Source organism: Leucopleurus acutus, assembly GCF_964270905.1.
Source record: "Leucopleurus acutus genome assembly, chromosome: X".
In the NCBI taxonomy this organism is placed as follows: Eukaryota; Metazoa; Chordata; class Mammalia; order Artiodactyla; family Delphinidae; genus Leucopleurus; species Leucopleurus acutus.
In genome coordinates, this window is record NC_139148.1 from 59084483 (window position 1) to 59156571 (window position 72089).

General features: G+C 47.1%; 1 protein-coding gene across 1 annotated transcript; it reads left to right on the forward strand.

Moving 5' to 3' along the window:
- Nucleotides 1-28730: 28730 nt before the first annotated feature.
- Nucleotides 28731-54385, forward strand: NALF2 (NALCN channel auxiliary factor 2; the record flags this gene model as incomplete). Its single annotated transcript, XM_082864333.1, has 3 exons — nucleotides 28731-29588; nucleotides 53424-53595; nucleotides 54000-54385. The coding sequence occupies 3 exons, from the start codon at nucleotides 28731-28733 to the stop codon at nucleotides 54383-54385; spliced, it is 1416 nt and encodes a 471-aa protein (XP_082720459.1).
- Nucleotides 54386-72089: the final 17704 nt, after the last annotated feature.

A 72089-nucleotide genomic window follows, 5' to 3' on the forward strand; every position in this document is an offset into this window, starting at 1 on the left:
TTATGCTTCACCCAGAATCCCATGGCCTCAATAATGAGAATGCCATTGCTGTCACTTCCCTGCACTACCTGTCACCACTCGGTCAATGCCTTGGGAAAGGTCCAGGCTGCCAATGACACCCTGAAGGAAGCATCTCTGTTGCCAAACACTGCTCATCACGATGGGGTTGCTGAACATTTAGGGAACCTGGCCTGGCTCTCCTCCTGCCCCACCTGCCCAGCCAATCCTAATCTAAAATAGAGAAGCTACTACTGGCCCCATGCCAGATCTCTGAAATTATTAACCACTCCTCCCACTGCCTCAACATTACCTACAGCAATATGTTCCACAGGTCTCATAGGCTTCTGCTGATTTCACTGTTTCCTGCTGCCACAATAGCACCCACTTCACTATGGCAAACTACTTAGGATATTCTATAGCTTTACATATTTATTTTCTGTCTTCCTCCACTAAAATGTAAACTCCATGAGAGAGGAGACTTGTCTCTTATTCATTGCTATATTTCTAGTGCCTACCACATAGTTGATGCTTCATAAACATCTGTTGAATGAATGAATTTTAATTACAGCTTCCTTGTTAGGACTGGTCTTTTGTATCTATTTCTAGATTCTCTATTCTGTTCCATTGGCCACTTTGTCTTCTCTTGTACCAATACCACTCTCTAAATCACTATAGCTCTATGTCAGTCTTAATATGAGGCAGAGTGAACCCCCCCAAACTGTTCTTCAAAATTATCTAGTGTGGATTTTTTTTCTTTTTAAAAAATTATTTATTTATTTATTTATTGGCTGCATGGCTTGCAGTAACTTAGTTCCCCGATCAGGGCTTGAACTTGCACCCTCAACAGTGAAAGTGCAGAGTCCTAACCACTGGACCGCCAGGGAATTCCCTAGTGTGGATTTTAAAAGTGTGGAATCTGGAGCCAAATTTCCTGGGTTTAAGTTCTGGTCCTGCTGCTTACTGGCTATGTGACCCTGACCAAATTACTTAACCATTCTGTGCTTCAGTTTTCTCATATATGAAATAGGCACAAAACCTACCTATCTTAAAGGATTATTGCTAATCTTGGCCCTTTGCTTTTTGACATAACATTTGTAATCAACTTTTTAAGTTACACCAAGAAAAACCTGGTTGGGATTCTGACTGGAATTGTATTGGATTTATAGATTAATTTGGGAGATCACAGACATTTACAATGTTGTGTGTTTCTATCCATGAATATGGCATACCTCTCTATTCATTTAGATCTCTTTAATATTTTTCAACAAAGTTTTAACATTTTCTCCAAAGAGATACTAATATTTTGTGTAGGATTTTTGTTATGATCATATGAGAGATTGACCTATTATTTTTCCATTTTTTTAATGTTCTTGTCAATTTTGTTACCAAGGTTATAAAGCCCCAAAAAATGAACTGGGAGAGAATTTTTCTTATTTTTCTATTCCCTGAACAAGTTTTGTGTGAGATTGGATTCATCTGTTTCTTGAATGTGGAGAGAACCCACCTCTGAAATCATCTGGGTTGTGAGATTTGGAGTGAGAAGTATGGTAGAATTCTACCTTTGACTCATTGCTTTAAGGCTTATAGGTCTATTCAGGTTTTCTATTTCTTCTGCAGTCATTTTTGTTAAGTTATATTTGCCCAGGATATTGTCCATTTTGTTTAAGATTTCAGATTATTGTAATAAAATAGATCATGGTAATAACATTATTTTTAATGTTTTCTGTATTTCTAGTTGTGAATCTTCTTTCATTTTAAAAAAATATTTATTTAATTTTTGGCTGTGTCAAGTCTTTGTTTCGGCACACAGGATCTTTTGTTGTGGTGTGTGGGCTTCTCTCTAGTTGTGGCACTCGTGTTCCAGAGCACATGGGCTCTGTAGTTGCGGGGCATGGACTTAGTTGCCCTGCAGCATGTGGGATCTTAGTTCCCCAACCAGGCATCCTTTGTATTGCAAGACAAACTCTCAACCCCTGGACCACCAGGGAAGTCCTCCTTCTTTCATTTTTTCCCCCTTATTTCTTTATTAATTGACTGGCATTGTCAAAGGTTTATCTATTTCCAAAGAACTAATCTTTTCAATTATCAATTTGGTAGTTAAATCCTATTATAGCTTCATTTTCAATTTTATTAATTCCTGCTCTTATCTTTGTTATTTCCTTCCTTCTACTTTCTTTGGCTTTATTTCATTTTTTCCTTTCTAATTTCCTAAGTTGGGCACTTAATGTATAAATGCTCATTCTTTCTTATTTCTGTATAAAGGTACTTTAGGCTATAAATCTGTCTCTAAGTACACTATTCCTTTGCTGAATTCTGCAGATTCTGATGTGAGGTATTTTTATTACCATTCAGTTATAAATATATTCTAATTTACATTATGGCTCCTTCTTTGATCCATGAGTTAATCAAACATCTTTTTTAAAATTTATATATATTTTTTAATGGTTCTGAAGAACCTAGGGGCAGGACAGCAATAAAGGTGCAGATGTAGAGAATGGACTTGAGGATACAGGGAGGGGGAAGGGTAAGCTGGGATGAAGTGAGAGAATGTCATGGAAATATACACACGACCAAATGTAAAATAGATAGCTAGTGGGAAGCAGCTGCATAGCACAGGGAGATCAGCTCGGTGCTTTGTGACCACCTAGAGGGGTGGGATAGGGATGGTGGGAGGGAGGGAGATGAAAGAGGGAAGAGATATGGGGACATATGTATATGTATAACTGATTCATTTTGTTATAAAGCAGAAACTAACACACCACTGTAAAGCAATTATACTACAATAAACATGTTAAAAATTATATTTTTTAAAGTTACTTTTTCGCTATTGACTTCTAACTTAATTGCACTGTGACCAGAGTATATGGTCTTTATGTTTTAGGTATGTCTTTGTAACAATATACAACCGGATTTTGAAAAAAAAAAATTATCAATTTGAAATTTCAGTACTTTGGTGGATTTCAGCTAATTACATTTGTTTTGATCACTGACATACTTTTTATTTATTCATACCATCTAATTTAATGTTTTATATTTACTCTTTTTTATGCTTCTTTTTTCTCCTTTTCTGTCTTATTTACAAGTAATTGAGGTTTTCTTGCTCAATTTTTCCCTCTACTGGATGGTATGTTGTATGCTCCATTTCTATTCTTTTAGTAGTTACACTTAAATTTCAGTATTCATACTGAAATGAACCAAGTCTAAATTCAATCAGTATCTCTACCTTTCTCCCAGATGACACAAGGATCTTCTAATGCTTTAATGTTGATCACCCCCTCAGCTTATTGTTGTCCAGTAATTTAATCCCACCCTTTTCAAAACTCCCCAACTCAGTCACTACATTGTTTCACATAGGTAATAGTTGTTTATATTTATCTAAGTTTCTTTGCTCATTATTCTTTTTTTCATCTCATTCTTTTTTCTGGAAATTTGTTTGAGAAGATCCTTTAGTGAGCATCTGATTTTACATATCTGAAAAAGTCTTTATTTAGCACTTATTCATCAATATTAGCTTTTCAAAGATGAATATTCTAGATTGACAGATATTTTCCCTTGACACTTTGAAAGTATTATCCCTCTATCTTCTGACTTTGTTGCTTTTGAGAAATCTTCTCTCAGTTTAATAGTCACTCCTTTGGAAATAATTCCTTATTTCTGTTTCGTCCCTTTTCAGACATTCTCTATCTTTTTACCACAATGTGTCTCTACATAGCTTTCTTTGTATTTGTTCTGCCTGGGATTTGTTGTAATTACCAAATCTAAGTATCCATGTCTTTCATCAATAAAGGGAAATTAGCAATTTTTCTTTGAATTTTGTTTCTCTCTCATTTTCTGCATTCTCTCCATCTAGAAATGCAACTAGATTTATGTTAGATTTTCTCATTCTATCATCCATATCTTTTAATTTCTCACTTATAATTCCTATCACTTTCTCTCTCTCTGCTGCATTCTGAGCAATTTCTTCAGATCTACTTTTCTGATCACTAAAGGTCTCTTTATTTGTCTAACCTGCTATTTAACCTATCCATTGAATATTTTAAATTAACAATTACATTTTTCATTCTGAAAAATGTATTTGGTTCTCTTAAAAAGTTACCTAGATTTCCATGACACCAGACATGATGATGTAGACTAATTCATCCCTGTTCTCTTTGTTGCAATTAGTAATCCTAGAAACAACACGTGAGGCAATAAAAAGAGAACTATGAAAGGTGGAAAGAGGACAGTGAAATGTTTAGAGAGCCAAGGACTTGAAGAAAGGCACATCAGCAGGGCACCTAATGATCTCCTACTCAACAGACGTTGACCCAGGCCTATCATAACTGACCCCCAACCTAGCAATACAAGGAAGCCAGGTAGGTTCATTTCTTTCCCAGATGGAACGAGAGCCCCAGTAACAACCCCAAGTGATCTTAGCAGCACTGGCAAGGGGATTAATGGGGATCAACTCTGGCAATAAGTGGCCAGAGCAAGCTTCTCCTTCCACACCAGGTCCAAGAATCTCCTCCCCCACAGAGAGACAATATGTGGCCAGACAGCATCAGCAAGGGGTACCCCACCATAACAAATGACCTAGACCTGGAAACTTATTTGTACCCATGGGCCTGAGACTCCTCTGCTCCAACCAGGGACATGAAACATGGCCGCTCAGGGGTACCAACAAGGAAAATCCCATTGCAACAAGCTGTCTGTGCCTGAAACCACTCAGTCTCCGACAGACGGGGGGGGGGGGCAATCTTGCCACAAGACGCACCTGACCAGAAAGCAATCCCCCTCTCCCACAGAGCCAGAGACTTCCCTCCAAAATAGGTGAGAAGCAAGGCCAGTGGCAAAAGGGACCACAAGTGGCTTGGACCAGGAAGCATTCTTCTTCCCTGTGAGTAGAAAATCCCTTTTCCCACCTATAATATATGCATTAGGCAGCCTGAACTGGGAAAAGAGCTTCCGCTCCATCAGAGAACAATGGGAACCCAAGCAGCACCAGATAAACCAAGCAGATGAAGAGAGAATAGCAAAGGCTATGAAAATTAAATTATCATTGGAACCAGAGCCTACAAAAGCAGGCCACGACCAGTGTGCTATACCTAAACAGGATGAACTGCCTGCTAAAATAAAAGATTTAAATAGGACCCAGAGTCTTTCAACATAATAGCCAAAATGTTCAAGATACAATAAAAAATCATCTGGATCTTCATAAAAAGAATCAGAGCCAGAAAAATCACAATGTGAAGAGAAAAAACAATCAAATAACACCAACACCAAGATGAATCAGATGTCGGAACTATCTGTCAAGGATCATAAAACAGCCATCATAAAAATGCTTCAACAAGCAGTTACACATTCACTGGAAACAAGTTAAAAAATAGAAAATCGGGTTTCCCTGGTGGCGCAGTGGTTGAGAGTCCGCCTGCCAATGCAGGGGACGTGGGTTCGTGCCCCGGTCCGGGAGGATCCCACATGCCGCAGAGCGGCTGGGCCTGTGAGCCATGGCTGCTGAGCCTGCGCGTCCGGAGCCTGTGCTCCACAATGGGAGAGGCCACAACAGTGAGAGGCCCGCGTACCACACAAAAAAATTAAAAATCCCAGAAAATAAATGGAAGTTACAAAAAACTGGAAATTATGGAACTGGAAAATACAATACAGAAATTTAAAACTTGCCTCATAGGCTCAATAGTAGAGTGGAGATGACAGAGGATAAAATCAGTAAATTTGAGCACTGGTCAGTAGAATTTACCATATCTGAAAAACAGAGACAAAAAGGATTAAAAACAAAATGAAGAGAATCTCAGGTACTGAGAAACGATAACAAAAATCCAACATTCTTTTCATCACAGTCCCAAAATGAGAAGAGAATAAGAATGCGACTGAAAGAGTATTTAAAAAAGTAATGTTTGAGACTTCCTAAAATTGGTAAAATACATAAATTTACCCATGCAAGGAGCTGAGTGAACACCACAAAGTATAAACCCAAAAAATCCAAACCAAGGCACATCACGAATAAACACCAAAAGCCCAGTATATAAAAGGAAAAGTTGATAAATTGAATTTCATTAAAATTAAAAATTATTGCTCTGCATAAGACTTTTAAGAGGATTAAAAATCAAAGACTGGGAATGTTATTTGCAAAGCACATATCCAACGAAGGATTCCTATCTAGAATGTATAAAGAACTCTCAAAACTCGATAATTAAAAAAGCAAACCATCCAATTAGAACATGTGCAACAAACATGAATAGACATTTTACTAAAGATTGTATACAAGGGCAAATAAGCACATCATTAGAGAAATGGTAATTAAAACCATAGTGAGTTATTACAACATACCTATCAGAATGGCTAAAATAAAAAATAGTGACAACACCAAATGCTAGCAAGGATGCAGAGAAACTGGATCACTCATATATTGCTGATGGAAATGTAAAATAGTTAAACCACCCTGGAAAGTAGACTGGTAGTTTCTTTCTTAAATTAAGCATACAATGACCACATGACCCAGCAATTGCACTCTTGGGCATTAATCCAAGAGAAATGAAAACTTATGTTTACACAAAAACCTGTACACAAATGTTCATAATATCATAGTAGCCCAAAACTAGAAACAATCTAGATATCCTTCGTCAGGTGAATGGGTAAACAGACTGTGGTACACCCATATTGTGGAACAATAAAAAGAAACAAACTATTGATAAAAACAACTACTTAGATAAATCTGCAGGAATTATGTTGAGTGAAAAGAAAGTTAACCCTGCAGGTTACTTACTGTAGGATTCCATCTATATAGCACTTTTTTTTTTTTTTTTTTTGCGGTATGTGGGCCTCTCACCGCTGTGGCCTCTCCCGTTGCGGAGCACAGGCTCCGGACGTGCAGGCTCAGCAGCCATGGCTCACGGGGCCCAGCCACTCCACGGCATGTGGGATCTTCCCAGACCGGGGCAGGAACCCGTGTCCCCTGCATCGGCAGGCGGACTCTCAACCACTGTGCCACCAGGGAAGCCCTATATAGCACTTTTGAAATGATGAAATTATTGAGTTAAAAAACAGATTAGTGGTCACCAGGAATTAGGGAGAGGCATGGAGGTAGAAGGGTGGTGGGTATGTTTATAAAAGGGAAACATAAGAGATCCTCATGGTAAAGGAACTGTTCCATGTCTTAACTTTGGAGGTGGATACATGAGCCTACATGTGTGATAAAATGGCATAGAATTAAACACATACACATACAGACAGAGAGACAGACAGATAGACACATACACACATGAATACAAGCAAAACTGAGGAAAGCTGAATAAAATTGGTGGGTTATAACAATGTTAATACCATGGTTATGATGTTGTACTATAGTTTAGCAAGCTGTCACCCTTGGGAGAAACTGGGTAGAGGGTACATGATAATATTATGGAATATTATTCAGCAATAAAAAGGAATAAAGGATATTAACTTCCAGAATTGCAGTGTGAGGAGTGCTGTGAGCCCTCTCCCCAGAGAAACAACAATCTCAATGATGAAAATTATTTTTAAAACAACCATTTAAAGTCTCTGGAAACTGTTCTAAAGGTATACACCAAATGGAGAAACATCTATTCGAAAAAAGGTGTGACAGAGTCTGTGGCCTTTGAGTCATGACACACTTCCTTATCAACACCCCAGCTCCTACACCAGTCATGTGTGTCCAAGAAGACAAGCCTCTCTCTTCATCTAGCTCCCAGTCTGGCACTATGGTTTCATCTTTGGAGGGGCAAGCCAACAGCATCTCTCATTCCTCCAAGATTCATATTTCAGAAGCTCTACTTTGGGCAAACACTGCCAAGAGGACGAGTCTCCTTTCCCCAACCCAATCTCCATTGATAAGGTAGAAGCTTGACTCCAGGCATGACAGGCTGAGAAAGTTCGGTCTCAAATGCCCTTGTTCCAGCTTGTTTACAGGGTAAAGGGGCAAGTTCAAAAGTGACTACTGTCTCAGCTGTGAGCCCTGCTCATAGAGTAGTAGTGTCACAGTAGCAGAAGAATCAGGCCACTGCCCACTCCCCCAACTCCTGTATAAGGGCACAGAGTTTCTGCCCAAGAGAGAGACAGACCATAAGAACAGAGAACTCACACTTACATGGGCAATTAATCTACAACAAAGCAGTCAAGAATATACAATGGGGAAAAGACAGCCTCTTCAATAAATGGTGTTGGGAAAACTGGACAGCTAAATGCAAAAGAATCAAACTGGACTACTCTCTCACACTATGCACAAAAATAAACTCAAAATGGATTAAGGACTTAACTGTAAGACCTGAAACCATAAAACTTCTAGAAGAAAACATAGGCAGTATGCTCTTTGACACTGGTCTTAGTAATATTTTGGGGCATATGTCTCCTCAGGGGAGGGAAACAAAAGCAAAAATAAACAAATGGGACTATATCAAACTAAAAAGCTTTTGCACAGTGAAGAAAACTATCAACAAAATGAAAAGGCCACCTACTGAATGGGAGAAAATCATTTCAAATGATAAATCTGATAAGGGGTTAATATCCAAAATACACAAAGAACTCATACAACTCAATGTCAAAGAAGCAAACAACCTAATTAAAAAATGGACAGAAGACCTGAATAGATATTTTTCCAAAGAATTCATAGGGGGACTTCCCTGGTGGTCTGGTGGTTAAGAATCTGCCTTCCAATGCAGAGGACGTGGGTTTGATCCCTTGTTGGGGAATTAAGATCCCACATGCCACGGGGCAACTAAGCCTGCATGCCACTAGAGAGAAGCTTGCCCACGCACCACAATGAAAGATCCCACATGCCACAACGAAGATCCCATGTGCCGCAACTAAGACCCGACACAGCCATAAAAATAAAATAAATACATTTAAAAAAAATAAACTATACTTTTTTTTAAAAAATGCAAAGGAAAAAACCCCAAAGAATTCATATAGCTAGCCAACAGGCACATGAAAAGATGCTCAACATCACTAATCATCAGGGAAGTGCAAATCAAAACCGCAATGAGGGGCTTCCCTGGTGGCGCAGTGGTTGAGAGTCCGCCTGCCGATGCAGGGGACACGGGTTCGTGCCCCGGTCCGGGAAGATCCCACATGCCGCGGAGCGGCTGGGCCCGTGAGCCATGGCCGCTGAGCCTGCGTGTCCAGAGCCTGTGCTCCACAACGGGAAAGGGCACAACAGTGAGAGGCCCGCATACCACAAAAAAAACAAAAACAACAACAACAACAACAACAAAACCACAATGAGATATCATGTCATACCTGTCAGAATGGTTGTCATCAAAAAGACAACAAATAACAAATGTTGGCAAGAATGTGGAGAAAAGGGAACCTTCATACACTGTTTGTGGGAATGTAAATTGGTGCAGCCACCATGGAAAATAGTATGAAGGTTCCTCAAAAAATTAAAAATATAACTACCATACAATCCAGCAATTCCATTCCTGGGTATTTATCTGAAGAAAATGAAACCACTAATTAGAAAAGATATACGTACCCCTATGCTCATTACAGCATTATTTATAATAGCCAAGATATGGGAAGCAACCTAAGTGCCCATCAATAGATGAATGGATAAAGATGTGAGATAGATAAATAGATAGGTAGATACACACACAATGGAATATTACTCAGTCACAAAAAAATGAAATCTTGCCATTTGCAACAACATGGATGGACCTAAAGGGTATTATGCTAAGTTAAATAAATCAGACAAAGACAAATACTGCATGATTTCACTTATATGTGGAATCTAAAAAACAAAACAAATGAACAAACATAACAAAACAGAGACAGAGTCATAGATTCAGAGAACAAACTGGTGGTTGCTAGAGGGGAGGGCAGTGAGAAGAGGAGAGAAAAAAGTGAGGGAGATTAAGAGGTACAAACTTCCAAATGCAAAATAAATGAGTCACAGGTATGAAATATATAGTGTGGGAATAGAGTCAATAAATATGTAATATCTTTGTATAATGATATATGGTAACTAGATTTATCATGGTGATCATTTTGAAATGTACAGAAATATCAAATAACTATGCTGCATAACAGGAACAAACAATGTTGTAGGTCAATTATACTTCAAAAACAAACAAAAAAACTCATAGAAAAAGAGATCAGATTTGTGGTTACCAGAGGCAGGGAGTGGGGAGACAGGAAATTGGATGAAGGCAGTCCAAAGGTACAAACTCCTAGTTATAAGATAAATAAGTACTAGGGATGTAGTGTACAATATGATAAATATAATTAGCACTGCTGTATATTATAGTTGAAAGTTGTTAATCCTAACAGTTCTAATCACAAGTAAAACATCTTTTTTTATTTCTTATTTTTGTATCTATATGAGGTGATGAATGTTCACTAAACTTATTGTGGTGATAATTTTATGATGCATGTAAATCAAATCGTTATGTTGTATACCTTAAACTTATATAGTGCTGCACATCAATTATATCTCACTAAAACTGAAAGAAAAAAAAATTTTTTAAACAGAGAGCTCTGTAGCCCTCTTCAAAGGAACTGACATTATTTGGAATAGAGTGTGGGGAAGTTCATGCCTGAGAGTGTTGTTCAAAACAATGGAGACCTTGATGGTGAACAATTAAAAGGAGGTTAGTAGCTCCAGAATACTCAAAGCAACAAGCAAAATGGTATACCACCTAGAAGTTTAACAGAAAGACACAGAGCCTATGTGGGATCTGAGCAGCCCCAAACATTGGTTAACAGTCTGCTTCTACAAAGGGAATCTACTTTAATCAGATTAGACCATGGAGTGATTCATACCCCCAGGCCATCATTACAAACAACAGACAAATCAGCTAGCAATTAGTTGAGGCTAACAACTGGGTGGGATACCAGAGGAAGACCAGCCCAGGCATTCAAGGAGACTATGCACTTGCCCAAGGCTGTGCCTCTGAGGAGTGACAGAATAGGCAGCATACTGTGGGTGAAACAGATATCACTGAAATAGTCCAGCCAAGTCACTAAACCATAACCAAGAAAACAAGCAAACAACAATAAAAACAAGCCCCCAAGGGACCAGGGGAATCAGTATCCAGGGTTGCTACAATATATTATCTAAAATATTCAGTTTTCAAAAAAATTACAAGATGTGCAAACAACAGGAAAGTGTGACCCATAAACAGGAAATAAAGTAGGCAATATGAACTGCCTGTAGAGAAGCACAGATGTCAGACTTAGTAGACAGATTTTAAAACAGCTATTATAGATATGTTCAAAGAACTAAAGGAAACTAAGATTTAAAAAGTAAAGTAAGCTATGATGGCAATGTCTCATCAAATAGAAAATATCAATAAAGAGATAGGAATTATTTTTTAAGAGAACCAAATGGAAATCCTGGAGCTAAAAATATAATAACTGGAACTTTAAAATTCACTAGAGGGGTTTAAGAGTAATTAGAGCTGGTAGAAAAAATCTGTGAACTTGAAGATAAATCATTAGAGATTATACAATCTGAAAAACAGAGAGAAAAAAGGAAGAAGAAAAAATTAACAGAGCCTCAGAGAAGTGTGAGACATCATTAAATACAGCAACATACAGGTAATGGGAGTACCAGAAGGAAAGGACAGAGAGAAAAGCGCAGAAAAATACTCAAAGAGGTAATGACTGAAAAATTCCCAGATTTGATGAAAGACATTAACTCACACACTGAAAAGCTTGATAAACTCCAAGTACAATAAAGACAAAGAGAGCCACACCCAGATACATCATAGTCAAAATGTTGAATGACAAAGACAAGGAGAAAAGCTTGAAAGCAGCAAGAGAAAAACATATCATCACATGCTAGGGGCCCTAATAAGATTAGCAGCTAACTTCTAATCAGCAACAATGAAGACTATAAGGCAGTGGGGATGACATATTCAAAGTGCTGAAAGAAATAAAAATTATCAACCAAGAAACATATATGGCAAAACTATTTTTCAAAAATGAAGGAAAAATTAAGACATTCCCAGTTTGGCAGTTACTCTAAATGTAAACATGGGGTAACCATATGAAACAAGAAAAATGAAAACATGTCCACACAAAGACTTGTACATGCATATTCATAGCAGCATTATTCATGTTAGCCAAAGGGTGGGAACAAACCAATGTCCATCAGTTGAAGAAAGGATGAACAAAATGTTGTATATCCATACAATGAAATATTATTTGACCATAAAAAGAAATGAAGTACTTACTGATACATGCTAAACATGAATGAGCCTTGAAAACATTATGCTAAGTGAAAGATGTCAGTCACAATAAAAACGTATTATTCCATTTGTATGAAATGTTCATAATAGGCAAATCTATACAGGTACAGAATAGATTAATGGTTGTTTAGGGCTGGGGGCAGGGGTGGGGGGAGCTGAAGGGTGATGGCAAAGGGGTTTGGAGTTTCTTTTTGGATTAATGAAAATGTCCTAATATCGATGTGGTGATGGTTGCATGACTGTGAATATACTAAAAACCAGTGAACACTTCTATGGGTAAACTGTATAGTATGTGAATTATAGCTCAATAAAGCTGTTACCAAAAAAAGGGGGGGCGTAAAGTATCAATATCTGATACACACAACGTGTAGAATATAAAAACATTATATGATCAAAATAAGTAGAATCCTAAAAAGTGTATACTGTGTTATTCCATTATATGAAATTCTAGAATACTAACAGAAAATATATCCATGGTTGCCTATGGGGGCCAAGGATTAACTGAAAGTGCAAATGAGAGAACTTTCAAGTGTGATAAAAATGTTTTATATTTTGATTTAAAGTGGTAAAAATACAACTTACACATTCATAAAAACTCACTGAGTTATAACATTTGAGATATGTGCATTTCACTGTATGCAAACTTTATTTCAATTACAAGAGAGAATATAGGAGACAAGAGAAAGGAAGAGAGGAGGGAGAGAAAGGAAGAGGGGAGGGAGCAGACATAGAAGCTATTTATAAAGTAGAATCTATAAATTTGGCATTTAGTAGGATATAAAGAGTAAGGAAGAGGAAGGGATCTAAAATAACAAAAGGTGGCAGAGTGATATTCTATAAGAATCCTGGCTTAAAAGCCAGATAGTCCTCCATGACCTGTCTGTGAGACTCTGGCAATCTCACCTCTCTGAGCCTTGGTTTATGCATCTGTAAAAAAGAATTATGATCCCTCTTTCACAAGGTTTTTATGAGGATTAATGAACTAATACATATAAAGCATCTAGAGGTCTTTATTATTATGACTTCAGATTTCTAACTTTGCCCCTAGATAGGTCAAGCTCTGCCTCTGGGATGGGGTAGGGGTCTTGGATACAGGAAGGATTTATATAAGGAATACCTGAAGGAAGGAGCCAGAAGTGAAAATGAGCAGCGGTTTCCCAGCATGCTGAGGGATGGCCTTAGAGCCCAGGATGAAAGTTGCTAGATCTATTTCTAGGAGCCCTCTCCCCACCTAATTCTTAAGCTGGGAGGTGGGATGCCACTGGTATCCTTACTCTGCCAGCTCATAATCAGAGAGGCATAAACCCTCCAAACTTGTCTGGGTGGTCAGGCTTGGCCTTGAACTCATTTTCTGGCTCAGTAGGTAGAGTAGTACTCTCTCTGAGAGCAATGGGACATTTCCCTGAGGTCCACAGAGAAGCCTACATCTTTTGCATCAGATCAAGAGCCTGCTTCCTCTTCCATCCACGCCCTAATGTCCAAAGGTGTGCAGAGCCCAGAGGGTGAAAGGTGGGCCAGCTGGGCTCTGGGCCATGTCTGCCCTGCCAGAGCTACCTGGCAAAGAACGATAGAAGCTAAGTCATGGCTCCTGAGTTAACTTCAAGGCATACTTGGGAAGGCTCATGCTCTTAGACTTTGAGATGGGTACTCAGGGATCTTAGGGGCCTTCAGGCTGGTGACTTTGAGACTGAGCATGCTCTGAGAGAAAGTATCCCATTCCCAGTGTCTTGAACACCTTCTTCCTCCATTCACTCCCCACATCCTTAAAAGAGCCCTGATGTGGGGGGGGGGGGTCTGGATACAGGCCAAAGTGGGCAGCAGCCCCTCTCAGTGATGGTCTGAATCTTACCAGTCTCAGGACTTGACCAAGTTGTGTCTTTCCCCTGTCCCAAGAGAGAGCTATGTTCATGGCAGCACTGCAGAGAGGGTCAAGGTAGCTATAAGGGGCTGGGGAAAGTGGCCAGTAATTTGGAGGTCTGACAGCCTTTTTTCACAAGTCACCTCAGGTGAGAAAAAGTAACCTCAGTTATCATGGGGGGGTGGCCAGCAGAGGCTAATTTACAGAACCCTTAGCCTAGACTCAGAACTCCTGGGTTAGAATCTGTTTGCTCCTGTGCACAGAGTCATGCTGGGTCAGCTCAATCCGAGGCAGCTCAGCCCTAGGCAGCATCACCTCCCTGAAGCCCAAATCATATGAAACCCAATGTAGAGGGTGGAGGCGGTCCAAAGAGCAGCCAGAGAAGTCAGAGAAGATGAAAGGCTCCAGAACACTAGAACAGGCTTGGGGACCCAAAATACCACAGTAGAGAAGTTCAAAGCATAGTAAAGGAGGAAGACAGTTCTTTGCATATAATTTAGTTCAGTCCTTACTATGTCTGTGCACAGAAATCTTTCCCTCCCTAACTGACTCTCACATAGAAACATTCTCCCACTTTTGATATTCTAGCCTGAGCTGTGCCAGCCTAGAAGAACTCCTGCTCAGAACAGCTGTCTCAACTTCACCCCCAGATCACTGTAGCAATGGCTTTTCTCCATGTCTACCACGTTGGTTTCTCTGGCTTGGAAAAGCCACCTTTTTATTTTATGGTCCATAAATTTAAGGTACCCAGATATTATACGAAGGCAATTTAGGGACTCTGAGAAGAGTTTCACCCTCCCCTTGGGTACACCAAAAAGGTAAATCATCAGTGATTTCTTGGGGAAGAGGGTGAGTCTTAATTAGTTACTAAACTCAGAAGACATTGGTCATCCACATCCCACAAATGAGCTGAAAGCCAGAAGCACTCCTTGAAAAATAGGTCCTTATTGGAATAGTCTAGAGCTGAGCTCAGACTTCAGAACAGGAAGAGAGAGACTGATAACTGACTTATCAGAGCCTCAAAGGGCATCCACTCAAGAGGCCACATAGCTGATACAACAAACAGGCCCAGATGTGAGTTTAGATCAACCTTTGAAAGCGCTGAGCTTCCCTGAGGGATACCTTGCAGAAGCCTCACCTGCTTTTCCTCCTAAGCTCCCAGACCATGTGTGAAGTTCACACCAACTCCAAGAGATCCACTGGCTTCCTTCCTGAAGACCTAGGGATTCAGCCTCCTTTCCTTTCCTCTGTAAAGCTGCCATTGGCACTCATCCTTTTAGGTGAGGCACAACTCTCCTTTGGGCTGGCTAAAGAGTGAGATAAAGTCATCCTGGCACTCCCTCCAAAATAAATCCAAAGAAAACCCTCAGGTAGAGAGCTCTGTCGACTACCACCAAGGCAAAACAGAAGTAACAAAAGCAACACGTTGCACGTACTAGGTTTGGTGAATTGTTACAGTGGAATGAACATAAAATGGCAAAGCTTCCATCTTCCAAAGTTCCCAGATTGAGGAGTTTGAGAATGAAGATGTTGGGCTCTATCTCCTGACTCCTTTCTGAGATAGCCACTAGAAGGTCTGTGGGGCTTTCTCCCTCTGCATTCTTTATCCTGAGGGTGGGAATCACTTCCCCCTAACACTCCCTCACACACATTTGTCCCACTCATACCTGAGCAGCAAGGGCACAGAGACTCCCTTTCTCTGGATCTCGGAGGATGTTTGTCCTGAGGGGCATGAAGACAAGCACCCAGCCCACAAGCCTCTGCTATACACAGAAATTGTTCCCTCTGAGAATTTCTTGTTAGCTGAGAACCAGACTTAATAACCTGCTAGGGAATGTGTCTCAAGCAACAGAATAAAGACACCATGAGAGACGAAAAGGGAACGCCTACCTTGTCCTACAAGGAACAGTTCAGGGTGGACTAATACATACTAAGGGCCATGTAGCAGACACTTTAGAGCCATCATGACATTTTATCTACACAACAACCTTATGAAGTAGCTATTTTTCCCATTTTGCTGATAGGGAAACTGATAGGCTCTGATGGCTTGTGCTGGGCTGGGAGGCAAAACCAGGCCTGCCTGACTCCAGTGTCTGTACTGTTTTTACTACCAAAGTGCTGCTTCCCAAAGAGGGTGGGAGCCATAGACTAGAGACCACAAGGCCAGCTGAAAGAGGCAAATTTTAGATCACTGTACCATGCCCCAAAACTAAGGAGGAGAATCACAGACCCTCCAGGGGACAGGACAGCTACAGAGCCAAAGTGCAGCATATGCCAGGGTGTGGGCCCCTAGCCAGAAGTGGTACAGGAGCAGGTTGTGGGAGGGACTGAGGGAGAAGCCCAAGTCTAGGAAACCCAGGTCTTCCTTCCATCAGAGTTCCAGATCACGGATGGACCAGCATCCAGGGTAACTTGGACTCTACTGCTCAGCCCAGTTCCGCTGCTTTACGACCTCCACTCAGTTCCCTTCTATATTCAGCTCTGCCGGTGGCAGAAGGTGAGGCAGACAGTAACTTGGTATTGAGTTGTGGAGGATGGAGGCCCTTCCTTGCCCCCTGGTCCTGCCTTTCATCACCTTCACTAGGCAGCTCCCTATGGCTTGATGAGGCAGGAAGCTGCAAAGAGGGGCTTTCTGGCCTTCACAAGCAATCTACACCAGATCCCAGACCAGGAGCCTTTTGACCAAGGCCTTGCCCAGCCTAGGGGGCTGGCTCCAGAGAGGATCTAAAGAGCAGTGCTGGACGGACCCCATCTGCCCAATGCCAACTGGAAAATCTACTTCTGTCTCTATAGATAGGTCTCTTGTCGACCCATGAGAAACTACCCAGTGAATAAAGAAACCACTTCCCTCATTATGGGACACCCATTGCACTGAAAAGAGAATCTCCATGGGGAAGAGGCTGTGGTTGCCTCCCAATGCTGGTCTATTACATCTCCCCTTTCTCCTTAGGGCCCTAGGTCTCACTCTGACCTTACTTACCACTGTCAATCCTTTAGCAAAACAGAACATGGAGTCTCTCAGACTGGAGCAAAGAAGACCTTGGGAAGGAGGGTATGCAGGAGGGAAGTTCTCACTCCCAGGACCCTTATAGTGGGCCCCATGGTAGGGCTCTGCCTCTTTCTCATTGACTCTACTGCCACATATCCAGCTCCAGGCATGTGCCACTCTCTTTTTAACACTCTGGCCTGTGAGGGCAACGAAGCCAATCTTTGGTTTTTCCTGGGCACGGCAGAGGCAGCAGGAAGCATTTGCACAAAGAGCTTCCTGAAGCACTCTGGGGGAAGCATGGGGCAATGACAGAAACCCAAACAGCTCAGCTTCCACAGCAACATCTCTGAGCCAACCATGGCTAACCCTTCTCTGGGACTGACACACTGTCTGTACTACATCCAGGCTCCAAAGGGTCAGAGGCCTGGCCCCTTCCCTCTCTGTCCCTGGCCTGTGTTCACAGGGTGGTCACCTCTCACCTGCAATTTCAGTGAGGAAGTATTTGAGGGCTAGGTTCCCTCCCAGCCAATATTACAGAAACCTGATTCCCAGATGTCCTAGACACCTCCTCCTCAGCCCTGGTTCCCTCTCTGACAAATATACTTCTTTCTCAGGTGATCCTCAAGATTATGATTGATACCATTTATTAACCCACAGTTAAGGTGAGAGCCAGTCCCCTACACTGAGAGGCATGGCTTTGACCCCTACAGTCTAACAACAGCTCAACCTTACAAGGCCCTTAACATCCGAATAACAAGAGTAGCCCACATACAGTATAACAGATGGCACCTCAATTCTCTGTACTGTGAAATGTGGGGACTTATATCCAGCCCAAAACAATAACCTTTATTAAGAACTCTTTGGATATAGCTGGGGCAGTGTACTTCCATCCTTACTATGAGAAGCAAGAGGAAATAGCTTTAAATTTAAGCAGGAAAGTTGAAAATTGGAAGCAAGGTTGCCAGCGAATGACAGAACTGGGAGAGACTTGGAAGTTAAAGAATCTCTAACCACCGCCCATAGCAATCCTCAATGTAGAAAAAATGCTGGTCCTCCCAAATATGGACTAGAAGAGAACTTCTTTGGAGAGGGAAGGAAATGAATGTGGTGTCAATGGGGCTAGGATCCTAAAGTGGTTTCTTCCATGTCTTTCCATTTTTCTATCCCAGAGGGTGTCTGAATCCTCTTTGTTCAAGCTACCCTTTCTGTGTACCAAATCCTAGAATCATAAAACCTTGGATGGCAAAAAGTTCTTCTTATCGGTATTTAACTACAAGAAAGTCATTCAATTTCTGCTTAGATACCTTCACTGAGGAGAATTTAGTACCTCCAGAGGCAACTACGAGGGAAAGACCCTCTGTTTCTACATTGTGTGGTTCATGTTTGGTATTAAAACACAGTCATGCTAGCAGATCTGTTAGAGCAAAGCCACATCCCTGTAATGGGGAGGGGATGGTTTCACTTGAAGTGTCTATTCATCCACTTGCTTACTCATTCATTCATTCATTCATTCATCCAACAAATACTGACCATCTATGTATTAAGCACTATACTTGCTGCTAGATAAACAGGGAGAAACAAAAACAGACATGGCTCCTGCTCTGATGAAGTTTGGAGTGTAGTGGTTGAGACGGTAATAAACCAAGGAATCACACAAATAAGGGTGAAGCCCAACTGAGATAAGTACTGTGAAGAAAGGAAGACATTTCTTTGAGAGATATAACAAAGGAACCTGACCTATCCTAGATGGACTGGTCTAGGAAACCTTCCTTGAGGAAGTAATGCTAGAGCTAAGATCTGAGTATTAAGTAGGATTAGCCAAGCAAAACAGATGGAGGTGGGAAGTAGAGAGAGTGTTCCAGTAAGTGGAAAAAGCATGTGCAAAGGCCCTGTGGCCAACAATGAATGGTATATTTGGAACTAAAAGAAGGCCAGCATGGCTGGAGCATAGAGCATGAGGGAGAAAGTGATGTGAGCTGAGGCTAGAGATGTAAGTTTGACAAGATCTTACAGGATCTCATAGGCCATATTAATAGTTCTTTATTCTTTTAGGAGTCATAGGAAATTATTGGAGGATTGTTATACAAGATGATAACACAAGCAGATTTAACTTTTGAAAACATCACTCTGGGTTGGAGAGAAGGCAGCATGGATATGTGGAGAACAGTCTACTGTAATAGATAAAATGAGAGATGACAGCAAAGTAGACAAGGGTGGTGGCTGGCAGTGTCATTGGAAAGATGTGGACGGACTAAGAAACTTTTAAGAGGTAAAACAGAACTTAGTGATGGATTGGATATGAGGGAGAGGGATTGCTGAGAATAACTCCTAGGTTTCTGAATTGCATAACTGAGTAGTTGAAGATTCCATTCACTGCAAAAAAGGGGACACTGGTAAAGAACCAGATCTCAAGGAGGAGATCCTAGGTTTGGTCTTGGGTGTATTGAACTTGAGTTGTGTTTCAATCATCTCAGTAGAGATATAAATATGGGATACATAACATGATCATAGACAAGATTTCCTAGTGAAAGAGTATAAGGGGAGAATATAATGCAGATTTGAGGAACTCCAACATTGAAAAGCCAGTTAGAGAAAAATGAGCCCCCAAAGGAAACAAATAAGGCATTCTCAGAGAGGTAGGAGAAGAACAAAGAGGCTAATGGAAGAAAGTGTCTCAATAAAGAGGAAGCAGTCAATAATGTCAAATACCACTGAGATGCCACGTAAGATAATGATTGAAAGAATTCTTTGAATTTAATGGCATGAAGGTCATTGGTGACCTGAGTGAAAGTACTTTCAGGGTAGTGATGGGGAGGAAGCAGGTTTGGAGTAGACTGAGGAGTTAATGTAGACAACTCTTTTGAGTTTATTCTGGCAGCGGAGAAGAATGACTGATAATTGCATGAGGGTGTGGAGTTGAGGGTGACATTATTTTTAAGATGGTAGAGACTGTTTTACCTGCTACTGATAAGGGTGCAGTTGAGAGAAAGAGGTTGAATACATAGGAGAGAAAAGGTATTGTTAATAGTGTGAGAAGGAGGGAGGGGATAGGCTAAAAACACCAGTGGAAGGAATGGTCCTCTGAGAAAAAGAGACACCTCCCCCACCATTACAGGAGGAAAGTCCTACAGAGGATGTTGATGAGGTAATGTGGGAAGTAGAGGCCCTGCCTGATTGTCTCTCGTTGCGGAGCACAGGCTCTGGACGTGCTGGCTCAGCGGCCATGGCTTATGGGCCTAGCCGCTCCGCGGCATGTGGGATCTTCCCGGACCGGGGCACGAACCCGTGTCCCCTGCATCGGCAGGTGGACTCTCAACCACTGCGCCACCAGGGAAGCCCTTCAATCTTTTGATAAAGTAAATAATGAGGTTATCTCTCATAGTCATCTGCTATGGGAGAGACAGAGAGGAGACACGGGGGTTGGAGGTTTAAGAAAAGAGTGGAGAAGATTTGAAATTGTCATTCTGGAGAGTGAGAGATACTAAAACAATTTAGTACCTAGTAGGATTATGAAACAGTATTGAGGGCTCAGTTGAGATTGCTGATTTATAGTGGAGCAGATCCAGTTTGTGACAATGGAGGTAGGTGGCTCAGGTGGAGTGAAAGAGATAAGGATGTTTAGGAAGCAGGAGGTCCAAGTAATGGCTGAATCGTTGACATGGACACTGAAGTCTCTTAGGATGATGGCAGGACTTGCAGTGGGGAGAATGAAAGCCAGTGAGACAGAAACCAAAGTCTTCATTGAGAAAGAGCATGTATTCATTTCCTAGAGCTGTTCTAACAAAATGTTTATAAATGTTTAGATGCCTCTAGTCATGTTTGCCCTCCATTTGGATCCCCAGTTTTCCTATATTATAACCCTATGTCAGTTAGGTGTGCTTTGGGCTGCAAATAATAGACAACTCTACAACCACAGCTTAAACAGATAGATGTTTCTTTGTCTTATGCAACAAAAGTTCCCTGAGTACGTGGTCCAGGGATGGAAGAGCAGTTCAACAAAGAGCATCTACCACAAAATGGTTTGCTTAAAACAACAGAAATTTATTCTCTAATAGTTCTGGAGGCCAGCAGTGCTAAATCAAGGTGTTAGAAGAGTTGATTCCTTCTAGGGGCCCTAAGGGGGATCTATCCTATGCACCTCTTCTAGTTTCTGGTGATTGTCAACAATCCTTGGCATCCTTTGACTTGCGCTGTAGACCCATCACTCCACTATCTGCCTCTGTCACCACACGGCCGTCCGTCTTCCCTCTTTGCCTGCCTCTGTGTCCAAATTTCCCTTGTCTTATCAGGACACCAGTCAGGGACCCACCCTAATCCAGTATGACCTTCTCTTAACTTTATTACATTTACAAAGGTCCTATTTCCAAATAAGGTCACCTTCACAGGTAATGGGGGTTAGGACTTCAACTCACTATGCAGGATATGACCAGGAGGTCTGTACGTGACAGCAATGAACAGGATTGAGTGATATATCAACATGATGTGAGTCTCAAAAGAGCTGTAGTTTTTGCAAGAGGGAGGAAAACAAATGGTCTAGAAGTAGTAGTGGGGAGCAAGGAAGACACCTACCCTACCTCCTGACCCTAAAATACTGGACAAGACAACAAGCAGCCTTCACATAGAAGGCAGCAGGGGAAACAGAGCCCTCTGGGTAGAACTAGGTTTCTGTTAGGTAAAAGAAGTTGAGAATGCTGATTAGGGAGCAGCTGGTCAAGAGGGTTCTGGTGGAAGACTCGGGAAGGTGGAGAAAAACTGGAGGGATGGATTGGATAGTAGTACTATCACTACTCTGATAGTAATGTGAAAATCAGTGGGAGGGTGGAAGTGAGGCTTACACTGTGGGAGTGAACTGATGACTTTGGGAAATGTGGGTCAGGGTGAATTTAGTCCTAGTATCTTTGAGGAGTTATCAGACTCTGGGCCTGGTGGCCAGAAAACCAGCTCTCTTGGCCTGGGTTGGTAGCAGCCACAAGAGCTGCAGGCCCTAGGGTAGTGGTGACCCCAGAGGTGGCTGGCCATCTCTACCTTTTCAGCCTAGAGTGGAAGAGTCTAGGGTGAGGTCACTCTGTCAATTACCTAGGATTGAGGTTGGATTCCTCACACTAGAAACTGGAAGAGAGGGAAAGCCCAAGGTGGGCTAAGATGTGGACATTTACTTCTCTTGGTTTGGACTGAGAAGGTATCAAAGTATCTAAGAGGAATCCCCTGAGTTAGAGGTCTTAAAATGGGGCCCTATATCTCTCTGCCCCATCTGTGCCAACTTACTCACCACAGCTGAACAATCAAGCAAGCTGCAAATGCTCTCTGGTGTTCAAATCTAGGCAATTACCCAGAATCGCCAACCCTCTTCCAAGAGGAGGTAAGGTGAGCATGAACACCTGTGTTCAAATTCAGCCACTTGCTGTGTGACCTTAGGCAAGTGACTTAACCTGTCTGTCTTCATCTGGAAAAATGGAGACAATAACAGTTCCTATCTCGTTGTCTTAGAGGATTAAGTGACTTAATACATTTAAACGCTTAGAACAGTACCTGGTACATACCAAGCACTATATAAATGTTTGTTTTTATTGTTATTGATTCTCTCTCCCACTTAATCACTTGATACTACCCTGCTTGCTGTAATATCCCTGGCTCTGAACCCTAACTTGAATAATTACTTCTGACCCTTCCTTCTCTAGGCCTGTTTACCTCTAGACCAAATAAGCCCAGGTCTTTCAAGTGTTCCTCACATGATGTAGCTGCTGATGCACCAGCCTAGTGACTCACCTTCGGACACCTTGCACTTTGTCATTGTATCCTTATTTAAATGGGATGTCCAGGATGGAGCACAGTGCTCCAGGTGGGATGTGACAAGTGTAGAGAAGGGCAGAACCATCTTTTCTCTTGTTCTGGTTCTATACTTCTATTAATGCAGCCTAAAATCGAATTACCTCTTTTGGCAGCATCATCACTCTGTTGGCTCGCATTGATTTTACAATCAAATCAAGGTCTTTTTCACATGTGCTGTTGTTAAACCAGGCAGGTCTCTTCTATCCTGTGCTAGTGGAACAAACAAGCTGTAGTTGCTGTGAGGAAGTCAAGTCCAGCAGTCAAAGCCCAGTATCTGCAGGAAATGTAGTCCAGGCAACCAGCTGGTGGTTGGGGTTCACGGCAGATGCTTCCAGTTGCCTGCTTAGTAAGGATTTCTCTTTCTTGCTCACTTACAGAATCCCAACTTTGCTCGGAGCAGCAATGTGCCAGCTAAAAGTATTGGATTTCCCAGCTTCCTCTGTAGCTAGGAGTGTCCATATGACACAGTTCTAGTCAAAGAGATGCAGGTAGATATCACTGGGGAAAGTGTTCCATTCTGACTAAAAAAGCAAAGCCTCTCTAGAAGGTCCATTGTCCTTAGCCATCTTGCCCTGTGGCTGTTTCCCCTTCTTTCTGTCTATAATACAGACAGGAGGCCCAGAGCTGCAGCAGCCATCTTGTGAACATGAGGCAAAAAGCAAATAGATGAAAGCTGAGCCTAAGGATGGTGGAGATGATAAGCCAGGGTCTTGATGGCATTGTTGAACTGCTCTTCCATCCCTGGACCACATACTCAGGGAACTTTTGTTGCATAAGACAAAGAAACATCTATCTATTTAAGCTGTGGTTGTAGAGTTGTCTATTATTTGCAGCCCAAAGCACACCTAACTGACATAGGGTTATAATATAGGAAAACCGGGGATCCAAATGGAGGGCAAACATGACTAGAGGCATCTAAACATTTATAAATACAAGTGGGCAGCAGGATCAGAGGAGTCCATCAGTAAGACATCAGGCCTCAGCCACTGGGTCGGGGCTTGGGCTCAGGACTCTCTCCCTAGATGGTGTACTAAAAGAGCATGACTGGGCCTAGGCCTTGACAGGCGACTGGTGGTCAGGCCGGGTCTCTGACTGGGGGACTCAGACACAGAACATGAGACAAGGCCAGGGATCAGAACTGAACAAGGAGACGGCCTCAGTGGAAACCTGAGATCAGACTCAGACCTGTGGCAAAGGGACTACTTGATCCTGAGTTCTAGCGTGCAGGGTGGGATGACTTCAACCCTTCCTGCCTTAGGACAGGTATAGCCTGCAGGTGGGAGGAAAATTACTCCAACTATGGAGGGAGGAAAGGGACAGAGGGTGGGATCAGGCAAAACCTGACAAGCTTCAGCTCAAGCTGTGCTTTAGCCATCCTGACACTCTTCCTACGGGTATGTAAATTCACCCTTAATTACGGGCTCTCATTTCCATCTTTTGCCCATGACCTTTTAAGATCTGAGCTTAACAGAAGGCTCCCTGTGTCACCACATTGGTCTCTTTAAATGGATCCCACTTTTACTTCTGCCTAATTGTCGGAATTTCACTGTGGAAAAACCCTTTCCCTCCCTCTACTCCAACTTGCCTTCCCCGCTGCCTGGTTTGAGAGCACTCTCTCACTCTTCTTGGGCAGTCTGGGTCCCCTCAGAAGTGACCCACCTTTACCCTCTGGCTTTAGCCCCTGCTGACCTGGGAGCAGGTAGAGAGAAAGGGCTGGGAAGAAGGCTGGTCAGGGCCCACCAGCTCTGGGGAGAAGCAGCCCCCTCCCCACCTGGCTATTCTGTTCCAGGGGCCCAATTAGAGGCCAGTGCCTTCCCTTCCCCCATCCCAATTTCTTGTGTCATCTAGAGCGGGAGAAGGAGAACTTCCTCTGACCCCTGGTGTGCTACCACTTTTCCTTTGTGTGCAGTGGGTACTGTGTGGGTAAGTTATTGTTATATTGTGCTCCTGTGATAAATGGACCTTTGTGAGACACTTTTTCACCCTGTCTGTGCTGGGGAGAAGGGAGGGAGTCTTGCCTGAGTGACTTCTCACAGAAAGCTCCAGAGGTGCTCAGAGCTGATAGCCTAGGCCTGGCAGGCTGCTCTTTCATTGGCACTCAAGGGTGTCAATCATTGTGGTCCTGCCAATCAGCTGTGAACTAGGTATCTGTAGGTGATTAGCATTCTTTGTTAAACAGAACACTGAACCCTCCAAGGACTAAACAAAGAATGGCTCTGGAAAGACGGTTCCTAGGTGCACAGGGGCAGTCGTGCCCATGTCACTAATTTGAACCCTTTAGTTTCATCCTCCTTCTTCAGGCCCTGTCTCTACTTGATTCCTTACATCTAGGCCCGTCCTAGGTTCTTTCAGTTCTACCCCTGTTATTTCCCTCCCATGTGCATTTCTTCTCTCCTCCCCTGCTGCTGCTGGCCTTGTTCAGCCCTCCACAACTCTTACCTGGACTACTAACCAGTCTCCTAACCCGTTTCCCTGCCTGGAGTCCCCCGGACCCACCCCCTGCCCCACTCAACACAATCTCTATCCCTGAAGCCAAATCAATCTTCTAAAAATACAAATCTGATTGTGTCACCTCCTGCTGAAAACCTTTCAACCTCTCCCATGGCTCTTAGTACCCTTGGGATAAAGTCCAAACTACTTAGCATGGCACCCGGGGCCCTTCATGACTTGGCTCCTGCCAAATCGTCAGCCTCATTTTTGGCAGTGCTCCCATTTCACACGTAGTCACAATGAACTACTTCGCAGGTTTCTGAGCATGCCATTCTTGGCTTTGCTCCTGGGACTTTACACATGACATTCCCTCTGCCTGGGACATCCTTCACACACCACCTTCTCTCCCATCTGTCTAACCAATTCTTACTCATTCCTTAAGACTTCGACTAAACTCCCGCAGCCCAAGACATGTATTTCACTCATGTCTATATCTCTGATGCCTAGTACAGTGTCTGGAACATAACAGGTCCTCAGTAGATGTTTGCTAAATAAATTAATGAATGAATGCCCCCAACTCGGTTGGCTATGTGCAAAATCATCTCTGAGGGACGCTGGCAGAGTTGATCAGTCCCTCTCTCTATGGAGGGAGACCTCTCCTCCCTTGCATATCATCCTTACTATACTGGGTTACAATTCCTTCTCTAAAATATCTGCCTCCCTAATTCAACTGTGAGCATCTGAAGGGCAGCACCATGTCTGATCCACCTCAGGCTCCTACCTAGTCCCCAGCGTAGTGCTTGGAATATAATGAATAAGCCTCCCAAATGCCTGACAGTTTTGTCCCTTGTCTCAAATCCCTCTACTCTTCCCCACAAATTCTCACCACCAATACAGCCAAACTGTCACACTCGTGACTTTGCAACCATACAAAGCTCCTCCTCATCCCTGAAACTTTTCACCTGCATTCCTATTACCTGAAATGCCCTTCCCACCCACCCACCCACTCAAATTCTGCTACTTCTTTAGGAACCAGCTCAAATTCTCCTTCTTCCAGAGAGCTTTCGTGCATCCACCCCAGCCCACCTCTGAGTAATGCTAACAATGCCCACCCATCTCATACAGCCCTGGGCATCCCCTCGTGTTACTCGGGGGAAAACCGAGACTCAGAGAGAGAAAGGACTCTCTCAAGGGCACAAAGGATGTGCAGTGGTAGAACTATTACCTGAACCCAAGTCTCCAGTCCACGAGTTCTCCCAGTAGCCAACATATGTGCCTCATCTGTATATTCCTCATGAAGACTACAGTTTCCTAGAAGGCAGGACTATCTTCCACCCATTCATCTTCCCAGGGCTTGACTGGAGTGTGGGAAGCTCTAGAGCCAGACTACCTGCGTTTCTCTCTTGGCCTCATTGGTTACTAGCTGTGTGACTTTAGGCAACCTAACCACCCTAAACCTCAGCTTCCTCATATGTAAATGAAGATAACAGCAGTGCCTATGTAATTAGACTGTTGTGAAGATTAAATGAAATAATGAATGTAAAGTGCCTAGAGCAGTATCTAGCACCTAGTAAATGCTCAACAAAGGCTACTTTATTGTTGGTATTCTTAATATTAACAAAAATTAGAGGTGGGAGTTACTGGGGTGGGAGGGAATGAGAAAAGGAAACAAGCGATCGGATCAGTCTGAGATTTGGTGGAATCCAAACAAGGTTAGTGGTGCAGCAGGACGTTTGTACGTCTGAGTTCCTAGTGCCATGTGACTCTGTGAGGGCCCCAAGCACATGGTTCCATCCTGGCGGCGCAGCTTCCCTAACTCTCGCTCAGCTATTCTCAGCAGCCTGTAGGGGGAGCCAGGAAGCTAGGACGGGGGAGAGGCTGGTGGAAATCTTACTAAGGGCAGAAACGACACCCCATCGCTACTACCCATCTTAGCCCACTGTCTTGCCCCCTCCAGGACTCTCTCTAAGCTCTGTCCTCTGCAGCAGCTAAGCCGGGAGCTGTCCTTCAGCACCAGGGGCTGCCTTGGCCTGGGGCAGGACAGTGAGGGCGACAGCGGAGTTAGGGACACTGGACTGGTCCGATCCGCAGCCGGCTCCAGCGTCGCCTAGTCACGGGGACGGGGGCGGCGACCCAGGGTGGCAGCGAAACGCTACGGAGGTGCCTCCTTCTGCCTCTAACAATCACCCTCAGAAGTCCCCTAGCCCTCAGGGGGAGCGACCGGCTGCTTCGGGGAGGGAGGCGGGCTCCCGGGTCAACGGGGGAGGGGGAGCGCCGGGCCTGGGACTCAGCGTGCGGCCAGTGCACGCGGGAGCGGGTGGATGAACGGAGGCGCTGAAGTGAATGGAGTTGGGGGTGGACTGGAAACATCCCCAAACAGCACAGGCTGCGGCCGGCTGGGGGGGGGGGGGGGGAGTCCTGAGGCGCAGGCGCAGTCGGGGCCCCAGTCCCGCTCCCTCCTCCTCTTCGTGGCTCTTTCTCCGCCCCCACTCCCCCCCAAACACACTCGCACACGGGCTCTCAAGGTGTTCTCTGCACAGCGGAAGATGGCGACAGACTGAGGGGGCATGGCCAGCGGGAGCCAAGGGGCCGTGCCGCTCGGCGGCCGCCACAGCGGTGCGAACGCGAGGCGGAAGCGAGAGGCGCACTAAGTAAAGCCCCGCGTCGGCGTCCGGCGCCTGTGGCGCCGCCGGGAGCCAGGTGGCCCGCCCGAGCCGGAACTCCGGGAGCGGCGGGCGCGGAGCCGGAGCGGAGCTGGCCCGGGACCGGCCCCGGCCAACGGCCAGAGCGCGAGCGAAGCCCGAAGGGCCGAGCAGAGGGCCGGCCGGCGGGCCTAGGAGGGCGCGAGCGAGGCTGGGAGCGGCGCAGAGCGGGCGGCCGGCGGGCGGGCGGACGGGCGGGCGGGAGCTGAGCAGCGCGGCGCGGGGCGAGCGAGCGGAGCGCGGCGGCCGGGCCCGCACGGCGGCGCTGAGGGGCGCAGAGCTGCGCCGAGCCGAGACGGCCGGAGCGGAGTGCTAGCCGGGCGGCAGCCGGCGCGGAGTGAAGTGGCGCTGAGCCCGGGGCAGCTGAGCGGCCCGACACTATGAGGAGTGCGGCGCCGCCGCCGCAGCCGCCACCGCCCCAGTGCCCCGCACCGCCCCCCGCCGGGACGCCGGGCAGCGCCTAGCGGGCCGGGCGGCCGCGCCCGGGCGGCGAGCGAGGGAGCGCGGGAGGGGCGCGGGGACGGCGCGAGAGCGCCCCGCCACTCCGGCCTGAGCGGGGCCCCGGGCCGGCCGGCCTGCCTCGCCATGCAGCCCCCGAGGTAGAGCCTGGACGGCGCCGAGGAGCGCGGAGCGGCGCGCAGCCGGCTTGCCCGCCCGCCAGCCCGAGACGGCCGTCCGGCCTCGCGCCCGCCTTTTCCCTCCAGCCCGGACCCCCCTGAAATATGTTCAGGGGCGCTTGGATGTGGCCCGGGAAAGACGCCGCCGCGCTGACTATCTGCTGCTGCTGCTGCTGGGCTCCCAGGCCGAGCGACAAACCTTGCGCCGACTCCGAGCGGGCGCAGCGATGGCGACTGTCCCTGGCGTCCCTGCTCTTCTTCACCGTGCTGCTCGCTGACCATCTGTGGCTGTGCGCGGGGGCCCGGCCCCGGGCCAGGGAGCTGAGCAGCGCCATGCGGCCGCCCTGGGGGGCCGGCCGGGAGCTGCAGCCGGTGCCTCCTCGCGCGGTGCTGCCGCCGCCGCCGCAGCCGCCCGACCAGCCCAGCGCGCCCCCAGGCACCTGCGGCCCGCGATACAGCAACCTGACCAAAGCCGCCCCCGCCGCCGGTCCCGGGCCGGACTGCGGCGGCGTCCCAGAACCCACGGGGCTGGACGCAGCTTGCACCAAATTGCAATCTTTGCAGAGACTTTTCGAACCGACCACCCCAGCGCCCCCTCTGCGGCCCCCCGACTCCCCTTCCCGTGCCCCGGCCGAGTTCCCCACCGCCAAAAAAAACTTGCTCAAAGGCCACTTTCGGAACTTCACTCTTTCCTTTTGCGACACCTACACGGTCTGGGACTTGCTGCTGGGCATGGACCGCCCCGACAGCCTGGACTGCAGCCTGGACACCCTGCTGGGGGACCTGCTGGCCCTGGTGGCTAGCCCGGGCTCCGGGGCCTGGGAGGTGTGTAGCAACTGTATCGAGGCGTACCAGCGGCTCGACCGACATGCTCAGGAAAAATATGACGAGTTCGACCTCGTGCTGCATAAATACTTACAGGCAGAAGAGTACTCAATCCGGTCCTGCACGAAAGGCTGTAAGGTAGGGACTGGCGTCCGCGGCCACAACGGCTGCCGCTACGGCGGCGGGAGCCGTGGCCGTGGGACCGGGAGAAAAAAGGAGGTTTCCCCCTCTACCCACCTCACCTCCCCCCATCACCCCCACCGTTCTCAGTGGGGCACGGGTAGTGCTACCTTGGGACCCTCCCGGGAAGCAGGGCCTCAGGGATTCAAGTCAGGTAACCACCTGGCCAACTTCTATTGATTCTGGCTTTGGGCACCATCTGACTGGGGCTTTCTCGCGCCCCGCCCCCCGCACGAGGAGGGAGGGGTCCGGGGGCTCCCCCGGTTGGCAAAGGGATGGAAAGAGGGCTCTGGCTCCCCCAGCCCCCGTCCTCACCTAGCGGTGCCCCTTTCCTTTCCTTGGCTGGAATGGAAAGTCCTGGGACTGGCTGGTGCAGGGGGAAGGCCAGAGGTGGGGGAAGACTATTTGGCAACCTAACCCTGACCCTTTGGCCCCTGCCAGTGGGTGAGAGGAGGGGCACCTGGTTATGGGGCACAGCACACTGTTGACCTTATATGACCTGAGGTGGCTAGTCAGAGTCTAAGCAGGTGGAGCCCCAGGGTGCCTGTTTTCTCCCAAGGAGGGTACCTGCCAGCTCCTCTCCCCTGACAAGAGAAGCTGGGAGCAGGGCACAGCAGCTTGTGGGAGGACTACTGGAGGCTGGTGCACTACAGAAGTTCCAGTGCTTTCCCAGTGCCCTGGGGTGGCAGTGGAGGGAAAGCTGGCTTACTGGCTGTTGGGGACGGGCATCCAGAGGAGAGGCGGGGCCCCTGCAGAATGGGCCTGCCTAGGGCAGAGCTGAGTGTTGAGAAACTTCTTGACCCTGAGCAGGGTCGTTCTGGACAGTGGGTGTATGGGGGCTGTAAACATTTGGGACGTGGTGCTACTGCTCTGTTTGTGCAGCCTGGCCAGGTGGCCTGCCTCTGAGAGGAAAGAGAACAGCAAGGTCAAAGGGTCAAGTGAAGAGGAGACCAGGTGGGGTGCTGGTCTCACCCATCCTCAAGCTGGGGGCTGAGAGCTGGAGAGGGAGACAGTTGCCTCATAGCCTAGCTTGTCTCCCTCCGAGGCTTTGGGGAGGGACAGAAAGTGCCCCTTTCCATCTGACGTGACCCCTGCGGACTTCTGCTCGGTTCCACGCTCTTGGTGGGCTCCTTAGGGATTTGGGCAGGGGGTTGGGGAGGAAACGGGTAGCTCCTTGCTCCTGATTTCACTTTCTCGTTCTCCTTTTTCCTGTTCTCGTAACCTAGCAGTCTCCCTCCCGCCTCCCTCAGCCTCAGCTGACTCACTGCCTCACTCACACTACCAAATGAGATATTCCACTTCTTAAAGGTGTACAGACAGATAGACACACACACACTGCCAAACAGCACCACCACCACCCCGGGCAAAGTCACACAGAGGTAGAGAGAGGTCGTCAACACCCACAAACGGTGCCACAGAAGCAGACAAGGTGTCATACATATGCACATCTCCCCAGGATGTCAGAGACACACAGGCAGAAGTACTGTCACATGCAAAAGGACACATTTTGTCATATAGAGATAGAGACACACACCCTTGATGTCAGTGCAAGCAGAGGGACACGGGCCACTAGCAGACGGAATAAAGGATGTCTGCCTTTTGTGGCCTTCCCTCCAACCCTGTGGCCCCGACTTTTTCTTTCCCACAATCTCCAGGATGAAAAAGAGACCATGCTACAACTTTCCCGTGGGGTTTTCTCCAGGTCATAGTTGGCTTCAGGCTCTGTCTGATCCGGCACTGAATGATAATCCCTCATGTTGATTATTTTTACCAAGCAGTTTGTTGGAGGAGAAAGACGACTGATATCTTGGATTCAGGAGGCCTGATCATCTCTACCACTTGTTCGTAGTGTGACCTTGGGCACATCACTTCACTTCTCTAAGCTTTTGTTTCCTCATTCGTAAAACAAGGATAATAATCCTGGCTCTGCCCACATCCTGAGTCTTTTGTGAGATTGAAGTGGGAAAAGGTAGCTGATAGTATTTTGTAAGAATAACAGAACACCTGGCAGTGATGTCCTGCTTAGGGTTTGTAGCCTCTTTCACGTGTATTATGAGATCACAACTGCCTGGGGAGGCTGGTAATACCAGCATCATGGGCCCCATTTTACAGATGGGGAAACTGAGGTGCAGGGGGCTCAAGCAGTTTGCCCGAAGGCCAGTCGGCTAAGGAGCAGGAGTGCCAGGACTCCAACCCACATGGCGTCGATGCTAAGCTCACGCTTTGGCCATGGCCTCTCATCAGGTTTGCAATGGCCAGGGCCCTCCCTGCCCTCCTTTGTCTCCTTGCCGCTTTCACACTGTCACTCTCTCTTTCCCTCTCAAGTGAACTCCGCCTGCTCTCTTGCTGCCTGCTGTGCTGGGAGAAGGGCAGTGTCAGCTCCACAGCTTTCTTCCTGTCTTTCCCACCCTCTCCAACATGCTCTCCCTTCACTGAGGCCTATACCCACAGGCCTCTGGATTCCAGCTGTATTACAGGCCCTACAGGAAAAGACAGCCCTGCTCTCCTCCTTCCTGCAGCCCCTCTGTCTTCACCCCAGTGCCCCACCTCTATCCCAGGCCTTTTTTGCAGATCCCCAAGCCTGCCCCCCAGTTTCAAGCCCTGCTGTCCAGCCCCTCCCCAAAATGGGATCCCTTGGAGATAATGCCACATCCTCCAAGCTTCTCCAGGGTGGAGAGCGCACCGCCCCAGGCTAGGGTGAGGTGGCTTCCTCTGCTGCTGGAAACCAAACCTGGAGCCTTTGCTCCAAGGCCAGGTGACCCCCATCCCCCGGGGCCTGTCCCCAGTATTTCAGTTAGATCTTTCCCGGGCAGCCCCAGAAACCCTGTTCTCTCCCTTTGCAACATCTGCCCCTGTTTCAGGCCACACAGGGCCCCACACATCATACCTGTCCTCAATGCTGCCTGTGACACCTCCCAATTTAGTACCAGCTGTGACATTTCCTTAATGTGTGACTGACTTCCTCTCACACAGCAGGGCGATGATAACTTAGGGAGGCCAGTGCCCGTTCCCACGCTGGCCTCTCCCAACCCCTGGGGCCCCGCTCCACCCCTCCCTTACCTCCCTGTGCACGCATCCCCTCAGCCCTTGCCTCCTGCTCTGCTTAGCCCTTCTGGCCCTGCCTGTGGTTACTGGACCACCCCCTCACTCCCCCAGCCCTCTCCATCTCCCAGCCCTGCCACCCCCCGCCTGGTTCTGATTGCCTCTTCCTCCACCTCTGCCCCTTCCCTACTCTAAATTGAGGATAGTCTGATGGGGTGTGGGGGGGCAGTGGTGGAGATGGGAACAAAACCCTGGCCTCTTCTCTCATAGCTCTGATCCAAGAAAAGATAGAAGGCCAGTTCTCAGTTCTCACTAGCCATAGGGCCACAACCATAAAGGTTAGTGCCAAGGAAGGATGCGATAGTTCTGTTATCTTCGGGACTGGCCCACACCCACCTGGCATATTGTGTGTTTGGTTCTGGGTCTCACACTGAGCAGTTTAGGAGGAGGCTAAAACTCAAGTTCTCCTGGACAGAGTTGAAGGAGCTGTTTCACCTGAAGAAGAGGAGACTCAGGAAGGTGTGGTCTCCAACTTCAGACCTCAGAAGAGTTGTCAGGATGCAAAACAAGAGGCATGTCCTGCTTAACCCCAGAGGGACTTCATGGTTAGAAAGTCCTGGGTTCAAGCCCAGCTTTTTTATGACCTGTGTGACCTTGAGCTAGGGACTTCAGCTCTCTCAGCCTCACTTTTCTCATCTGTAAAATGGAGGTAATTCATCAGAACAGCCCTATGAGCTCATTATTAATGAGAAGTCTGCACAGTACCTAGGCTTGGCATATCAGAGTTGTTCAGTTAACAGTTTTTTCCTTCCAAAGAGGGAACAGAATGCCTTGAGAGGAGGTGAGTTCCTGCTCCCAGGGGAAAGGTCTAGCCTGATTCAGACAGAGCCCTCGGGGAATGCTGTGGAGATGACTCTGGCTCCGGAGTCTAGAACGGGTTGGATCAGCTGACCTCTGAGGTCGGTGTCAGCTCAGAGTTCAGGCCAGTGAGCAGAGCATGCCGCCTCAACAGCAGCATTGGATGGGCAAGGCCAGGGAAGGAGGCCTAACACCCACACCCAGGGGAGGGGGCTGCCAGAGCCAGCACCTCGCCTTCTGCCCTTACCCGTTGGGGACCTCTTCCTCCACTCCGGCTGGCAGCTGTTTCTGCCTCACTGCCTTCCTCTCTCCTCCCACCTGCCACAGTTTTCCTGCCAAGCAGGATTCCCAGGCTAACGCTGGTGCCGAGAGCAGGAAGCTCGGGGCACTGGGCAAAGGGCAGGAGCCCCAAGTTGGCAAGTGGTCCCTGTTGTCACCCAAGCTTTCAGGCACGGAGCAGTGCCCCACAGTCAGCCTCCCTGACCCAGGGTTCGTGAGGGCAGAGAGAGTACCCTTGTCCCCATTTGGGGGTGGAGGAAGGGGGAGGCAGTCAAGAAGCAGCCTCCCAGGACCATGGCAAAGGCTCCCCTGAGGAGGGGCGTCCAGATCCACCGAAGCTCACTGGCCATGAACGTGAGCACCGGGCTTCTGGGAAGGGCCGGGGACGGAAAAGGCAATGTTTGTAGCTCAGACAGGGTATAGGGGCTTAAACGTGAGAGTGGGAAAGTGGCCCCATGCTGCCCACAGCTCTCCGGATCCCCTCACCCCTACCCTGACCCACCCCACTACCAATCCCCATATTCCTCCCAATTTGGGCCCACAGCCAACACCCCCACATACCAATGACCCCACAACCTTCCCAACCTTCTGCTAGACCCTTACCAAACCGCACCCACACCTCACTCCTCCAACGCCCACTTCTCCCCACAGCTACCCCCACCTGCTCCCACCCCTCCCCTTCCCCCCACGCCCCTCCCTGCTCCCTTCTACCGGCCAGCCCTCTCCCATCTCCCATCCAGCTCCACTCCCCTCATCTCTCACCTCTACCTCATACTCCACCAACCTTTACCCCGCGTCCTGACCATCTTCTGGCCTCATCCCTAACCCCCGTCCCGGCACTGCACCTCTTGCCCTTGTCTCCTGCATGCCCCCTCACCCCTCACATCCCTCACACCCCTCTCACACTTCGCCTCTCTGATCCCCATCCCTCCTCCTGCCCCCCTTTCATCTTCTGGTCCCCTCTTCTCCTGTCCCCTTTCTCCCTCTCTGCTCTTTTTCTCCTTCCTGCCTTCTGTCCTCCCCACTCAGTGTGGACGTGTGTATGTGTGTGTGTGAATGCACACATGCTTAGACACATAGACACACACACAAGGCACAATCTTCTTCATGGCGACTTCCCATCCTTCCCACAGGCTGGTGCCTGACTACTATAGTCACCATAGCAACGGGAACCTCCATGAAGGATAAACTGGTATCTCCTGAAGGTGGGGGCGGAGGGGAGTTAAGTGGAGGAAGGGAGCCCAGCAGCCTTCCACCCACTCTCATGGTCTGACTGGAAGAGTCTGCTGAACACAGTGGAGGTAAGGGTGAGGAAAGGGAAGACAGTGGGTGCGGCTGAGGTTAAAGGAGAGTCAGGGATCTCCGAACACATTACAAGCATGAGAGGGTGCCTCTAAGCCATGTGGGTGCATGTTGGTCTCCTCCCCAGGCATCGGTGTCTCAGGGAAAGGGCACACCCACTCTTCGGTGTGTGGGTGCATATGTAGGACGACACCTTAGGCTCGAGGGTGGGAGTTTGCCCTAGAAAAACTTCTCCCTCAGGGCAGTTCTTTTATGGGCAATTCTTTTATGTTCCCACCCTGTGAGGCTGTTTATCTGCCCTGTGCCCTTGCAGACTGGGCATCAGACCTGCCCCCACCCCTACTCCCCCATCCCCAGCTCACGTCTCAGCCACATGTGGATTCCAGCTGCAGGTGTTTGCTGGAAAACCAGGGGCAGCTTCTGAGGGGTTTTAGACAAACGTGGGCCTCCAGGAGCACCATTCTCCAATGCTGAGCCGGGAGGCCTCTGGGGAATAGGTATGTTGTGTTCCTGTGGTTACAGGCGCACAGACCAGGGTGTGTGCAGGGATGCTGGACCAGACTTTTCTCCCTGAGTATATGAGGGTGTTCAGAAAAGCCTGAATTTTTGATACCTCGAGCCAGGCAGCCATGCTTAGAGAGGAGAGCAAGGGCACCAGGTGAGTTGCAGCTGGTCCTGGTGAAGGAAGGGGTTACCATGGAGTGACAGGAGCTGCCAGGACCAAAGCTCCTGTTTGAATGGATTCTGGAAAAAGGAGCTGGAACCTGAGCCACAAGTCTCTGGGCCAGAAGGTGAAGGCAGGCTGGTGCCAAAGAACAAAGGGAAAGGGGAAAAGAAAACTGCCAGCCTCCAAGTGCCTGGGAGATGCCAGGGGCTTTATGTGTGTCCATGAACTCATTTAATCCTGATAGTCATCCTAGCAGGCAGGTACTCTCATTATTCCCTTTTTACAAATGTGACAACTTAGGTTCAGTGAAGGAACGTGACCGACCCATCCAGGACACATAGCTAAAAGGTGGGAGGACTGCCACACAAACCCAGATCTGTCTGTTCTTTCCCCAGTGCACACATGTATAAAGAAAATCTTAATAGACTCCCCCAGCTGTCAGAGGCAATGCCCAGCTGGCTCTTGAGAGGCTGGAGTGAGAAGCTGATGAACTGCAAGGGAAATCCAGCAGCACCTACTGGCAACTTGTAGGGACCCCCTGGAGTAGCTCAGATCCAAAGTGGGGACCCACCAACATCCTCCTTGTTCAATACCCCAGTCTCTTGTCCTTGAGCCCCAATGATAATCACCAGTATCCTCTTGAGATTGTGACAGAGGATGGGCGTGAGGAAAGGAGGTGTTTGCTCCCTCCTTTTTCTACAGGCTCTACCAAGGAGATGGGAGGAGCTGGGCTCCTCTCACCTGGAAGGAGGGTATCTGTTAGATTCTCAGCCCCAATCTGCCGGAAGGATCAACCGGGGCAGGAGAGGAGTAGGTCTCCTAGACAGACCTAGTGCAGGCCTGAGCCCTGCCCAGCAGCTGCTGGGAGAGCTGGGAGGGGAAACCGTGAGACCTTATCACCCCAGAGCCTGTGAAGGCCTGGCTTGGCCTTTGGACACCCAGTTCCCATGCCAGGCTTTTGGTGAGCCCTGGCCTGGGATGGCGAGGCTTCTCTTGGAGGTAGAAGGAAGTGCCAACTCACCAAGCTCTGCCTGGAGAAGGACGAGTGGGTGTTACCATTGTTTCCTGTCTTTGTATTTGGTTTCCAGCAGATAGCATGGCTACCTGGCTGATCTGTGAAAGGTGAGCATATCTGCTCAGTGTCGAACTCAACTAAAATTTCCAACCAGGTTAATCCTTCAGAGCTATTAGAGACTCAGAATCTTTTAAAAATACCTTTTTTTTCCAATTGCCAAAAAGGTGGTCTCTGAGAAATTTTGGAAAATAGAAATATAACAGGAAAAAGGTCCCAGAGATGCTCTTAATGTTATAGTGTATTTCCTCCTAATATGTCTTTCTGTAGCATAGTTTTTTATTGTGGTAAAATATACATAACATCAGATTTACCGTTCTAACCATTTTTAGGTGTACAATTCAGTGGCATTAAGTATATTTGCAATGTTGTACAACCATCTCCACTATCCATCCCTAAAATGTTTTTATTCTCCTAAACAGAAACTCTTTACCCATTAAACAATAACTCTCCATTCCTCCCTCCCCCCAGCCCCTGGTAACCTCTATTCTATTTCCCATCTCTATGCATTTGACTATTCTGAGTAATTCATATAAGTGGAATCATACATTTTTTGTCCTTTCGTGTCTGGCTTATTTCATTAAACATAATGTTTTCAAGGTTCATCCATGTTGTGGCATGTATCAGTACTTCATTCTTTTTTATGGTTGAATAATATTCCATTGTCTGGATGTACCACATTTTTTAAAGTCATTCATCTCTATGGACACTTGGGTTGGTTCCACCTTTGAACAATTATGAATAAAGCTGCTATGAACGTTCATAGACAGGTTTTTGTGTGGACCTATATTTTCATTTCCTTCCACATTTTGGCCATTGTGAATAATGTTGTTATGAACATTGGTATACAAGTATCTGTTTGAATTCCTGCTTTCAATTCTTTTGGTTAGATACCCGGATATGGACTTGCTGGATCACGTGGTAATTCTATATTTAACTTTCTGAGGAACCTCCATAGTGTTCTCTACAGCGCTGCACCATTTTATATTCTTATGAGCAATGAATGCACAGGGTTCCAATTTCTCCACATTCTCATCAACATTTATACTTTTCCTTTTTTTTTTTGATAATAGCCACCCTAATAGATGTGACTATATATTTTTACATAGTTGAAATCATCCAGGTTTTTTACCCTGCTCTTTTTAACTTATTGCTAAAGTTATACTGAATATCTTTCCATGTAATTAGATGTTCACAAACCTCTTTTTTTTGGCTGTGCCGCATGGCTTGCAGAATTAGTTCCCCTAGCAGGGATTGAACCTGGGCCCTTGGTAGTGAAAGCATGGAGTTCTAACCACTGGACCGCCAGGGAATTCCCACAAACATCATTCCTGATGAGCACGCAATATTCCATCCCATGAATTTAGTGCAATTTAGTTACCTAGTACCCTATTGTTGGATATTTACTTTCAACTTTTACTATTGTAAATAAAGCTGTGATGGATATCTTTGTCCATAAATCTTTGTCAGATCTGTGATTCCTTTTTTTTAATAAATAGTATCTCAATCATTTTTTTCTTATTTCTCTACTTTGCTGAGTTTCTTAAATCACAAAATATAATGCACCTTCATTGTACCAAATCTAGTACCAAATCTAACAATACAGAGGTTTATAAAGAAACCTCTGTCTTCCACTTAGTAATCTTCATGTTCCCTCCCCCCACAGTCCCACTGCCCTGAGGTCACTGATGTTAACGATTTGGTGTGTATCCTTCCATCCCTCTCTGAGCTTACATCAACATTTGCACACAAAATGACTTTTTCTTTCCCTTGTTTTGCATACAAATGGAAGCATATACATTAATTCTTCAGGACGAACATTTGGAACTAGTCTTACAGAATCAAAGAGTATTAACCTTTCTAAGGCTTTTGACATACAAATTTCTTTCTTACCAAATTTCTTTCCAGAAGGCTGCTTCTAGTTTATACCCTCACCAAAAATGTGAGACTAATTTACCACCCTTGTCTAATATTGATTATCATATCTTTTAAACTTTACTAATTTGTAGCTGAAAAGTGTTATAGCATTGGCTTGTAATTTGCATTCCTTAGGTCAGATTTTGCTTTTCTTGTTTATGGGTCATTTGTTATTGCCTGTTTTATGAATTGTCTGTCCATGTCTTGTGTTTTTATTATTGATTTGTATGTATTAATGATTTTTTTCTGATTACGTTTGTGGCAGTTGTGTTTTTTTCCATTTATTATTTGCATCTTAGAGCTTAAAAGGAGGGCATGGGAAGGAAAGGAATTATCCCAGGCACTTTTTATATACTTTATCTCACTTAATTCTTACATCTGTCTTGTGAAGTGTATATATATTTATCCCCATTTTACTTAGGAGAAAACAGGCTCAGAGAGGTTAAGTAGCTGGCTCAAGGTCATCCAGCTAATAAGAGTTGGAGCTGGGATTTGAGTCCAGGTCAAATCCAGAGTACCCAATCTGTACCAGTGTAAGTTTACTATAGGTAATGCTTTGTGCTAGTTGCTTTACAGACATCATTTACAGAAAGGTTATGGATATGTGCTTTTATTATCTCCATTTTGCAGATAAGGAAAGTATAGATCAGGGAATTTAAGTAACTTGTTTGAGTTTTCATAACTGGTGAGAGCAAACCTGGGATTTGACCACAGGAATGTTTGAGGTTAAAGATGTTTGAGCCTGTCTTCTCCCCATGCATGCTGCCTCCCTAGGGACCATCTTCTTGGATCCAAATTGAGACTCAGAGAGGGAGAGTACTTTGCTTACAGTCACACAGCAAATTAGTGACTGAGTCCCTACCTCCTTACAGATGACTTGTCCAAGTTCATACAGCCAGTTAGTGGCAGAACCAGAATCTGAACCCAGCTCTGGCTAACTCTCCACATGACTGGAGCAAAGGCTTTTTGATGAAGAACATTTATGGAGCAAGCTGGGGAGAAGGAGCAATTAGGTAGAGTGTTGTGGCTGCCCTGAAACCTTTCTGAAGGAATGGACTCTAGTATTGGAGTCTTCCAGGGCAAGGCAGTTCCAGGAGCCCCTACGTGACAAGACCTAGAACAGGAGAACTCATGTCCAAAGGCAAGAAGACCTTTGTACAAGGAGAGAGCTGCCTTCCCATCACAGGTTGCCAAAGATCAGAGCAGGAACAGTTGCCTCTTTTCAACACTCCCAGGGTGTGTGTGTGTTTGTGCTCCCATGCATGCACACATGCATGCATTTAGAGGAAAGAGGAAAGGGAGTGCTTTGATGGGGGAGTGGAAGTGGTCATTTGTAGCCCCTAGTACCCAAGTATTCTTCCCCCGACACTCCCTTACAAAGAAAACTTTACTCATATTGGGAGTGAGCTGAATACACTGATTTTAGAAAATCACTCTCCCATCCAGTCCTAGAAATCTCTCCCCAACTTGACTTGAAATTCCATCAAAAAGATTCGTTTAAGTAACGAGCTGATTACTTCAATGGTGATAGCGAAATGGAGGGACCATCCTAGGGGCAATATGGTGTATAAGCTTGGGAACTGAAGCCCAGGTAAACTTGACTTCACATTCCAGTTTGAAATCTGTCTTCTCCATAAAACAGTTGTTGAGACCTTTCATCTCTCTTGGAACCTCATTCTCTTTGAATTCAAAACTAAGAAATAGGGTCATTATTAGGCTTCAATGACATATAACATGCTAACCTCTTAAGAGCACAGTGCCTGTGAGATGGAAAGTGCTCGGGAAATGGTAGCCACCATATATTATTATTGGCTGTGTGGCCTTGGACGAGCTTTTTTTTTTTATTAAATTTATTTTTGGCTGCATTGGGTTTTCGTTGCTGCACGTGGGCTTTCTCCAGTTGTGGCGAGTGGGGGCTACTCTTTGTTGCGGTGCACGGGCTTCTCATTGCAGTGGCTTCTCTTGTTGCGGAGCACAGGCTCTAGGCACGTGGGTTTCAGTAGTTGCAGCATGCAGCCTCAGTAGTTGCAGCATGCGTGCCTAAAGTGCACAGGCTTCAGTTGTTGTGGCACGTGGGCTCAGTAGTTGTAGCGCGCAGGCTCAGTGGTTGTGGCGCATGGACTTAGTTGCTACATGGCATGTGGGATCTTCCCGGACCAGGGCTCGAACCCATGTCTCCTGCATTGGCAGACGAATTCTTAACCACTGTGCCACCAGGAAAGTCCTAGACAAGCTATTTTAACTCTGGTCCTTCCTGTCCTCACCTGTAAATGTTTCTCCATCTCAGGGGGTGGTTGTGAGGATTCAATGAGTTAATAAAGGTCAGCTGCTTAGAACAGAGCCTGGCGTATGTTAAGCACCTAAAAAATGGTAGCTATAATTATTGTCACCTTAATTAGATGTGTTTAATCTAAATGACTGCTTAATACTCAATTGAGATTGACAACACTTTCCCTTAGGAGAAGGGAAAGGTAATTTGGGAGCAGCAGGTGAAGTGTCTAGTGTGGAGGTGGAAGGTTAGGAGCCAGAAGGCAACTGGAGAGATTCTAGTGAATGAGGGCACAGAGATATGCTCAGGTAGGGGAGGGAAGAGTCAGAGATGGAAGGACTCCAAAGCCTTGATTTACCTCACCCCCAGAGACCAAGCACAACTAACAGGTCCTTTTATTAGGTCTCTCCCCAGCCTCTCATCTGTTTAGCAAGGTACTGTGTTTGGGGACAGAAGTAAGGTAGGGGCAAGGAGCTGGTTTCACAATGATCCCTGCAGGGAGCTGGAGATTTCTGCCTGGGCCTGGGCCCAGACTAACAGTGTGTGCCCCCTGGGAGGGGGCAGCGGGATTTTATGCCAAACACATTTGTGTGCAACTCAAATGAAGCCACGGTTGTCATGTCACACTGGCACCATTTCTATGGTGGGTGGCCTGCACAGCTGTTGGGCACAGAGGCCCTCAAATTTCCGCTCCTCTCATATGAGTTCTCTTTGGCTATGGGGCCACTCATTAATTCCGCTGGCCTGTTAAGCTGACCTGACCTAAGCCCATGCCCCACACAGTGGTGATGAAGTAGAGGATCCATGACTGGGCAATAGGGCCTGGGGTTTTTTGGCTGAGTCTGGCAAGGTTGGTCAGGTCAAGTCTTACGGATTTTGTTTTGTTGTTTTTGAGGTTCATGGCTGCATATCAGTTTATATATTTATTTTATTTTCATTTTATCAAAGTAATATATGTTCATAATTTTAAAAGACATATAAGCTACATATATATAGTCACCCTTCAGAGTTAAACACTTGAAGCTCTGTTAGCTTTTTCTTCTGATATTTATTGTCACATTTTTAATGGTGTGCCAATACTGCTATTTCTTGACTTTTCTGTTTGAAATATCTTTGTGCACACAAAGATACACACATATACATATATATACATGTATACACATATGTATATCTATTCCATATATAGATATATATTCTTGTAGCATCTGTCTTTTAAATGATATGTAATGTAATATCTTTTAAATGATAAATATAGAGCTCATTGCTTATAATTAAAACAGAAGCCCTCTGCTCCAACCCTAAGCTTCACTCTTCATAGTCAAATACTTCTAAACCTCTTAGCTGTTTCTTCTAATATTTACCTCCACATCCCTAAATGATATACCAATACTGTCATTTCTTTATTTTTTTTTCTGATTTAAATATGTACTGCCTTTTTATTTTTTTAGAGTGGGATTTAGCTCTCTTACTACCAGCAGCACCGTATGTGCACTCCCCTCATATATCCAATATTGTCATATCACAATTTCTGGTGTTAACAGTATTCCATATTTACATTATAAGGATTATAAATATTGTTCACAGCTGAGTCATGTAGAATACTGTGATTACATTTTCTTCCTTGGCCAACTTGTTTTCCTGGAGTTAATAATTGCCTCTCTTTTTTCTATTTGCTTAGTTTTCTATGATTTTTTTCTTTTTTGTTTTTTTGCTAATGCATCCCCAATTTCTCCATCAAAGCTGTAAGATTCATGCAACACATTACATAAGCCATTACTTTCACCCTTTTCTTGGAGATCTCCACCTTACTCCAGTCTGGGCTAGTTGCTGGAGGCTTGGTTTACAAGTGCTTGGATTTCAAGTACTTAGCAGGCATCTCTTCTGTATACCTAATTCCATGTGGAGTCCTAAGGGAAATACACAGATAAGACACAGTCCCTGTCCTCAGGGAGCCTACCGTCTCAAGGATGTTTAATTCATTCAGATGTCTTGCCAGAAGGCTTGAGCTCCTTCCAGGGACTTTGATCTAGGCTGTGTCTTTGATCCCACACTCCAGGCAGAAATTCCACTCTCCATCTCCACTGAATTACCAAAAGAATACAATACAGTCTCCCAGAGAGCAAATGTGGTCTTAGGCTGCAGTAACAGAAACAGAGCTTCTAGGATAGGAGGGCTGATACTTCTACTTGACTCTGTGTTAATAAACTCTGTCTGGGGATTGCATTCAGTTGCAAGGGACATAGAAAAATAGGAACTTGTCTGAATAGGAACAACCAGGGTAGAACAGAGAACTGGAAACCACATCCCAAAAAATAGTTGAAAAACTAGTTTTGCTTCTTGGAAGAGTAGTCTACACATAGCTCTCTCAATTTTTCTTCCCTCACATTCCCTTTTAAATTGGCTTCAATTTGGTTTCTGCCCCCACTGCTCCACTGAAACTGATCTCACCATGATGAGACTGCCAGCATGTCCGCATCTGCTGACCACTCTTATTCTTTGAAACTCTCCTCCCCTAATTTATAGAATGCCACTCTCTTCTGTTTCTTCTCCAAGCTCTTAAACCACTCCCCCATCTTCATCAGATTCCCTTCTTCTACCTGCCCCTTAAATGTTAGTGTTTTCCAGGGATCCATTGTTGGTCCTTTTCTCTGTGCGTTAATTTTCCCTAGGCAATATCCTTGGCTTCCACTATTACTTTATCAGTCAGAGTGAGCCAGGTTACGCTGTAGTAGCAAACAATTCCCAAATATCAGAGGCTTAACACGACAAACAGTTATTTCTTGCTCATAATACATGTCCAAAATAGGTCAGCAGGGAGCATCTGTTCATGATAGTCACCAAGAGACCCAGGCTAGCAAAAGGTCCATTTCAACACCACTTCCACAGTCAGCAGCGGAGGCAAATCGTACTCCAGCTCTTAAAGCTTCTCCCCAGAAGGGATCCATGTCACTTCAACTCACATTTCATTGGCCAAAGTAAGTCTTATGGCCATACCTAATGTCAAAGGGTGTGGGAAAGTATAGTCCTACTATGTTCCTGATGATTAACTCCTTAACCCTTGATGACTCCCAAACCTTTATTTCTAGCCCAGACCCTCCTTCTGAGCTCAGACCATTGTGTCCAGCTGCCTCCTTGACATTTCTACCTAGCCTAGTATATACTGACCTATATTTCAAAGTCAGCATGACCAAAAACTGAATTCATCTTCTTCACCCCCAAATCTACTCCTCCTCCTGGTTTCCCTTCTTTAATGAATGAAACTACTATTCATCCTGCCACCCAAGCCAGAAACCTGGTATCCCCATCACCTCTCATTCAGATTGTTGCAATAGGCTCCTAAGTGGCCTCCCTACCTCCAGCCTTGATGCCTGTGCTCCATCATCCACACTTTCAGAACATAAATCTGAAAAGTTAGTCAGTGATAAGACTAACTTATCACTGACTTAAAAGTGATAAGCAATCTTTTAAAAAGCAGTTATTTAAAATCCACTAAAGGCTGTCCATTGCCTATAGGATGAAGCCTGGCTCCTCCTCAGCATGCAGAACATATCATACTATGGGCATGGCCTTCCTCCGTAGCCTCATCTCCCATCATGGCCCCCTTTGTACCCTCTAACTATGCTAAACTACCGACAGTGCCTGAAGCCGGCACTGTTTCACACCTCCAGGCCTTTATACCTACTTATTCCTTTTGCTTTAAGTGCACTTATTCCTGCCCTATTCCACCCAGTGAACTTCTACCCATTTTTTCCAAGCCCCAACTCTAGCCTCTCCCACATGGAGGTATTTTCCTGTGCTTCAGCCCTCAAAACACCATTGATCCTTCCTCCCTTTATGCTATCATTGCACCAAGTACATACTGTTTATCACAGTGACTTCTAATGATTGATGCACAAGGTTGTCTCTCCTGCTCCTTAAAGATAGCAATCTTGTCTTCCCTATCTCTGTCATATGTAGTTCCCCAGCACAGTGCCAGGCACTTGAACATGTTCAGAAATTGATCATTGCAGGAAAAAATGAATGGGAAGACCTGACCTGATTCAGGGAAGTTTACAAATACCTACTGCAGGGCTGGCATGGGGACAGGAAGTTTATGGTCCCAGAAGAGCTAGGAGGAGCCACGAGCAATGCCACAGAGAGGCATTATCTCAGCTCAGAAGGAGAAAGAACTTCTTTAACTGCGAGACTTGTCTGAAGATACGGGCTGCCCTAGGAGAGAGCGTGTGCCCTGTGACAAGAGGTATGCAGTCAGTAGCTGGATAGCTTGTGGCAGTGACGTTGGAGTGGAAATTCCAACAGCAGATAGGGAGGTGGAGTTGTGATTCTCACAGTCCTTCCTATTCTCGAGTGGTCATGAACCTGCCTCCTCTGCTCACCTGATTGATATGGGTCATCTAGGCTCCTTCAGAGAACTGCTCCTGCACTAGGGACACCACTTCTCCACTAACCAGGCTGCCCCTGGCCTTGGAGCAGGTGGCCTAAGAGGCTTGGAGGTGACTGGACCCTCTGGAACTGCAGTAGCTCTGGGTTCTTATCCACCTCTCAAGCCATCTCCCCCGCCTTTCCTCCAGGGCAGGCCAGGCCAGGCCACTCTGACTCATGACTGCTCATTCTCAGCAGCAGGAAAGCTGTTGCTTATTTTTACAGCCACTTAAAGTAAAGCCATGTCATCCACCTGCATTTGCCCTGTAATGCCTCTCATCTCAGTCTGACTCTGCCAATCCCAAGGAACTACTCCCAGAGATATGTCCAAGATCTCCCTCCCCTGGGTTGGAGAGATTGACCTTGACCTTACCCTGTTCTGACCCAACCTTCTGAAAGCCCAGAATCAGGAATAGGAGCGTGCGGCTCTTTTCAGACCTGCCCAAGGAGGTCCTTCACACAATGCTCTGTGTATTGATGGATGCAGCACAAAGAGACATGGGATTAGTCACCAGAGTACCTCCCTTCTAATCCTGGCTTTATAGTTGATTTCTTGCATGTTTCTGACTTGGCTGAACCAAATCCCTTTTCTGAGCCTCAGTTTCCACCTAGGTGAATTCCAGGGGCAGGGTGGTTATGTATGTGCTGTGGACAGTGGGTTTCATTCCCAAGCCCAGCCCAGATTGCCACTCTGCCTCCGTGGTCTCTGCAGCTGCAGCTCCTGGCCAAGTGTCCCAGGAGTGCATTAGGAAAGCAAAGAGCCATGAAGAGGTCTGTAGGGAGGATTTGGATGGGGAAATAGGCCCTAGGGAGGGAAGCAAGCTGGAATCCAAGAAGGAAACTGCCGACTTCCTGGTTGGCAGGAACTGAAGCTCTCCTCTCTGGAGGGTTTTCCCGCCCCCTAACCGAGGAGCCCAGGATGGCCTCCTCTTCCTAAACCCTCTGGCCCTGAGTCTTGGCTGTGGGCTGTGTTTGTAGGTACACACTTGTATGCATTCCCGTAGCACCCTGGGGGCCAGGAGAAGTCACATGCTTCTTCCCAGAGGAGCATAGGGATGAGAATGCCCGCCAGGGCTGCAAGTCAGGGAGCAGGAAGGTAAGGCTCTCCAGGTCCTCCCACTCCTCCCTAAACTAGCAGCTGCAGAGCCCAGGATGGGTGGGGATCCCCCTCGTCTTACCTGCTCCCATTTCAAGAGTGGTTTAAGGGACTTCCCTAGTGGTCCAGTGGGTAAGACTCCCTGCTCCCAGTGCAGGAGGCCCGGGTTCGATCCCTGGTCGGGGAACTAGATCCCGCAGGCATGCTGCAACTAAGAAGCCCACATACTGCAACTAAAGATCCCGCGTGCCATAACTAAGACCTGATGCAGGCAAAATCAATCAGTAATTTTTTTTTTTTTTTTTTTTTTGCGGTACGCGGGCCTCTCACTGCTGTGGCCTCTCCCGTTGCGGAGCACAGGCTCCGGACGCGCAAGCTCAGCAGCCATGGCTCACGGGCCCAGCCGCTCCGCGGCATGTGTGATCTTCCCAGACCGGGGCATGAACCCGTGTCCCCTGCATCGGCAGGCGGACTCTCAACCACTGTGCCACCAGGGAAGCCCCAGTAAATATTTTTTTAAAAAAAGACATTATACAAAAACAAAAAAAAAGAGTGGTTTAACAGCCCAGCCGGGAGGAGGGGTGGGATAGCCTTCTCAGCTTCCTTTTTGGGTTAATTGGTGTTCCCTCTAGTTACTCCCTGCTTCCTTCCCCTCCCAGTTCCCATAGCAACTTGGCTGTAGCAGCCAGAACTTGATTGAGCCCAGCGGTGGCCTGCTGGAGGTGGGGAAGGGGATTCTGTAGGGAAAGCAGGGCACTGTCAGGTCAAGGCTTTTCACCCCACCCATCATCTGCTGCTACCTTGAGGGTCCAGGATGGTTAAGCTCAGAGGACAGGGCATGATGAAGAAGGCTTTCCTGCCAGGGCTGGAGTTTGAAGAGCCTGAAAGCCAAGAGCAGGCCTGGTTCTCCTCAGCTCTCCTCCCCTCCCCACGCTAATGTGTCCTGCCCCCTGAGTTTGGAATGCAGTCACTGGTAGGATGGTCCAGTAGGAAGAACCCTGGAGTTAGAGTCGAGAAACTGGGTTTCAAGTTCCTCCCTCTGCCACTACTTTATGTGACTGTAGAAGAGTCCTTCCCCCCCACCTTTTCTGGGCCTCAGTTTCCTCAGCTATAAAATGAAGCAGGGCTAAGTTCTCTGCATATTAAAATTAACTGAGGTGTTTTGAAAAACTGTAGATGTGTGGGCCCCACCCACAAGGATTCTGACTGACTTGATGTGGAGTGCAATGTGGGCCAAGCAGAAGCATTTTTAAAAGACTCTCTGAAAACCATAATTCAAAAAGAGTCATGGACCACAATGTTCATTGCAGCTCTATTTACAATAGCCAGGATATGGAAGCAACCTAAGTGTCCATCATCGGATGAATGGATAAAGAAGATGTGGCACATATATACAATGGAATATTACTCAGCCATAAAAAGAAACGAAATTGAGCTATTTGTAGTGAGGTGGATGGACCTAGAGTCTGTCATACAGAGTGAAGTAAGTCAGAAAGAGAAAAATAAATACCGTATGCTAACACATATATATGGAATTTAAGAAAAAAATGTCATGAAGAACCTAGGGGTAAGACAGGAATAAAGACACAGACCTACTAGAGAATGGACTTGAGGATATGGGGAGGGGGAAGGGTAAGCTGGGATGAACTGAGAGAGTGGCATGGACATATATGCACTACCAAACGTAAAACAGATAGCTAGCGGGAAGCAGCCGCATAGCACAGGGAGATCAGCTCGGTGCTTTGTGACCACCTAGAGGGGTGGGATAGGGAGGGTGGGAGGGAGGGAGACGCAAGAGGGCAGAGATATGGGAACATATGTATATGTATAACTGATTCGCTTTGTTATAAAGCAGAAACTAACACACCATTGTAAAGCAATTATACTCCAATAAAGATGTAAACAAAAATAAGAAATATAAAAAGAGGGAAGAGATATGGGAACATATGTATATGTATAACTGATTCACTTTGTTATAAAGCAGAAACTAACACACCATTGTAAAGCAATTATACTTCAATAAAGATGTTAAAAAACTAGTTAAAAATAAAATAGCAGGATACCTGGGGAAAAAAAAAAAAGACTCTCTGAATGATTCTAATATGCAGCCAGAATTGAGGAACTAGAGCAAAAGACCTCCGAGGGTCTCCCAATTGACTGTTGTCTGGTTCTGAGACATTTCTTCCTTTGCTCTGCATGCCCCGCCTCCAGCAAGCCCCACAGCTCTCCTGGCTCTTCCCCATCCTTGTGGATGAGTGCCCACGTCCCCTGCAACTGCCCAAGCAACCCGGTCCCCTCTGGCTCAGTCCTAACACTGATGAGATGGGGCAAGTGACTTAGGCCTGCCTAGGGAAGAGGGCTACGGAGACTAAGGCAGGCTTGCTGTCCAGGTGGTAGCCCTGAGAGTCAGACTTTTCATCTGAGAAGGACCCCAGCCCCTTTTTAAAGCACATGGGCCAGCAATGACCTCAGCTGGCCATATGTGGGGCTAAGGAATTGGATTACCTCTCAGCCCCGTGTCACTCTACTTCCTCCATTCCTCTCACTAGTTCCTTGCCTTTTCCTGTCTTGCCTCCCACAGGCCTGGTGTCCTCCTCAGGCAACCTGCTCGCCATGGTGACTCTGGGGCCTGGGGCCTGAGGGAGGGTTGTCTAGCTAAGGAGAAAGGCCTCCCTCCCACTGTCAGGCCACCCCTCTCCCAGCCCCGCCTCCCTCAACTCCCTCTCTCTCTCCCAGAGCAGAGGCGGGGAGTGCCCGGCCACCAGCGCCTGCTATTAGGCTAATTGCAGTTGCCTGGGAGGAGAGCTGGCCCTCCACTGCAGCCTCACCTGGGAGCAGGAATATTAAACCGAAAGAGCCCAGGGAGAATCGCGCAGGGGCCTCTGAACCCCAGCAGTGGAGGACTGGGCTGTTCCACACAATTCAGGGTGAGGGTGGGGGTGGACTCTGGGTCCAGGCTGCAGAGGTTGGGGCAGAGGCTGTGGACAGAGCTGCCTCTTGGCGCCCTGGGACCCACAAGATGGAGGGCGGGGGGAGTCTCCAGGGTACTGGGGCCCTTAACGTTAGGGATATCCTTTTGTTTCCTGTCTTACTTTTCTTTCTGTCTCCCCCATCTCCTTCTGTTGTCTTATCCCTCTTTCTTATCTTGGCCTTCCTCTGTTCCCATCTTCTTTACCCCCCTTTATTCCCCTGCTGGCTCTTGAACCCTCCTCTTTCTTCCTCCGTCTTTCTTACCCCTCCTCTTCACAGCCCATCTTCCACGTCTCCTGTCCCCCACCCTGTTATCCCCTACTCTTTCTTACCCTTCATCTTCTCTCACCTTCACTGTACCTCTTTACCTCCCTTACACCCTCCATCTCTTATTCCCCTGCTTCCTCCCCAGTGCTGTTTTTTCCTACCCCCGCTACAACCACCATTTCTTACCTTCCAACTCCCTACTCTTTCTTACCCTCTCTTTCTTCCTCCCCTCCTCCCTTGTGCCCCTGGACTCCACTGCCACTCTATCCAACCCCTGAGCACCTCTCCTACCCCTGTAGCTCCCTCTTCCCCTGCCTCTTACCTTTACTTGTTCCTTTCCACCTCCTTCCACTCCCTTCTCACTCCATTGCACATACCTTTTATCCCAATAATTTCACTCTTGTGTTTATATAAATAAAATGTAACACAAGTGTTCAAGAGAGGTGTGTACAGACCTGCTCACCAAAGCATTGTTTGTGATAGTGGAAACCTGGAAATAACTTAAGTGTCCATCCACGGGAGACTGGTATCCTTTGCACTTCATTCATATGAAACCGTTCTCCATTCTTTTAGCGCACCATGATGTGCTCACATCTGTACCTTTGCTTAAGCTGTTGCCTCAGTCCAGAATGCCCTTTTGTCTCATCTCTGCCCATGCCATCTAAAATCCTACCTTGAGTCCCAACTCAACTCTTTTTTTAAAAATATTTATTTTTGGCTGTCTCGGGTCTTAGTTGTGGCACGCGGGATCTTTCGTTGTGGTGTGCGGGCTCTTCGTTGCAACATGCAGGCTTCTCTCTAGTTGTGGCGCGTGGGCTCCAGAGCACGTGGGCTTGGTAGTTGTGGCCCTCAGGCTTAGTTGCCCCACAGCATGTGGGATCTTAGTTCCCCGACCAGGAATCGAACCTACCGCCCCTGCATTGGAAGGTGGATTCCTAACCGCTGGACCACCAGGGAACTCCCCCAGCTCAACTCATAACCTCACTGAAATCTTTTCCGGCTTTTCTATTTGCTTCACTCCAGTGGCCAGTGGTTTAACTTCTCTTATAATATAGAAAATGTGCCATCGTTTCAAGTGAGATCTGTCTATCCATGAAACTGAAATTTCTTTGAGAGTAGGGACATGTCCTCATTTACTCATCTGGTTCATTCCATCAACAAGACTTGTTTTTTTGCATATATTGTGATGAGTACTCAATATGGTCAATAAGACCGACCCACGTCTGCTTTTATGTGTCTTACGTTTTAGTGAGGTTGACAGAGAAAAACAAAACAAGGATGCAGACAAACTCATACTTGTGGTGAAGAAACATTTAAGAAAAAGAATAATGAGGGGGCATTCTCTAACTAGAGTGGTCAGGGAGACCCTCTCTGAGGAGGTGACTTTTGAACTGAGGCTTCAAAGTTGAGAAGGACCTAGCCAGGCCAAAAGTGGTGGGGGGCAGGGGAAGAGCATATCAGGCCAAGAGAACAGTGTGTGCCAAGGCCCCAAGGTGGGAAGAAGTAGGGCATGTTCAAGGAAAAGAAAGAAAACCTCAGCGTGTGGAGCATTATGAGCCGTATGGGAGAGGGAGAAAATGAGGTTGGAGAGACAGACAGGGGCCAAGTTATGCAGGGGTTTGAAGTCTGTGGTCGAAAGTTTGGGTTTTATTCTAAATGCATTGAAGGGTTTGAAGCAAGGGAGTAGCGTGATCGAATGTCATTTTGAGATTGCTCTTACTCCTGTGTAAACAGTGCATTGGAAAGAGCAAGGGTGGAGGTGGGGAGGCCACATAGGAGACTGTTGTCCAGGTGACAAATGACAGTGCCTGCACAGAGTCGTGAAAGTAGAGGGAGAATTGGCATGCCTTGCTGATGAACTGCGTGTGGGGATGCTGGCAAAGAGAGGAGTGATGGCTGACACCTAAGTTTCTGGATTGAACACCCAGGTCGATGGTCATGGCACTTAACCGAAGTGGTCAAGACTCAGGGGCATGGGCAGATTTGGAGTAAAAACAAGAACTGAATTTTAAGATTTAGAGCATGTTAAATTTGAGAAGCCAGTGAGGTATCAAATCTGTGTTCCTCAGGGGGGTAACTTGCACCACAACCCACTACCACCCATCACCACGCCCCTGCCCCCACTTTGGAAAAGGCCAGTGTGGGATTACATTGCCCAAGTCCATGTTCACCGTGGAGTTATTTGTATTTGAGTGTAAATGTTTAAAATCTGTGTAAGAAGCTCTGACCACGTTGCTCAGAGTGTGGTTGAAAGGCCTCTGGCCGCAGAATGACCTGGACCCTTGTTCCAAAGGCAGATTCCTGAGCCCACCTCAGTCCTCTTGAAGCTGAATTGGAGGGGGCCATCTGCCTTTTTAACAAGTGTCCCAGGGGATTCTGAGGCACACTGAAGTCAGAGAACCATCGCTACAAGGAGCAACTATGGGAAGATGCCCCTGAAGATATGAAGAATGGATGTGGGCAGAGCTCTGGGCATCCTGTTAAAATGCAGGTGTGACTTGTCAAGTCTGGGGCAGGGCCTGAGATTATGCACTTTTCACAAGCTCCAAGTGATGGTGATGCTGCTGGTCCAGGTCCACACTTTCAGTAGCAAGGAGTTAGATCACTGGTTCTCAATGGGAGATGATTTTGCCCCCCACCCAGGGGATATTTGGCAATGGCCAGAGACATTTCTTGGTTGTCACAATGAGGAGGGGGAGGATGCGACTGGCAACTACTGGGTAGAGGCAAGAAATGCTTCTCAATATTCTATAATGCACAGGACAGCCCCCACTACAAAGAATCATCCAGTCCAAAATGTCAGTAGTGTCGCCGTTGAGGAACTCTGGTCTCGATGATAGCCAAAGAGTATAGAGCAGGGAGCCTTTCTTAGCCAGGACCAAGTGCCTGGTGGAAATGGGCTAGATGAGGGGCAGGAAGTGTACCCAAGAAGTGAAACGGCCAAGCAAAGTTTCCAAATGAAATGTGGTGTCTGCTCCACTCCAGGGCGGACGCCAACAGGACAGAGCATGGGTTAAGTAGAGCTTGAAGGCACATGTGGTGCTTGGTAAGGCAGAGTCCTGTTTTTATTAAAAATAACCCCTCACATTTGTATTGCACTATAGAATTTACAAAACATTTTCATATGTGTCATATTATTTGATCTACACAACACCCTAATGAGGTAAAGCAAAGATTATCCTCTCCATCTCTTTTCTTGAGTTTAGAAACTTAACACCATCAGCCAAAGAAATGTTTGCTGAATTGAATGGAAGTGAAATTTACCTCAATATAGGTGACCTCAGACAAGTCAGGACATCTCGCGGGACCAGCTATAAAATGGTATGGTTGGATGGGCCTCTTCCAGCTCTGATATAGGAGTCATTTTGTGATTTTACCAATGAACAAATTCAAAGTCTTGGATGACTGTGGATTGGGGACTTGGGAGTTCTGGCTATGAAATGGGAGATTTTAGGGTCGGAGGTAGTGGTCTTGACCCAAACCCTTCTTCCCCACCCCCTGGATCCTGAGGGTGGGATGGTGAGCACACCGTGCCCTCCCCCTATAGAGTACAAGTACACCCCTCCTCATCCCTCTCCTCTGAAGCGGAAAGGGGCTGGCGCCTGGGCTGATGCTTTTTCCTCTCCCTACAGGCTGTCTACAAGGCCTGGCTGTGCTCAGAATACTTCAGCGTGACCCAGCAGGAATGCCAGCGCTGGGTGCCCTGCAAGCAATACTGCCTGGAGGTGCAGACCCGGTGCCCCTTTATCCTCCCTGACAATGAGGAAATGGTGTACGGAGGGCTCCCTGGCTTTATCTGTACAGGTAAAGGCAGGGCCCTGGGAGGAGGGAGGAGGCCAGGGGCCCAGAGCAGGCACCAGGTCGGGGCTGTGGGAGCAGGGAGGGCAACAGGGAAGTTGGGTCAGGAGAAGGTTAGTGGCTGCAGGAGTAGGTAGTGAGGCCCCAGGTTGGGATGGGGCAAAGTGGAATAGGGGGAGAGAGCAGAGTGGCCATCTGTATCCAAAACATACCTGGCCAGGGAGTTACCCCAGAAAAACTGTCTGGGGTCCCTGGAAGATGTGTCCAGAAAGGGATGATGCTAAGGGGCAGGGGGAAGAGTCTTGGGCAGGACTACCACAGCAGCCCCAGCTTTGACAATCACCTCTCTCAGAAAGACATAGCCAGCAGCCCCCTTAGCACCCCACCCCGCCTTGCTTATCCATTGGCAGGGTTGCTGGATACTTCACCAAAGCGGCCGGAAACCAAGTGCTGTGACGTGCAGTGGGTCTCCTGTGAGTCGGAGAAGAAGAAGTTCAAGGAGTCTGAAGCCCCTAAAACCCACCACCAGCAATTCCACCACTCTTACTTCCACCACTACCACCAACAGTACCCCCACTACCACCCCCGCCACGACCCCCCAGGCCACCTCAGCCACAATCCCTCCCTGCTGCCGGTCTCTGGGGGCTCCCGCCTCAGTCCCAGCAGGATCCGGCTCTACGTCCTTGTTCTCATGCTCCTCCATACCATGGTGTCCTTCTCCAGCGGCCAGGGTGGTGGGGGACCGGGCCTGGAGGCACTGCCTGCCCTAGACGAGGGCCTGACTCGGGAAGAGTGACAGCAAGGAGGGAGATCAGACCTCCACCACACACCGACATCAGCTCCAGCGCCCCCCCCAGGGGGAGGGGGCGGGGGCCCCTCCCATGGGAGGTGTAGGACCAGGTGGGGGGTGGGGGAAATGGGGCAATCACACATCGCCCCCTACCAACCCCCACTCCAAAAGCAGCTCCAGCAGAACCGCCAGAGGGCCCCAGGGAGCTGCAAAACTCATCCAGGAGAAAAAGGCAGGAGCAGCAGGTGCCCCCCTCCCAGGCCCCCATCTATGGGGCTTAGCCAAAAAAAAAGGGGGTAGTGGGGGGTGGAAATGCCCACCACCACTGAGAGCCCTGACCCCAAGGAAGGAGGCTTCTCACCCAGCCTTGGCTCTTCAGGGAATGTTGGGGGGCACAGAGGGGAGAAGCTCTTTCCCCCCTCCGCATTCCTTTTGTTGCCACGATCCTTAATTCCCTCCTGCCCACACCCCTGCAGGCAACGGCAGACGACGCAGCGGCCCTCCTCCCGCTCCAGCGCACCTTGTCCCACGTGGGGCCGCCACAGGGAAGGGCCCAGCTGGGACATGAGCTGTATGCAGTTGCGGCTAGGTCAGGGCCCCAGTTAAGCTGTGCCCCAGCACCCTAGGCCATGAGGTATAGGAAGGGGGTGCAGAATGAGTGGCGGGAGAGAGCGGAGATAGGGAAGAGGGAGAGGAGAGGAGAGAGGTGGGCAGAGGGCTTAGAGAGATGGCTAAATGGGCTGTCACCACCTGGCTTTGGGGAGGCAGATGATCAGTGTTGAGGCAGGCTCGAGGACACGTCCCCAAATCAGAAAGGGTTGCGTAAGGAGCCCTCTGGAGAAGGAGCACAGGGACTGGGTTCTTGGGCCTTGAAACAGAAGGCTGAGGGCACATGGTCAGACTGCCGCTGTCTGAAGGGCCATATCTTACAGAAGGTGCACATACTCCCAAGGGCCACTCTTGCCCTGGAGATCTTGGCCTTGGGGCCAAAGACGTTTCCATTTCTGATCTCCATGGGGAGGAGGGACTTAAGCCCAAGAGGGTCAGGCCTGGCCTGGGTCCCCAGACTCCCCCATCTCGTCCTAGCCCAGGCCTCCATGACGGAAACCCTGGTGGCGTTGCCCCAGAGCTTTCCAGAGATGAGCCTCCCCCATCCCCAGCCTGTCCCCGTCCCCAGCCTACCAAAGAGTATTCATCCCTTCTCATCCCTGACCCCATGGGTTACTATCCCAATTGTGGAACCACTACACTGCTCCTCACGCTGTAGCAGGTCCCCTAATCCAGCCACCCCTGCCCCTAGCTGGAGAAAGTCCAGAAACTGGCAAGAGGACCTGCTAAATAAAGACGATGTGCTGTGGTCCCTTGGTTGAGAGACTTGAAGTGTTTAGTCAGGCTAGAGAGCTGCATGAGAGAAGAGGCCTGGAGAGCCCCTTGGGGGCCATTAGCCTTGTGCTGATCTCCTAGGGGTGGGAGGCCATATGGCCTGGGACATCTACAAGCCAATAGGAGCAGACGAGAAAGGAAGCCACAACTGTGTTCCTGGGACAGGCCAAGCGGCTTTCAGTGCCAGAAGGGCCTGTGTCCTGGGATGCAATGCCAGTGAGTTAAGGGGAGGGGTGGGCCTGGAGCTGCATTAGGGGAAACCAAAAGGGGGAGGGGGAGGGAACAGCTGGAATCAGCTGGCTGGGGGATAAATGGGAAACCTCACTAGTAGAGAGGGAATCATTCAAGGGCCTCAGCTGGGTCCCCAAATAGGCTTTGTGAGACCAGGGAGTCCTTCCCTGCCAGTTTTCTCATTTCTCACAGCGTGTTCCCCTCCCCCTGCCCAGCCCTGTGCCCTGCCCACACACTCCATGTTTGGCCTTCAGCATTTCAGGCCTAGCCACATACCCCATCCCTAGAGTGCTCTTTTCAGCTGGGGAGGGGAAGAGGTGCTGGCTCCTTTCCAGAGATGCTTCTGTAGATGTGAGAGACTCTATGTATTGCCTTGTAACTCCTGCATCCTCAGGAGGGACAAAGGGACCGGGAAGTAAAGGGGGACCTTAGGACCCCAGGGAATGGACCCTTGGAGACTCCCATCCCCTCTTCCCCCTCACCAAGTGCCCAGGAGACCCCTGGCTCAGACCAGCCCAGGGCCTTGCCCAGTGGCAGGGGAAAGGGGCACCACACTCCACCTCGAAGTCATTTGACTGTCCCCATCCACCCCACTGCCCAGATCTTCCACCACCCCTCCAGCTGCCCCTGCCGTTCGTCACAGGCAGCAGAGCTGGGCAGCTTTCTTACGCCATTTTCTACACTGTGCTTCATGAGTAGGACTTTCTTGCACTAGTTCCTATGACTGAGTCTCCAAGCTGGATTCCTAGTAGTCCCTGTCCCTTCCTCCCTCACCTGGCTATGGTTCAGTTGTCGCCCTTCCCCTGCCTGTGTTTCGGTGAGAGTCTCTGTATGTGTACCGCTTTCTGTTTTGTTGCACTGTGGGGCAGAAGCCTCTCTGCTCTTGTTTAACCCCATAAAGAAATAAATGGTAAGACTTGATGATAACCTTCCCTTCTTGGTTTTGTTCTGTGGTGTCAAAAATTGCCCAAGGAAAAAGTCTATGGCTTGGGGAGGAGGCGGGACCAGAGGATGCTGAACCTCTGTGCCACCGCTTGTTGGCTCAAGTCTCAGAAAAAAAGGGGAAACTCTGTAGTAGGCCATTCTAGAGAAGGAAATACAAATTCAACCCCCTGCAGGGATCAGGCAGATAAGTGTGAGTGAAGGAAGTGGGCTGGGCTGGCTGAAGTATGGACGCCAAGGCTGGAAGTGGTGACAAGTGCAGGGTGTGGATGTCTACAGGGGCAGCTCAAGCCCAGGGTTGACTTGTGGGAATGTGGGCCCAGCGTTGCCAGGTCTTCTCATTCTTCAAGGGACATCAGGACTCGAGAATTTTACGTGAAGCCTCTAATTTCAAAATGTTGGCTCAAGTCTAAAAAAATCCCATATACCTCTGTGTGGGCTAAATATGTCTGCAGGCCCCACATGGCCTGGGGATTAGCAGTTTTTCACCTTCGTCACGGCCTTTGCTTCTAGTCTCCCAGTCTCATCTCTTGCACTCTGCCTCACCAGGCCCATCTTCCTATCCCAGGCAGGAAGGCGCTTGGGGAGCACAGGAGAGGTGACAGACAGAGCCCTCCACCACTGCCACCTTCTCACATACCCAGGAGAGGGGAGAGCATGAGTTAGTTGGGAGGGAATCTGGTGTCCTCACTGAGCTGCTGAATTCCTTCACGGAGAAAACCCAAGTCCCTCAACTCCCCCAGAAAGCAGCAGAGCACGGAGTTTAGGGCGTGGTCTCTGGAGCCCGAGTGTATGAGTTCACGACTTGGCGTGAGTTCCCTGACTTTCTTGAACCTTAGTGTCCTCATCTAGCAAGAGGCTTATTGTGAGACTTAGATGATGGACATAAAGCGCTTCGCACAACAGCTGGCATGAAGGAGCCGCTCAACTATTGATCATTATTATTGTCATCGGTCACCCGGTCTTTCTTCTCTTTCCTTGACCTCCACCTAAAACAGTCACCAAGTTCCGTCAATTCTCCCTGTGTAACATGCGTCAACTCCTTCCCCTCCTTTCCACCCGCTCCCTCTCAGCCGCTTCAGACTCTCAGCAGCTTTTGCCTGGACTACTACAATACCCCACAACTAATCTCTTCTTCAATTACTCCAATTTCCATCCATCTTCCCCAGCACTGCACACTTCGGCACTTAGGAGGCACGCCATAAATATTTTGTGAAAGAACTGCTGCCGTAAAGCACACGTCTAATCTTCCCAAAGGGAACATATTACACCCGTGAGCAAAAACATCAGATGGTTCCACATTGCCTGTAGAATCAAGTGTAAACTTCCCAGCATGACTTTCAAGGCTCTTTGGATTCTGATCCCATCCTACCAGTCTGAGGCTGTCACACACTCCCATCCCACCTTTCGCTGAATGAGCTCTGCACCTTCTCACCTCCTGCCCTTGGCTCACATGGTTTCTTTTCCCCGGGATATCCTCTCTCCATCTCTGTCCATCACTGCCTTTCAAAGTCCAGTTCAAATGCCACCTCTGCTGTGGAGACTTGCACATTCCCCCTCTCCCAAGCTGAACACCCTCTTGTCTTCTTCAGTACTTCTGTAACACTTTGTACCTTAATCATGGTACTCACCACATCCTGCCTGTATTTGGCTTATTCACTCATTCAAAACATACCTATCGAGCAATTACTATAAGTCAAGCACTATGCTGGGTGCTGGGAATAGCAGTAAAATACAGACACGTTATAGATCCACAAGATAACATGATGTCGTGTGTTCAGCAACCATCATATGCTTACTATAATGTTCAAGTTTTTGTCTCACCACATGTCCATGAGGGAGCCAGGCTCTCTTGGCCTTGAGCGTAGGAAAGAGAGGCAAGGGACTGGAGGAGGCTATATACCCACAGTGCTAAGGGAGTAAAGGGCACAATGGCTGTGCCAAGGAAGTGACCCTACCAGCCACACGTTGCCCTTTGACTCCTGGATTTTGCCCTGCAGCTGCTCCTCTGAGCGACCCCTTCACGCGCTGGGCCTAGGCCCTGGTGCTCTCCCTTCAGGGCAGTCCAGCTGCAGGCAGCCTCAGTCTCTTCCAGCCTCAGCATGTGCAGGAGGGGCGGCGGCAGTGACTCACACCCCTGGCCGTGCAACAGAATCACCTGGAGAGTTTCCGCTCTGGTCCCACCAGCAGAGATTTGGATTGAATTAGCACAGGTTGGGATCCCAGCTTCAGTATTGTTTAACAGACTCCACAGGAGATTCTAACGTGCAGCCAGGCTTGCCAATCACGGGATGAAGCGATGGCTGGGGCTATGTGAAGTCCTTGTTATTCTCAGATAAGTGGTGCTAGAAAAAGTCCACTTACAATGAGTCCATTTGAAGTGGGGACCAACATTTCACAATAGAGTGGGGGAAAAGGAGGAAAGGGTTTGACTGGGACTTTATCTTGGAAAATAAAATTGGAAAGGTGAAAACATTTTTGTTTAAATTTAAAATGTGTAAATAATTGCACATATGCACTAATTCTTAGAATGAACAAAGAATGAATCAAGCATTGGGGGATAACAATTTTCCTGACTGACGTGCATGACAACACAATATTGACTTTTGCCACGCAATCATAAACAGAGTTTTGTTTTATTTTTCCAAAATTAGAGAGCTTCTTCAATTATCCCAAGGACCTCGTGTAAGCCTTTGAGAGTTGAATCGTTCTCTTTGAAGCCTTGATCCTGTCATTACCCAAGTCAATTTTCTCTTCTGCTGGTGGTAACTGGTCTCTCTCTGCCAAATTCCATTTATGAATGACTCCACATGACGTTAGAGATGGTCTTCTAGTCACTTTCATTGACTTCATGAAACCCTATATCTTTTTCAAGACCTTCAGTTTCACTCTGAAATATATTTGCATTGTGTAATACTAGCAATTAACAAGAGGCTGAAAAAGACCTTAGCATAATGGGTTTGGATAAACTGTATTAGGCTGTGAAATGGGGGGGGAAGGGACTTACATGTAGGACTCAAAATAGTGAATTATTTGGTGCTATGACGACTTTGCCTTTCATAAAGTCCCGTTTCCTTTTGGGGTTAATGTACTTATCTCTAACATAAAAGGATAGGGTTAGATGTCGTTATAAAAATTAAATAAATTAACTTAAACGAAGTAGTATATGTGATAGCATTGAGCACAGTTCTTAGCACAGAGGAGGAATTCATAATCCTTGCTTTTCCTTCCCTCCAAAAACATTCTTAGATGTTTTGGACACATGAACAGAAATTACTCCAAAATACCTCTAGAGTCTGACAATTTCTCCCACCTCCATTGTCACCACGTAGACCAGGCCACCATCAGCTGTCTCCTGGACCACTGCAATGGCACTCTAACTGGTCTCCCTGCTTCCAATTTTGCATACACACACACACACACACACACACACACACACACAGTCCACCCACAGTGATCTTTCAAAAATGCAAATCAGATCATGTCTCTCCCCTGCCAAAACCCTCCAATAGTTTCCCAGCTTAATCGGAATAAAATCCAAACCCCTTACCATGGCCCACAGGGCCCTACATGACCTGTCACTTGCCCAGTGACACCAATCGCCCAGTACACTCCCTTTAGTTTCCTTCAGCCACCCGGCCTTATTTCTTTTCCTCTGATACACTCAGCTGACTCCTATCTCAAGACCTTTGTACCTGCCCTTCCTCAGCCTGAAATGTTCTTCCCCTAGATTTTTGCAAGACTGACCCCTTCTTATTATCAGATGTCAGCTTACATGCCACTTTCTCCGAAAGTCCTTTCCTGACTATTCTGGGTATGGTAGTGCCCTTCCTGCCTGCAGATGCTCTATCATACCACTTGTTTCTATATGATCTAGTGCTGGTAACTATTTGAAATGATCTTGTTTACACATCGTCTTTCTTGTTCATTGCCTCTCTCTTCACTTGAATGTAAGCTCTGAGTAGACAAGCGCTTTCTGTCTGCTCCCTGTTTCCCCAGTGCCTTAGTAAAGTTTCACTAAGTGAATGGATGTGGATGCGGATCAGTGGTTCATTTGGGCAGGCGTGAGTGGTGGTCGGATGCGTGGAGTGGGTGGCAAAAGATGAAGCCTGAAAGACAGCCTGAGGTCAAAACATGGAAGGTCCTGAAGGTCAAGGTGGGAAATTTGAGCTTTACAGCGAGGCCCATGGGAAGCCATGGAAGATGGTTGAGCTTAAGAGGAGTATTATCAGCTGACCCGGAGGAAGAGTCATCTAGTGCCACGTGCCGTATGGATTGGTGGGCGAAGCGAACGTAGGGTCTGGTTTAAGAGTCCATCAACCACTATGTGCCCCACCTTCGCACTCGCTACCCTCTAAGCCTTCCTCCGCGTACCTGGTCCACTCAACTCCCTCACTCTTCTGGGACCACGCAAGAGCCCTGACTGCCGTTCCCCGCCACCGGCCGCTGGGTGGCGCTGTGGCTCCTCCTACCCGGGCAGGAGGCGCCAGGGAGGCGGAGGCTCAACAGCCGAACCGGGCCTTGGCGCGGGGGTCCGTCGGCGCCTGCCCCGTGGGCTCTTCCTAGTCCGCCTCGTTCTCCCTCCTCCGCGCTGCCCCGCGTCCAGGCCCTTCCAGTCCCCGCCCCCACCCCAGCCAGTGGGACCCGCTTTCCTCCCCCTGTGGCTCTCCTTGGCTTTCCGACCCGCCAGGCCAAAGTGAGGTCGGGCGGAGCGCATGGGCGGGTGGCGCCCAGGGGCGCCCTCCCTTTTCAGCCCATTCAGGCCTCAGGCCTCCCTGGACCCCAGGGACGAGAGAGAGCTCCCGCGGCCGCCGCCCTGAGCCGCTCGGCCACCCGGTGCAGCCAGGCCCGAACTAAAGGGATGTCAGGGATTCAGGGATAGCCTTTTGGTGAGAAGGGGCCCCAGCCATGAAGGGGCCAATTCCCCTTTTGTGTTAACAGCTCTGCTTTTCCTCTCGGCCCCTGGAGCAAACAAGAAGCCAGTCATCTGGGACTCCTCCTTTGGTCGCTTCTACGCCACTACTGTTAGCCCAGGTATCCGATATCTCTATGCATATTCTATATCCTAAACTGATCCCTCCATCCTCACTGCTGTTGCCTGCCCAGTTCCTCATTACCTCCCAACAGGCCTCCCTGCCTCCAGCCTCCTGCCCTTGCAGCCCAGACTTCCTTGCACAGGACCAGGAGCCTCCTGGACCACCGGCCTGACATCTTGCCCCTGTAATGGCTCCCATTGTTTGGAAAAATGGGAAGCTGGCATTCAAGACCCTCCACTGACATCACTATTTTAGCCTCTCCTCAACTTACATCTAGAGTAAAAGGCCTACCGCTGGTCGGCTGCCCTGAGTAGAAGAGGAGCTGGAAGGGGAAGTGAACACAGTGGGAGGCTCTGTGGGACTCTGTACAGGGCTCCATAGGCATCTGTTTGAACAGTGTTAACTCATGATCACACTGTCACAGCTGGAGATATGCAGAGAACACAGCACCTGCCTCCCCTAGAACATGGGAGCATATCCATGTTTATTCCTTTGCCTCCTCCCTTTGTCTCCCCTGTCCCCTGGATCTGTTTTGCTCTCTTGCCATCTCCCTGTCCCCTTTCCCATCCACGTTGCCCATGCCTTTATGCCCCTCCTGCTGGTCCATGAGGCGTTTACTCATCAAAGGCACACCATCCTTTCACAAAGTGGTTGATGACATGCATGACCAGGTTTCTCTGTGATGCTGAGTCTCACTTTCAGCAGTTTTTTCTTGAGTAACAATATTCACAGATGCTAAGACTATAGGTAGCTAGACTCCTATATTGAATTTAGCCTTGTTGAACCCAGCACATAAACATGGAAATTAACATGGAAAAGCATACAAGTAAACAGGAAAATTGGCAAAGGCAGATGTATTGGCAAATAAAGCACTGATGGTTAATTTCAGGCTGCTTGCGCCCTTGAAATCCGTGCCCAGAGTTAGATATGGCTCATTCATGGTCTTAGGAGTGGCCTGATAGAAGAAAGAACTTGGGATCAAAAACATAACCCTGAGAAGGGTGGGATAAGAGGAGACAGCTCATCTTCCCTGACTCCATCTCAGGGTAGCTTCCCCGGGGAAATGACAGCTTCCTGTCCCCCAAACAAGCTCTACTGCTAAGAATATCCTCTTCCATTTGCTATGCACATGTACACACAGTGTCTGGTGCTCCTCACCATAACCCTGTGCAATAGGGACTATCAGTTTGAGTTTACAGATGAAGAAACTGAGGCTCAGAGAGGCTAAAAGCCCCACCTTCGCCCCCACCACCAAAAAAAACCAGAGAAAGAAAACCATAAATAAAACGCAGAGCAAAAGGCCAGGACTAGAAGCCGAGATTCCAACTCCAAGAGCAGTGCCAGCACCCTTTCACCCACAGTTTGGTGACCTGTTTAGGACCCAAAGGTAAGCCAACTGGCCCAGGCCCTGTACCATCACTCTGTTCTCAAGAGCAGTTGAAAACACAGGTAGCGTTAGTGAAACAGAGGAAAGGGCTTTCACCTGGATCCTGGGCTGTGCTGACACCCTGCCTGGGTCTGAATGATGGAAGGGCAACTCAGTCAATATTGAGGTTTGCAGGATCAACAGAGCAAGAGCCAGCTTCTTGCCAGGTAGCCTCTAAAGCTGAGGTCTCCAACCGGAGGCTTCCAAAAGCATTTTGTCTGGCTTGGCAGTGTTGGTCTGTGCAGTGCTTAAATTTGACTTCAGTTTCCTCGATAAGAGGTTTAATAAGAGTGTTAAACAAAAGTTCAGTAAGAGTATAATCATTAAGAGCATGGCCCGGGTTTGCATCCTGACTGTGCCACTTGTTCTGTGTGACTCTGGGAAGGTTACTTAAACTCTCTGTGCCTCACTTTGCTCATCTGTGAAATGGAGCTACACAATAGTCCTCTACCTCGTAGAGTTACAGCGAATATTGAGTTAGGATGTCTAAAGCACCTAGAACAGTGCCTGACATGTAGTAAGTGCTATAGACATGTTTGCTGTTACTATTACTATTTTTATTGTATATAGATTAGGGAGAGTTCACATAAAATCCAGATTTCTATCTTCTTAAAAATTCAGCAGTTCTGACATTACTGGACCCCCATTGCCTGCTGGAACAGAATCTTCCCTCTTCAGATGGAGTGCACCGTTGCTTAGTAAACTACTTGGAGAAGTCGCTACCACAGTCATCCACGTCCAAGTGTAATTAAGTCAGTTTCACTCTGCTCCTTCCTGCCCAGGCCACCTGGTCTACTCTGGTCTGCTTGGCTTTACTAGACCTCTACGAAGTCCAGGTTTGGGCTGCCTCCTTGGCACCTAGAGGTGAAGCCTTCTGGGGATTTCGGCTGAAGTGAAAAGGGGTTGGCAAGAGAAATGCACCAGAAGACCAGGACTTAAACCCTCCTTCTCCGAAAGCGTTTCTCCCAGTCATCTGGGAGGGAGCAGAGCGCCTACATCTGAGTAGGGCACCCTCCTTACCAAGGCCCCCTTCCTTTACCTGACCAAAGGTCCCCAATTTGATTCAACAGACTTCTTACTTTTTCCTTTTTGTTTTTTAAAAGTCTTGTGTGAAGCCCTGGACTGGTGTAAAGGTCCTGAGGTACAGGGAAAGCAAAGTAAAGGTGACAGAGCACCTGCCTTCTAGAGACTCACAGTATAGATTCTGAAAAAGTCTGAGTTGGAAAGAATCTGGAGAGATAACTGAGGTGATGGCTTTTGCCCAGAGTTCTGAGGAGGCCTCGGGCTTTAGAGATGAGCTTCGGATGTTCTGCAAACATTGGATGTGTTGGTAGCTATCAGACAGCAACCAAGAGCCATAACCCTTCATTTCAAATCACTAATTTGATCAAAATCGCCCCATAATTCTGCTTGATTTACTTTCTACTAAGGCAAATGAGATAAATTTGAACTCAGTAAACACATTTCTATTCACAGAGCACTGCTTTGATCTGTTTTATTTAGTACGGTTCTGTTAAGATTTCATGAAAAGGGGGAGGGTTCAGCTGCCTTAGAAGGGTCTCCTTGTTTGGCAGAAAAGGAAACAGACCAAGAGTAAGGAAAAGACTTACCTAAGGTCACACAGCCTGGCAGGAGCAGAGTCTGGTCCAGAAGCAGGGCCCCCTGTCAACCAGTACTAGGCCATGCCCACTATACCTCTTAAGTATTGAATACAAAATCTGATTTAAGAATTGAGTTGGATTAAGAGCATCCTTCCCTATGGGATCTTAACATGGCTAGAACAGATCCTGGCTCCAGGATACTTTGGAGCTCAACCAGCCTAGCAAACCACCATCTTCTCCACCATATGACTTTCTTATGGGGCCTGAGTGTTCAACAGGCCCCAGGTCTAGGCTTCTTTCTGTCAGAGGCATCACCCTCCTGCTTGCTCTGTTTTCTGGGGCAGCCTGAGAGTCCCTCAAGCCAGAGCCTGGGCTAGGAAAGCTGAAATTTATTACTTGCTCAACATGGCTTGACTCCCAAAGGCTGAATCTGAGCTCTGAGCTTTTTGCCTACCCTTCCTGGGGACTCGCAGCCCTTGTCTTTTTCCTACTCGTTCCACCCCCTTCCTCCCAGGTGTTGGACCCCTTCAATGCTCACTTGCTGGCAGACATTCCTGTGGGCCCTCCCCCTTAGTCACCACTCCCCCTGAAACCACTACTGCTGCCTCAGACCTCCTGCCTTTTATCTTGCCCCAGAAGCTGAGCCCTCTGGTCCCTTAATTGTTCAGGTTGCTCTTTTCTGAACTCACTCCAATTGAGCTCCATAAATTGAAGGTAATTGGACTGTCTCGCTCAGGTTATGAGCCCCTGGGGCGGTGTCTTCTGGGTCTGGTACAGCCATGCCCAGAAAGGGTGGGGGCCGAGGGGAGGCGCACAAAGGAGACCAGCCTAGGGGTCTGGCTCAGACCCCTGAGGAGAAAGCAGAGGGTCACAGTGCAGACATTCCTCCACCCGCTAAGCTTTGCAGCCTCAATCCCCGCTGCCTGCCCTAGTCCTCCCAGGCCAGTGACTGTGTGATGGGCCAACCCTTCTCCACCAACGATGTTGGCAGCAGTTGTCTGGTATATAAAATGGTTTTTCAAACACTGTCCAAGAAGTTCTAAAACTCTGGATTAAAGACCCTCCTTGGGGGACACCTGAGTGAGTCACCAGTGAAGAGCTAGAAGCTTATAGGAGGAAACTCAGACTGAGAATTCTGGGCAAATTGTCCCTCGGTGGACATGCTCCATTCCATACAATAACACCTCCCCAGGGAAGTTGATGCTGCCGCCTATCTTGGAAGGTTGACTTGGCCACATCCAAGGTATCCAGGGAGATGGGGGTCATTGTTGCTCTAAGAGGTGGTTACAGCAAGGATTGAGGAGCTAAAACAGTAACGTTTTGCTCCACACTCATGACTCCCTCTCTGCCCACCATCTCATGATGTCACACTGTCGTGGTACTACAGTGGGCCAGGACACATCCTGGAGCAGCCCTTTGGCCATTCTCCCCTCGACATGGGAGGTGCTCACTCCCCACCACCACCAAGATCATGCTCCACTGGCTCATCCCCTTGTGCTTCCCACTATGTCAAAAACTTCCCATCATGTCCATCAATACTCCTGAAGGCAGGAGAACCCACATCATACCCTCAGAGCCTGGCACAAAGTAAATGTCTGTTGAATAAATGAATGTGAATGAGTTAATGAATGTAGTAATTATGGTCTGAATTCTTCCATGCTTTACACCTCGACAGAATCCACCTCCTTCCTTCCCTTGAATGTCTAACATCATAGCATTCCCTCACAGGAAGTGACAAGGGGACATATATTGTCTGTCCTCTTGCCTCCAGTTGGGACTGTATCCAAATGCTCTGAAGTAGAGGGTTTTTTAGGACTTCCAAGGCTGAAAGGGAAGCAGCTGGGCTGTAGTTGAAAGAGCACTCAAACTCGGAATCAGAAGTCCTGTGGTGAGATCTGTTCTTGCACTCACTAGCTAGAACCTAAATTGCAAGAGAGGAAATGAGGCTGGAAAGTAGGAATAGGCTTTGTATATCACTTTGGAGAGAATTTGGACCTCCATTCATTCAACAAAACTTTACTGAATATCTAATCGCTCTGGCTGCTGGGTGAAGCAATCACTGAGGACCAAGGCTATAGACAAGGGGACAAGTTAGGAAGCTGTATCACTAGTTATGGCGAGATATAAAGACCTGAATGAAGACGGTAGCAGTGGAGAGCAGTAGACACATTGGACAGCTATTTAGGAAGTAGAATCGATAGGACTTGATGTTTAATTGGATGTGAGCATTGAGGGAGAGAGGACAGTCTAGATAGCTACACCAGGGTTTCTGTTGTGAGAGATTTAATGGATAATACTGTCACCAATAAAGGTGAGAAACAATGGGCTCTGGTTTCATAGTTTGATGGAAGAGGATTCAGGAAAGTAAAGAGCTTGTTTGGGACATATAAAATACTAGGAGGAGGGAGAAGCGAGATCCAATAGACAATTGGATATATAGGTCTAGAGCTCAGCCAAGAGGCTGGACTGGACTGAGAGTTTGAGGACTCCTTGGTATGAAGCTAGCTAGGGAGAAGGTATAGAGAGAGGCAATGAGGATTAAGGACAGGACCTTCAAATCTGCCAAATTTTAAAATACATATAAAAGACTATGTATGGGGGGATAAACTAGGAGTTTGGGATTAACAGATACACACTACTATGTATAAAATAGATAAACAACAAGTACTTATAACACAGGGAACTATATTCAATGTCTTATAATAACCTATAATAGAAGAGAATCTGAAAAAGAATATATATATATACACACACACACACACACACACACATATATATAGAACTGAATCACTTTGCTGTACACCTGAAACTAGCATAACATTGTAAATCAACTATACTTCGATTAAAATAGAATATGGATGATGCAGAAATGAAGACTGAGAAGAAGCAGTCAGTCAGTGAGGTAGGAGGTGAGCCATGGTAGGGGAGAATCATGAGACCCAAGGTAGGTTTTCAAAAGGCAGAAGTAGTTAACACAGATGGTATAGAGAAGAGTTCCAATCAAAGAAAGATTGCAAATGTCCCTGTGGCTTCTGCCCTGACCGTTGCCCATGCAGTTAGCATAGTAGCAGAAGCCTGGTAGCTGTGGTTTCAGAAGTAACTGAGAGGTGAGGAAATGGAGACAGTGAATTAGACCGTTCTTTCAAGAAGCTTAGCTGAGACCAAACACATGAAGGTAGTAGCTGAAGGAAAATACAAGCTCAAGAGAGAGTTTTTAGAAGATGAGAGAGACGATGTGTGTGTGTGTGTGTGTGTGTGTGTGTGTGTGTGTGTGTGTGTGTGTAGTCTCAAGGGAAGAAGCCAGCAGAGATTGAAGAGTCAATAAAGAAGGAGGCATGATGATTGGATCCAGAACACGGAAAGAAAAATTAGCCTTGTGCAGGAAAAGGAACACTCCTCTGAGAGCAAAAGGAAAGAGAAAAGGACACCAGGAGATGCACAAAAGCTTGTAGTTCTGGAAGGGGAGCTCATACCTATGGCCTCTATTCAAAAAAGGGACAAAGGTTTAGAATTGTGGCCAAGGGAAATGGGAGAGAGAGTTGAATAGAAATCAAAGGATCAACAGTGTTCAGAAAACAACTAAAATTAGAACTCACACATTTGTAGTGGTACCCATTTGACTGGCATCCAATTCTTCTCCAGAAGTTCTGGCAGAAGAACAGATGAGGCAGATTTTCCAGTTGAATCAGGGTTTGGGATTTGTAAGGTAAGTGTAATAAATAGGCAAGAGAGCTTGGGTAGGGCTTCCCTGGTGGCGCAGTGGTTGGGAATCCGCCTGCCAATGCAGGGGACACGGGTTCAAGCCCTGGTCTGGGAAGATCCCACATGCTGCGGAGCAGCTAAGCCCATACGCCACAACTACTGAGCCTGTGCTCTAGAGCCCGTGTGTCACAGCTACTGAAGCCCATGTGCCTAGAGCCCGTGCTCCGCAACAAGAGAGGCCATCGCAGTGAGAAGCCCGTGCACTGCAACGAAGAGTAGCCCCTGCTCACCGCAACTAGAGAAAGCCCGTGCACAGCAACAAAAGACCCAACACAGCCTAAATAAATAAATAAATAAATAAATAATAAATAAATAAATTTAAAAAAAAAGAGCTTGGGTAGTGAAGTTATACTGGTGAGAATGAACAGTCATGGAAGCCAGTATGTGTAGGGAAAGAAGCAAGGATGGGGTACTGCTAATAAACTAGGAGAATGGTGTGTTTAAGGGTCAGAAGTTGTAATGAGATGGAAGAGGTATGGGAGTAGGGAAGCGTGAGAGCTGCAAGATTGTAGTGGGACTCTTGGGATGACAGAATTCAGAGGTAGTGAGATTCCAGGTGATGCCAAGGTCAGGATATGACCATGAAATTGCTTTCTGAACTGTAGTGGAAATGAAAGCCATTAGAATTGAGGATATCAAGGATCTGTGAGGCCAGAGCAGTAGTCCTCAATCCTGGCTTACAATGGAAATCTTAATCTTCACTGCAATCCTGGCACACTAGAATCACCTGGGGGCTAAAAAAAAAAAAAAAACTGTGCTAAAGCCACATCCACAGACATTCAGATTCAATTGGTTTGGGTTGGTCCCAGGCATCAGTATTTTTTAAGTTTTCCAAGTGAATGCAGGTTGAGAACCACTGGGCTACATAAACAGGTAGAATCATCTACATGGATTTTGAAATCAGCCAGTGTGACAACAGGAGTTGGAATGAGGAAGGAATATATAAACCAGAGAGAATCAAAACACTCTAAGAATGTGGGAGACTGGATAACAGCGATGGTGGAGGGAGGAGGATAGAGGGTGATAATATCAGATGGAAAGAGTATTGAAGGAGGAAGAGGCTTTACGCAATAGTGGGGGCCAGTGGCCAGGAAGCAGCTGCAGGGATTTAAGTGATGCTGACCCTACTTGGAGGCAATGTGCTGGTGGGATGTGGGAGGAGGACCTGAGTTGTAGAGAAAGCACTGTGCCCACAAAGAGCCTGGTTTCAGGAGTTAGTGCAGGAGGTACAGGGTGCACTCTGAGAAGAGGTTGAGCGTGTAGGGGAGTTTGCTTACCTTAGAGTGACATTTGCAGAGCACACATTGGAATCAGCGTGGACACACTGCTCAGCTCCAGGGATGCCATTCACATTGAGAATGATGGGCTTGGTAAGGAAGAAAGTCCAGAGCAGTATGGGAGAGAATAAAAGAATGTGACCAGATGAGACTTCTGTGATCCTTCTCACTCTTCTTGCTTTAAGTTTTGCTTTGTTTGTTTGTTTGTTTGTTTTTGGCTTCATGAAGGACTAATAAACAAACAGGCTTTGGGTCCCACTCATTTCAGGTGGGTCTCTTCTAATGGCCTTCCCCTTACATTTCTCAATGCATCTTTTTTCTTGAATTTTTCTCAACCTTCTTGGCCACTTACTCCTTACAATTTCCTGGTGGGCCCCAGCTTGAAAGAACACCATTGTGACCTGATTTCACCACATCACCTTGCATTCAAAGGTCAGAGAGTCAACCTAGTCCCTCTACAGTAGTGGCTGGTCTGCAGTTTCAGAGAGGCTGTTGAGTCTTTTACCACAAGGCTCCCATTGGGCATTCCCTTCTTCAGACCTGATTCTTTCAGGCAGAAGAGATGTGGTAGATGTCTCCAAGAGAAGGGCAGAGGGACAAAAGGAGTCCCATGGCTAAAAGAAGTCACAGCTAAAAGAAGTTTCACCTTTGGGCCCCAAACACTGACAATTATCTGACTAGAACGCTTATTAGCTGAATAGAACAGAGACAGAATACTGACTCTGGTAAAAGTTAGACGCAAGAGGGAAGAGATATGGGAACATATGTATATGTATAACTGATTCACTTTGTTATAAAGCAGAAACTAACACACCATTGTAAAGCAATTCTACTCCAATAAAGATGTAAAAAAAAAAGAAAATAGATTGCAAGAGAGTGGGCATTTCCTACATTAATTGGACCTAGGAAAAGCTTCTGCTCTGAGTTGGCTAATCCGAGCTCTATTTTCAAAGAAAAGGCTCATGTAATAGTGCCCTTCTCCCATCCCATGCTTCGCCTCACCGTCATAGCTGTTTAGTGCAGAGTGAAAGCACCCAGCATTAACTCTGGGAAGGAACAGCCAAATCATATTTTTCTTGGGTCCTGGCATCACACATGCACCCTTACCTACCTTCAGCTCCCTCTAGAACTTTTCAAACCAGCCAAACCTCACCTAGACAAGACACTAAGGCTAGGTCTTTCTCAAACCCAGGGGGAGAAAAAAATCAGTGTGAATGGATGTTCCCAGCATGCGATAGACAGATTTGTAGGATGACTCCTCCCCGCTAGTGATCCATGTAATCCCCTCCCCTTGAGTGTAGGTGGGACTATATTTTAAAAAGGATGTTCCAGATGTTATTAAGGTCCATAATCAGTTGACTTTGAGTTAATCAAAAGGAAGATGATTCTGAGTGCTGACTGAATCAGGTGAGCCCTTAAAGGAGACAAGAAGTGTTTTCAACAAACAATGCTGCTGCATTTGGATATCCATAGCCAAAAAAAAAAATTAAACTTGATGTAAACTTTGTACCTTACATAAAAATTAACTCAAAGTGGATCATAGATATAAATATAAAATGTAAAACTATAAAACGTTTAGAAGAAAACATAGGAGAAAATCTTTGGGACCTAGGAATTGGTGAAGTGCTTTTAGATTTGACATGAAAAGCCTGATCCATAAAAGAAAATAAATAATAAAATTGATGTCATCAAAATTAAAAACTTTTGCTCTGTGAAAGATCTTGTTAAGAAAAAGAAAAGAAAGCTACAGACTGGGAGAAAATCTTTGCAACCATGTATCTGATAAAGGACAGGTATCTAGAATGTATAAAGAACTCTCAAAACTCAATGGTAAAAAACCATCCAATCAGAAAATAAGCAAAAGGTATGAAGAGATATTTCCATGAAGAGAATATGCAGATAGTAAATAAGCACATGAAAAAATGTTCAACATCAGTAGCCATTAGGGAATTGCTAATTAAAGCCACCTATCCAAAAGGCTAAAATAAACAACAACAACAACAACTTTTTAAAAAGTGACAACACCATATGCTGGTGAAGAGGTGAGAAACT